General features: G+C 39.5%; 1 protein-coding gene and 1 long non-coding RNA gene across 6 annotated transcripts; one reads left to right on the forward strand and one right to left on the reverse strand.

Moving 5' to 3' along the window:
• The first annotated feature begins 11,457 nt into the window (after positions 1-11,457).
• LOC141633256 (uncharacterized) lies at positions 11,458-15,702 on the forward strand. Of its 3 annotated transcripts, XR_012538051.1 has the most exons (4): positions 11,458-11,900; positions 12,001-12,282; positions 15,068-15,160; positions 15,378-15,702. XR_012538051.1 is itself a non-coding variant. In XM_074445700.1 (3 exons), the coding sequence occupies exons 1-3, from the start codon at positions 11,819-11,821 to the stop codon at positions 12,976-12,978; spliced, it is 426 nt and encodes a 141-aa protein (XP_074301801.1). In that variant the 5' UTR covers positions 11,458-11,818; the 3' UTR covers positions 12,979-14,394. The 3 variants fall into 3 exon arrangements, 1 of the variants encoding a protein (XP_074301801.1); XR_012538052.1 differs by lacking the exon at positions 15,378-15,702 and having other exon boundaries at positions 12,047-12,282; positions 15,068-15,368; XM_074445700.1 differs by lacking the exons at positions 15,068-15,160; positions 15,378-15,702 and adding an exon at positions 12,917-14,394.
• A 20,426-nt stretch (positions 15,703-36,128) lies between these two features.
• LOC141633257 (uncharacterized) lies at positions 36,129-46,879 on the reverse strand. Of its 3 annotated transcripts, none has more exons than XR_012538054.1 (6): positions 46,514-46,879; positions 46,272-46,403; positions 40,217-40,305; positions 38,827-38,891; positions 36,608-36,670; positions 36,129-36,297 (listed from the first exon to the last, which is right to left on the reverse strand). It is a non-coding gene; the product is annotated as an uncharacterized LOC141633257 (long non-coding RNA). The 3 variants fall into 3 exon arrangements; XR_012538053.1 differs by having other exon boundaries at positions 46,518-46,877; XR_012538055.1 differs by lacking the exon at positions 38,827-38,891 and having other exon boundaries at positions 46,518-46,876.
• Between the last annotated feature and the right edge of the window lie 25,210 nt (positions 46,880-72,089).

Here is a 72,089-nt window from a genome sequence, read left to right on the forward strand (position 1 = left end):
CTAAAGAACTCTATGTACCATATCAAAGTATAGACTTTGTAAAAGACGGGCCTTCAATGTGAAGATGACATGGAAAGATATATGGATATCTATATAGCATGGCTGGCAACAACTATAGATTGATATCATATTATTGACTATGATAAAATCTAATTATAGCAGTATGCTTAAGTTAAATAGGATTAACCTAGAAAAATACTGCCACTCATATGATGAGTTTTGGTAGATGATTGTGAAAAACACTTTTTCTTATTGGAATTGTGTAAGATGGACTGTTTGACACATCATGTGAATTTCACGTCATCAGAGTGCGCTAGAAAGATGTGAAAGATTCAAATTGGTTGAAATGAGTATCTTGGAGTTGAAATCTTTGTTCTCAATAAAGTAACTCAAACGGTTTGATATCCTTTGAAACAAAGATTCAAATGTAATATGTACAAGAAGACTAGTGGGAGTGCATTACACTTTATGGTTTAGTTTGTAGATGATATATTTTCTCTTATGCAACAATACATTTTGTTTTAGTCTATGAGACTTAATAATAAAATTGTTTATTGTGTGCTCGTATGACGAGCAAATACTGATCTAGTTCTAGTGATTGTCACTTGAGAGCCATTTAGGAAATGATTATGTGTGCTTGAGAAGCATTGAGAATCATTTATGAGATGGAAGTTGTGATAAAGTGAACGCTTTTATTTAGACAAAGTTGGTTCTTGATCTTTATTTGGATACATTTTGTTTACATGAATGAAATTGTATGTTGGAATGGTTTCAAGCACAACGTCAGGACCAATATTATAGCTAAAGTAAGTGTCTAATTGCTTGTGAAGCAAGAACAAAGTATTTGGTTTAAGAATCAAACACACACTTGACTTTGAGGATTAAGAAGCATTTTTTAGTGCTTATGAATTATTTAACAGTTTATATGATTGAGGAGGTAAATTGTGTATTTGCAAGATTATAACCGATACAATAGTTTCATATCCCGTACAAAATCTCTATTGCATCTAGAACTTGAAGAGTCATTGTGGACATGGGCCACAGGCCGGTCTGTAGATTTGGGCCACCTACCGATCTGCGGTCACGGACCACCTGCACGCCAAGCCAATCTGTGGACATGCACGGTTTAGAAAGCCACACTCGGTGACGTAAAAATGCTTTCGACCGGATCGCTTTAGATCGGCCGGTTTCGTCTCGGCAAAGGTCTTGAAACGATGTTGAGATGTACGGAGTCGCCACCAAGCATTTGTGGGATGCTTGGAACCCGTTCGAATCCACTTTATACCTAGGTCAATCAAGGCAAAAAGCGGTGCTTGTAGGTACTAAAGATAAGGACTCGTCCCCCTTTTAACATTCTATGACTAAAATGACTCTCGTGCGCCCTGGATAAGGTCATCCACTATCCAAAGGTTCTGAGTAAGGGGTGAGGGTAATATTGGGAAGCCCATTAAGCGGACACCCAATCCCGCCAGCGTTAGCGGCCTTTACTGATCGATCATGGTTGTTTAAGTGCAAAAGTTGATAAAACGGTGTAAATGCATGAATGCACATCCAAAAGTTTTAACCTAACATGTGAGAATTTCCTAAGTCGGTTGTTTATGCATGTACAAAGGAATTGGTGTCAAAGTTGGATTTAGATTGATTTGCATGTGAGCCGGAAATTAAACATCCATTTACCAAATTCGGATTACGATGCTTTACACGATTCATTGTTTTGAAAAAGGGTGTCAAATGAAAAAGTGTAAAAACACGTAAACTTGTCAATCTGATCCGTCATGTATTCGGATTAACCGTAATCGGGATCTTCCTCGACAAATACTAAAAACAAGGCAGAACAGTGTCAGGCAGCCCCATTTGGGCGCGAGCCTATTAGCGAGGGGAAGGGCTCTACCAGGTTTTTAGATAAGAAAGCAGACGGCCTCTTGGGGCGCGAGCAATGAACCGACCCAAGGGGGCGTCTCCTGGTTCTTGAAAAGGTTATTTAAAACCGTATTTATGATGAAAGATTTGCAAATGTTGTTTGCATAACTCGGAATAATTACTATTGTGTTAGTAACATTCGTTGTCGGATTTGCATGTTTGAAAAGTATAGTTTACAAATAAAAGTGTAAAATGTTTGATTTGAACTAATCATGTTAAGTTTATTTCTTTGTAATTAGTCAAGTTAATCATCGTACCCGGATTAAACCGACATGGTATAAATAACCAAGGATGATTATGAATTATGACTAATATATTTACAAATGTAAACAAATGAGAAAAAAAGGTAAATAAAATAAAAGGGTGTTAAAATACCCATTAAAATGTAATTAACCATAAAATCATCGAGTCACGGAATAAACCGTCATGGTATAAGGAACCAAGGATGATTTTTGTAATGGTCAATATATGTTTATCATAAAAATGAATTAAAATGGTAAATAAAAGAAAAGGATTTCCTTTAAAATGTAATTAACCAATTAATATCACCGACTCACGGATTAAACCATCATGGTATATGGGACCAAGGGTGATTATGATTTATGGCTAAAAAGTTTGTCATAAAAATGATTTGAAATGGTAAAAACCGTAAAAGGAAAGAAGTAAAAATAAAAGAAAGTGTTGAAGGAAAGACGAACTCAAACACGTTTGAGTCTGACCTGGACAACCCATTGAGGCGCGAGCCTCTTTGCATAGCAAGGGGCTTCTATCTTAGGCTAAAACTCGGTTTTGGCTCGTCTAACCTATGTTTGAATAGTGTTATGCATTGTTCATGTTTATAAAGTTATGAAAACAGTAAAGACATGAAATAAATGAGTTGTTTACACCCTCAAACTTACGTGTATTAATGTTTGCGACGTAGACGACTTTAGAGACGGTTTTCTCGTTGTGACTAATCGCGATCAAAGAAGTTTTAAAGAGTGCATTAAAAAAGGATTTTGTTTTGAAAATATGTTATTGAAAAACATGTTGATTGATGAATTGAGTTAGGCAAATGGGTCGGTCGAATGCACGGCGACGGTACCAAACAAAATGTGTAAGGCTTATGTTTACGATCGGTAGGTCGTAAACACGTGTCGATTTTGTGACTTAGGAAGTTAAGTCTAGAAGTTTAAGAGAGAGGTGAGGGGGCGGACGCTCGCGTGAGTTCATAAATGGGGGCATTTGAGGGGTATTTATAGGAAAATGAGTGGTTGTGTGAGTTTTGAGCGATGTGGACACCTGGGTTACTTAAAGAGGTGCGAGCCACGTCGCGGGTCTTCGAGGTGTCTTGTCGCTTTCACACAAATGCAATCATGATTTGTTCTATCCTAGGATTTGTATGCACATGTTTGGTACTTGACCATACATGAATCCGGGAAATCTTAACATGGAAGCATTTGAATGGTTTGTTTTTTGGGTTTGACTTGTTGTTTGAGTTGGAATTTGAATTTTTGAGTCGGTTTTTGGTCCGATGTCGGTTTTGACTCTAGTTAGTGTCATCGCGACCCCGTCGTCATGCATTAAACACTCCAGGTACTTTTGAAAAGTTTTGAAATGTTTTATTTTCGAAATCGTTTTAAGTTTTCCGACGTAATGTTGTACACGAACTGTCGATCAAACGCCGCGATTCCAAAGCATGTTATAGTCCGATAAACATCGGGTGTTTGTTGAAGTCTCGGCAGATACTGGGTATCTACAGAGCCCACACTTTGACTGAGGCTTGGTCATGGTGAAAGTCAAAGTAGAGTCCCCAGGTCAATCAAAGATTACAACCTGGAGACCCAAGCGATGTCAAGGCGGCTCGAAAGGATTCGGGCCAAGGACCTGCCGTCGGGAAGGGCGACGCCAAGGCGACTCGAGGGTACGAGCCAAGCACCTATCGTCGGGAACAGTTTAGAGTCTGTCGACTGTCCGTACGGGTCATTTAAAGTCCGTTATACTATGTACAAAGGCTCGCCAGCCATAAGAAGGAGTCATACCTGAGGCATTTTTGGATATATCCTTGCGTGTTTGCGGACAAAGGCTCGCCAACTATGATGCGTACATGAGGAGGGCTCGCCAGCCACGACGCGTTGTAAGGCTCGCCAGCCATGGGGCGTATATGAGGAGGGCTCGCCAGCCGCGATGCGTTGTAAGGCTCGCCAGCCATTGGGCGTATATGAGGAGGGATCGCCAGCCGCGGCGCGTTTTAAGGCTCACCAGCCATAAGGCGTATATGAGGAGGGCTCGCCAGCCGTGGTACGTAATAAGGTTCACCAGCCATGGGGCGTATATGAGGAGGGCTCGCCAGCCGCGGTGCATTATAAGGCTCGCCAGCCATGGGGCGTATATGAGGAGGTCTCGCAAGCCGCGATGCGTTGTAAGGCTCGCCAGCCATGGGGCGCATATGAGGAGGGCTCGCCAGCCACGGCGCGTTGTAAGGCTCGCCAGCCATGGGGCGTATATGAGGAGGGCTCTCCAGCCGCAATGCGTTGTAAGGCTCGCCAGCCATGGGACGTATATGAGGAGGGCTCGCCAGCCGCAGCGCGTTGTAAGACTCACCAGCCATGGGGCGTATATGAGGAGGGCTCGCCAGCCACGACGCGTTTTAAGGCTCGCCAGCCATGGGGCGTATATGAGGAGGGCTCGCCAGCCGTGATACGTTTTAAGGCTCGCCAGCCATGAGGCGTATATGAGGAGGGCTCGCGAGCCGCGGCGCGTTGTAAGGCTCGCCAGCCATGGGGCGTATATGAGGAGGGCTTGCCAGCCGTGGTGCATTATAAGGCTCGCCAGCCATGTAGCGTATATGAGGAGGGCTCGCCAGCCGCGATGCGTTGTAAGGCTCGCCAGCATGGGACGTATATGAGGAGGGCCCGCCAGCCGCGACGCGTTGTAAGGCTCACCAGCCATGGGGCGTATATGAGGTGGGCTCGCCAGCCGCGATGCGTTGTAAGGCTCGCTAGCCCTGATGCGTATATGAGGAGGGCTCGCCAGCCGCGGCGCTTTGTAATGCTCGCCAGCCATGGGGCGTATATCACGAGGGCTCGCCAGCCGCGGCGCGTTGTAAGGCTCGCCAGCCCTGGGGCGTATATGAGGAGGGCTCGCCAGCCGCTGCGCGTTGTAAGGCTTGCCAGCCATGAGGCGTATATGAGGAGGGCTCGCCAGCCGCGATGCGTTGTAAGGCTCGCCAGCCATGGGGGGCGGTTGGTTGATCAACCGTGACAATAGCCTCTTTGGATGGGCTTGTTTTGGAAATAGCGGACTCTTGATGCCGCCGTGGAAATAGTGAATTCTGAATTTCACTATTATTGTTTTTGACATAAGCGGGTTCCGCGAGGAAGTCCCCTCTTGACATTTGAAGGAATAGCGAATTTTAAATCTTCACTAGTAGTTTTTTAATTTGAAGTGGCGGTTTTAATCGCCGTTTGTTTGAGTTTTGAAGGAAATAGCGAATTTTGACTTTTCGCTATTACGTTTGAAGTGATGGTTTATGTTGCCGCCGTTGACATGTGAAGGAAATAGTGAATTTTGAATCTTCACTATTACTTTTGAAGTGACGGTTTATGTTGCCGCCGTTGACATGTGAACGAAATAGTGAATTTTGAATCTTCACTATTACTTTTGAAGTGACGGTTTATGTTGCCGTCGTTGACATGTGTGGTGAAAATAGTGGAATTTAATTTCCAACTATTATTTTGAAAATGACGGTTTTAATTGCCGTCGTTTGAAATTTCAAGAAATAGTAATTTTGAATTTTACTATTATTTTTGAAAATGACGGTTTTAATTGTCGTCGTTCGAAATTTGAAGAAATAGTGAATTTTGAATTTTCCATATTATTTTTGTATTTGAAAAATGACGGTTCCTAATGTCGTCATTGAAAATTTGAATTTTGTTATGGGAAATTGGGCCAAAGCCCAAAATTTCGCTGAATAGAGCAGGGAGCACCCCATTGAGGCGCGAGCAACCTGGCGAGATAAGGGTGCTTCCCTATTTTCCTGTAAAAGACGTTAGAATGGTTTGCATAACATTCTCATTCCATCATCTTCAACCTTTCGACAAACTAAAACCACCATTGTTGGTCTCTAGCTTGCTTCCATTCGTGCCATTATCAATATGTCATCTCAAAGTATGTATTTCCTCTTAAATCCATTTGAATTTGTTGGTCTTTTTTATAGATTGAATTAGGGCGAAATGTTTACCCTAGAAAATCGATTTCACTACTACAAATCCAGGCAACTACAACGCCCCTTTAACAACGATTATTCACGAAAATCACAATAGACGTTGTAGAATGTATGACGCGAATTTTACAAAAATTAATTACAACGGGTATGGTTATAAAAACCGTTGTTATTAGTTTTAACAACGGGTCACACATGAACAACCGTTGTTAATAATTTGGCGCAAAATTGGCGCAAAGTTAGTGAAAAGTAATCACAACGGTTACTTTTGTAACCCGTTGTTAAAACATATTTGACAACGGGTGTTTTTTACAACCGTTGTTAAAACATATTTCACAACGGTTGTTGTTTAATAACCGTTGTCAATACCTTCCATACTATAAACCACACAAACACAAGTCTGCTGCAGCCACAAAACACAACCCTTAATACACAAACACAAACACAAACACAAACACAGCAGACAAACAAACACAAAACACACACTTTCTCTTTCTCTCTTTCTCATCGTCGCTTTTTCTTCTCGCCGTCACTGTTGATTTCATCGTCTCTTACGTTCTGTATTTATCAGGTAAATCTCGCCGTCACTGTTAGTTTCATCGTCATTATTTTCTTTTTCTATTTATTTCTTTTGCATGTATGTGTTTTTATCGACCATTATGTTATTTGTTTAAGTATTGTTCGCATAATTAGTTAGTAAAACAATGAAGAAGCAAGATGAAGAAGCAAGATAAACATAATTAATATATATATATATATATATATTTATAAATACATAAATTAAAAAAATTTACATATATAAAAATGTAATTCTTATATTTTCATAGAGGATCTTATTCTGCTCTATCGTATCCGTCCTCTCCTCCTTGGCTATTTGGAGGTTCCGTTCAGCAGATTGCTATATCGTCATATAGCCGCAATCGCTGCTTTCGCTCCGTCAAGCCATCTTCTTTGGCGTGCTTCGGTGCGGATCGAGCATCCGCAAGGTAGCTCCCGAAACTTTCCTCAATATGGAGGAACCTAGGCGGATGAAGTTTGTTGTTGTTCTCGATCATAGTAAGAGTCTTAAGGATGAAATCATTCATTTTGTTGGAGTTTGGAGTTTGTTTTGAAAGATTAAGTAGAGTTATTTATTTGGAGTTTGTTTTAGCAGTTAGGGTTTGGAGATGTATATATTGAGATAATGGAAATGTTAGTTGAGATAATGCAATGTATTTATACTAAGCAATGTGTGGGTTGAGTTGTTTTTTAATTAATATATATGTTAGTAAGTTGTGCCATAATCATCATATCTCTCAATGCTGCTTCAAATCTTATTACTAACCCTTCTCATTCCATATTGTCCGTTCATATGCACAGTGATGTCAGTAATAATGCATGCATCGGAATTCTAACGGGCCGTAATTATGCATGCATCTAGTAATATTTAATTTAATTTTTTTTTATATTTTAAGAACAAACAACAACGGTTATTTACAAGCAACCCGTTGTCTTTAGTTATAACAACGGTTTTGTATATTAAAACCCGTTGTTATAACTTTCCCCCCAAAATTGAGTCACACTTTCCACAACGGGTTTTTATACTTAAAACCGTTGTTAATATTTTTAACAACGGTTTCCTTAAGAAAACCAACCGTTGTTAAAACCTTCTACAACGGACTCTTTAACAACGTCCGCTTTTTTATATACCAACGGTTTTTGACCGTTGTTATAGCCTGTATTTGTAGTAGTGTTTGGGCGTTTTCGATTGAGCCCATTTCGAGTGAAATTGATGATTGCATTATGTTAGAAACCCGTTTAGGAGTATTGGGGTGCTTTTAGTTTGCATTTTGGTCCCCGTTCCCGCTCCCTATGCTCGAAAAATGTGAGTGAGGCGAAGAAACCGTCTCATTTCACAATGTCAAGTTTATTTGCTTGGATAGTGGATCCCACTAGGTTGCATTGTAGTGGGGAAAGACTGTATTTGCCATTGTGGACCTTTGTTGGGTATTGTGGGCAAAATTGGAATTTTTGCCTTTTGTGACGGTCTTATGTCTGCAGAATAAGCGCCTGTTTGGGCTTGAATTGAGTCAGTTTGCCTTGAAATGGACCTTATTGGCAGTTTAGGTCGCTTTGAGGCGTGATAAAATCACGTTGCCTTTTTGCGGTCGTAATTTGACCGGTTTGTGCTCAAATTGGCGTAGGAATTGACTTTTCGAGCCGCAGAAAAATACCCCATTGCATCGGGAATGTATTTTAGTTTGTTGGCGGACCTTGTACGGGCCTTGGGGTGCCATTTTTTTTGTGGTTATTTTGACTCGTCTTTTGTTTGAAAAGAAGGGCGAGTCGTTTTTTGTGCGTTTTTTGTTTTTTTTGTGAATTGTTTTTGTTTGGGCGGGGTTGCCCTTGTTCTGCTTTGCAGGTTTTTTTTGGATTTGTCCATTTTACGCCGTCGTAATGCCGAAATTTCGGCTGACGTTCTTTGATTGCATTTGGTTGCAGGGGATCATTTGGGACCTATGGGGTATGTTGTGGAGGCCTTGGAGGAGGAGGATGATCCCGGAGGAGGAGAGAAGGCTGTTTTTTGTTACAGGCTTGGTTGTGTTTCTCTGGCGGCCTTTGCTCGGCTAATGATCGGGTATCGATCGTTGGTCGTTGTCTGCAGAGGTTTGGATGTGCGATGAGTGGGGTTCAATACGGGCGTGTTATCCCATGTTGCCGCTTTTGGTCGTTGTCGAGTTCTGGTGATTGGGGGTTGTGAGATCCCGGAAGAAATCTCCTTTTTGAAATAGGTAAATAATATGGAGTCGCCAGTAAGTTTTATAAAAAAACTTACAAAAATAAGTTTAACGGAAAAAAGGCCCCTTTTGATCCCTGGAATGGGGACTGAACCGTCTCTCCGGTCTGAACCAAAGATTGCGGATTCGGGGGTAAAGGTACGGTCAAGGAAGGTGTTAGGCACCCGGACCGCCCATCAAACTGACGGCCTCTACTATTTATTTATAATATTATATATTTGACGTAACTAACAATAAAAAAAGTTAATTATACAATTTTATACAAGACGATATAAATTATTTACAGAGACAAGGTAAATAGGTTAGTTTATATTCAAATATACAAAAAAGACAATAAAATAGAGAAAGTAAATAAAAGATGAAATAAACGAGTAATGAAAACATATTTGAATCTGGTACCCTCAGGCCTATGTGGATGTTGACTATTAATGAATTTCGACTTTGTCGTAAATTATTGGCTCTTATGCGCTTATATAGAACTAGGATGATTTATTTGAAAGGTTTGATTTGAAACTAGAATAGTATATTTGAGATGGGTATGAGAGTATTGAATTTGAATCTGATTTTTGATATGTATCGATCTCGGTATATTTGTGAATCACGTATGCTCCTCCCCCTTTGTTTCTGTCTCATGGTGTATATGTAGGAGGTGTTTGGTTGGGGGAGTTGGAATGGAATGGAATGGATTTAATCCATTCTAGTGTTTGTTTGAGCTATTTTGGAATGGAGTTAGAATCCGGATGGATTCTAAATCCATTCCAACCCCCTCTAATCTCATACCCAACCTTTAACCCAAGATTCTAACTCCATTCCATAATGTTTAACATTTCATTCCATTTCAAGGTTCAACCAAACAATATAAACCAAGTATGAGATTTAGAATCCATACCACAATGATATGAGATTCCAATCCATTCCATTTCTTCCCTTCGAACCAAACACCCCCTTATAGTATTTGGAGTTGGAATTTGTGGAGGTCTGAGATTTGAGATGATAAAATTGCTATCATGAACTTCTATCTCATTAATCACATACGACACCTATCCAAATTATATTGCCCTCAATCTCGAAATAACAAACATCACAAAGTCCACCCATGATAGACAACTTTCAACAATATACTCACGTGACCAAGTAGGCTAAGAAAATTGTCTTTTCAATTGGTTTCCCTTGTGACGGGTTATCATTTGTGGCGGATATTTTGTGAGATAAAATGATAACAAAATGGGTTAGTGGAGAAAGGGGACCACATGAATAGTGTTGCAGAGAGAGAAAAAGTGGGTACATTGTGAGGTAAAATGGTATCCGTCACAAGCTTGTGACGGATATGTCATGTCTTCAGAATTTGTGTTGTCTTTTATTCCTATTCCATATCTTACACGGACTACTTGAGTATTTCCGCTGTCCCTTTATTATTTGTTTGGCAAGTGGGCTTACCAATCATGCTTGGGCTTATATAAAACTACTTCTATCCAGCAATGCCATATATCACAAACGTTTTGGGCATTAATTATAAAGTGGACTTAGTTCAATGCTTGTACGATATATCTCCTTCGTATATATTGGTTTCGGGCCAATAATACATCACTCGGATAACCTCCATAAATAACAATCCCGGGTTTTATCGAATGATTATTAATATGAAGTGGGCTGAATAGGATCCAAGAGGGAGTTTTATGCTATTTTATGTGATTTATCGGGAAACAAGTGTAAAAACCTGTAAATTATAACATTGTCGATTTTAATATTAGTCATTAAATTTGAGCCTTATCATCGGGTATCCTTAAGGCTAGTAGACAACTTTGAGGTGTCTACATAAGCCCCCACTTTGACTGAGTCTGAGTAAGACGAAGGTCAAAGTAGTCCGGTCGGGACAGATAAAGGATAAGAAACGTACCTGGGCCTCTTACATTATCTGTCTGGAGTAGCTGGAATCTGGAACTGGCTTAGCAAAACTTTGTTTTACTAATCTGGGATTAAGCTGGTAAAACTTTATTTCACCAATGTGGATACTGGCATGGCCAAACTTTGTTTCGCAGGTCTGGAATCTAGTAAAGCAAAAATTTGTTTTGCTGGTCTGGAATCTGGAGTAGCCAAACTTTGTTTAGCTGGTCTGGAATCTGGTATAGTGAAACTTTGTTTCACTTAAGAGTGAACCGGCAAAATCTGATTTCACAAGCTCGAATGCGTGTCAGGGCCCGCCGACCGAGGAATTCAAAATTTTATTTTAAAAAGGGATAGAATGTAAAATTTGATTTTACAAACTAGGATTTGCAAAATTTTGTTTCGCAAAAAGGGTAAGTTCAGAAAATTTTATTTTAAGAACTCAAATGCATGTCAGGGCCTGCCGACCAATTGATTCAAAATTTTATTTTGAAAAAAGATGGATTTGAAAATCGTAAAGTTTTATTAACGAAATAGGCTAGAAAATTGTAAAATTTTATTTCGCAGAAAGAGAAAGATAGACAAATTTATTGTCAAGGAAAATATACGGACCATCTATTTTACTTCGTACTGAGGTGGATCATTTTTGTTGAACCACACATGTAATTGACGTATTCATTCATTGAATACTCCCCAAAGTTCAAAGAAAATGTATTTCATTTTGCTTCTTTTACCTTCAACCGACCAAACTTTCACTTTCCCCTTTTTGTTCAATTGAACTTGCAATTTCTTAATTTCATCAGAAATCCAGCAAATCGTCCTCTTCTTTGATTTGATTTTTTTTTCCTTAATTCATCTATTGTTACTCAAAGCATTAAAGCCCAATCGTCCTCGAAGATCAGTGCCTACGCCGCCCTTATCCCCGCTCTGTCAGAGCATCGTCGAGAGTGCTCGTTCATGATATGGGATGCGATTAGCGGTTTTGTGCCGCCATAGCCGTCATTTGAGCTACCGATTGGGGACAAGATGACCGATGATCTTCGAACGGAGTTTGCATGCTGGAATGACAGATACTAATCTCAGCGATCAAGTTTTCCTTCGTAATATGACTTCAGGTCAGTTTTCTCATTCCGTTCTCTAATTAATTCTCGAAGCTCCAATCAATTGTCACTTTGTGAACCTGATAATTAAATTTTTTATTCATTTATTCACTAGAGAATGAGATAAGCCAGTATGACTCTCTGTTATGGAATGAATTCAGCGTCGGTTGCGCGTCGTGGTTGTCATTCGAGTGCTTGATTGGCAACAAGATGGTTGGTGTTGGAGAACCGTTTAATTGGCTCTTGATATGGAATGTAATCTACGACAGTTATTGTACCATCGATAAGCAATCGTTCGAGCTTCAGATTGGTGACCGGATGGCTGATGATGGAGCATTGTCGCACCCCTTGGCTGTGACATCTGAGCAAATTTCTTGGCACCAGCTCCGATCAAGCTGTGAGTATTTCCGTCTCTTTATTGACTGATTCATATTTATGCCTCTTTTCTTTGTTTTATTTCTTCACTGGTCAAGTCGTATGCTTGACTATACGATTGAACTGATAGTTTTACTAGCCTTGCGAATCAAGTTGTGTGCTTGATACATAGCTTCTGGCCAAATTATGGGTGCTTCCCTTTTCTTAGTCGATTGATGTTGAATCTATGCTCTCTTTTTTGTTTTTTATATTTTTGGTTTTATGGTTTTACCGATTTCTCGAATCAAGTGGTGTGCTTGATAATAAGACTGAACTGATTCCATAATTATGACATTAATGCAAATAATTTATGATGTAAGACGCAAGTAGTATATGCTGATAATGCAAATAGAATGCTTATGATGCTAATGATGCAAGATGTTAATGTACTTAAGACAATGGAGACAAATACTAGCTAATTGACAATGCATTCTTTTCCTAAAATAGACCACATACACATGACACATCTCATTTCTAGTCCCGTTATTTTTTTTTTAAAAAACGTGCTATTGAGCATGATCTGGGCAAGGGACATAGTACTCTGGTCCTAGCTTTTTAGGTGTTATGACTATTGAACCGTCATTTCTTTGTAAGTCCTTATCACTTTTTTTTGTCAGGGTTGTCGTCTAAATGTAGTCAAACATATGCGCGAAGTGTTTACTTATGCCCCTGGTCTTAGCTGTAACTCTTCACTCTATGTTCTGTGGTAGCCCCCTGTTACTTTGGTAGCCCCTTGTTACTTCAGGTATTTTCCTGTTCAGTCACGCAGCAGTCACTTAGCTAGCACACCTGTTTTCTTCTCTTTTTTTTTTCTCTCTTCCGACCTAGAATGGGTCATGATTGTGCCCAAAATTTTTTCTTATTTTTTTTTGCCTTGGATTTTGAGATTCATATTGTAAAATGAGTTTTGCCCTCTTTACAGTAACAAGCTCGGCTAATTACCCAAAACTAATACTATAGAAATAAAATACTTTTGTGACCGTATAAGTGTAGTGTACATCCACCGAATTCTTAGGTGCTAAACGAGGGTGATAAATGGAATAGAGTAGAAGGGTCTATGGTGTTAGAAGACACTGGAGACCTGTATGCCTCTCTCACTCACCAAAATGAATGAAAGGATCGTCCCAAAAGGTATGGAGACAATGTAACTGTTGATTGACTCGTCTCGTCTGAGAGATGAAAAAGTGACTACTATGCAATTTTTATTTGCATCTTGAACTCGAGCTTTTTTTTTCTTTTGTCTTTTTACTGGAATTTTTTTTTGTCTTTTTGACTGGAACTTTTTTTTTCCTTTTGAATTTTTGAGATTTTTGATACAGGAAAAAAATTGAAACTTTGGCTGGATTTCTTTTTGTCTTGTGAATTTTTTAGACTTTTGACATTGGAATTGATTGCGTATTTGACTGGAATTTTTGTTTACTTGTGAATTTTTGTTGAGTCTTTTGAGTCTTTTGAGACTCTAGTTGTAACTATTTGAGATCATAATTTTTCTATTTGAATATTTGAGTCTTGAAACTGGATTTGAACTCGTATCGGTATTTAGACTCATGTCGTAAGTTCATTCTATGGGACTTGTGGTCACCTATCTTGTTTTATTGGCATGGAGTGTGCGCTGCCTTATTTCATTTGGTAAGTTTGGGCACAGGTTTATGAGTTTGTGCTCATCTGAGATATGAGAATATGACAATTTTGGTAAATAGAGAGTTGTGCTCATTTAAACTAATAGTCGCATGAAGTATGGAAAATTAACGAATCAAGTAGGTAGACAGAATCTCCAAACCTATTGGTCACCTAGTTAGTGACACGACGATCAAGGAATTATCACACCACAGAGATGGAAAAGATGGTCTAGTGCACGCCCTCGTTTAGGCTGACTCTAAGAGAGGTCGACTGATCTACACTAAAAAAATACAATCTAAAGTATTTCAAGTCTATTCTACTAGTTAAGGGTAAAAAGTAGAACAAGTGACTAATAAAAATGACATATGCTCTTTTTTATTTTATTTATGCAACTCAAAAAGGACTAGGATGGTCCTATTATGATTAGACACTTATGTAAACTAGTGTTTTATTTTTTTTCAGGCAATGTTAGAAACACTCGTATGAGATGATATGACTATAAGAGTGAATTTTCTTGTTCTATTGACATGTTTGTTCTTACTCTTAGTTTTTTTTTTTTTTTTTTTTTTATTTTTTTATTTTTTATTTTTTTATGTGAAACTGAGAAAGGACTTGGATGGTCCTGATTTAATCAAATTTTGATGGAAACTACATGTGAGTTAGTATTGTCTAGTCTTCCTGTACCCTTCTTTTGTTCCCCAGCTAGACTGGCTATTAAAATTAGGGTCTCGTTTACTCCTCCCTATCCCAGATCATGACTTAGCTTTTAGAAAATGATTTTATTTCTTTTATAGGAGACAGGACTAGTATGGAGTACTATATTGAATGCTCATGAAAATCTTATTTGCCTAATGCTGAACGAGGTCTGACTGTAAGTAACGAGCAAAGCTTTTATTTTTACCGTGTCATTGCTGTACCGAACTATTATATGCAAATGCTAAATGCTGAATGCATGTCCACTGGCCTAGATCTGAGACATAAGGTAATGCATGCTTTACATGAGACTTCGCCTAATAATGAAACTTACTATGTTGAATGCATATGTCTAACTACCTAGGATGCAAATTCTATCTAATGGACTATACATGCTAGTATTATTTTTTACGCGTAACTGACTGACAGACTGAACTATGATTTTTTTTCTTCAGAGTGTAGGACCGACGAGACGGATTGACAAACTGACGAACCGTGAAACTGACGGACTGACGCGCTGACGTACTGAACATGCTAAATGCAAACAGGTCTTAATGGATTTTAGTGCTATATGAGCCTAAATGCAAGGACCTATTTTTTTTAACTGGCTTAGTTGTTGTGCTATGCTATTATTATACTGTTCAGAATTATGTATGTGAGTCTCACTGCCCAGGTTGCATGTTTATTTATCTAATGATTAAATGGACTGAATGCTTGATCCACATAGGACTCATGTAACTATTGATTAGTTTTTTTTATGTGCAGGACTGACTCAGGACTGACGACTGACACAAGATGTGATTTGTGTAGATGTAAGTACTGCATGCCGTACTGATGAATCGAATGGTAATATGCAAACAGACGCAGAACAAGTATGACGATGGCCTATGGATGACATAGCGTTAAAGACCTGATGCAGGTGTTAGCTATTAAAGACGGAATGCACACGCTGGACTTTTTATTAAATGTGAAGCTTATGGACACATCAACTAGTGTGTATTTTTTTTTTATTAGTTATGGCTATGTGGGATGCAAACTATACTCAGATGCCAGAAGAAATCTAATTCCATATGCAGGTAAATGACTTTCATACATACCCTACTGTTCTACACGAGCAAATAGAGGTGCATAATCATCAAATTTAACCAAGCTCCATTCACAACATAAACAATCAACGTAGGGTGCTGGTAATGCATGCTTCTAATGTCATTTTTTTTATGTCGTTTTTTTTCATCTACTGTTAATTAGTGGCCATGACACAATGCTTACAAACGAGACATACATAAAACATGACCTAGACAAAGGATCTACGAGATCTATGGTTAGGTTTGTGGATAAGAAATTGGATACTCACGACATTAAAATACCCGAGGGTACCTCTCGCTTTTGTGCTCCCCCAGTCATATGGACCAGACGAGTTGCCAAAACGCGACGTCATGAGGTGGAAAAATATGTGTAAGGCCTAGTCGGTTGAATGGACCTTCTAAGTATACAAGATACTTTACCGAGGGTGAATAGGGTAGCTTAAATGGCATAATATTGGCTTACGGAGAGCCTATGCCTTTTTTGTCTGAAGCAATATACAAAATATAACCAATGAAAATGAATAAAAAGAATATAGGTATAGCATAAGCACAAAACGTATGTAATACTTTGTGAAACAAATCAGTAAGCCACCACAAATAACATTATACCTCCAGTGGTATAATAGCATCATACAACCAAGTTATATCTTATCGAGCTTATGTGTAATTTTTTTGAGCTTTCTTAAAGTTAAGTTTTTTATGTTTAAGTGAGTGAGTTCAGAAATTTTATGGTATAACTCGACTTCTTTAAAACAAAACTCGAAAACTTTATTATATAGCTCAGGTTCTAGAGCATACAACTGGGTACAACTGGTTGTAGGATCTATTAACTGGTAAGCCACCGGTTACAAATATTTTGCATATTAAGTTAAGAGTAGGAAACGGTAGAGCACCAAATACTTGATAATTCAACTACTTGAACCAGGAAAATTGTTAGCTTACCACGCTTCACGGACATGCACGTATGTTTGCATATATAATTCTCGAACAACTAACCTTTCTTAATGGAGTTAAAATTAATTAGTCCGTCAAAAAGAAAACCAAGGTCGGATATATAATATTAAAAACAAATTTCAAGTCATACCCGCTTATTAAGTCCCCAGCGAATTCGCCAGTAAGTTTTATAAAAAAACTTCCAAAAATAAGTTTAATGGAAAAAGACCCCTTTTGACCCGGGAATGGGGACTGCTGTCTCTCCGGTCTGAACCAAAGATTGCGGATTCGGGGATAAAGGTACGGTCAGGGAAGGTGTAACTGTAGACCTGGTAAAATCAACCCGACCCGATTGACCCGACCCGAAAAGGATGACCCGAGACCCGAAATCGACCCGAATTGCTAAACCCGAAAGACACCCGAAGCCCGAAGTGACCCGACCCGACCCGAAAATGACCCGAGCTTTCATGGACCCGTAATGACATCGACCAAAATGACCAATCCGAAACCACTCAACCCGATAATGACCCGACAAAATATAACTTTAATTGACCCTAATAGACTTGAAATGTCTCTCTTCTCTTAATCTTTGACCCGAAAATGGTCTGACCCGAATTAACCCGACCCGCTTGACCCAAAACACACCCGACCAACAAACCCGAAATAGACCCGTAACCCGAAATGAACTGACCCGATCCGAACTAACCCGAAAATTTGAGAAACCCGAAATGACCCGACCCAAACTGGCCCGACCCGAACCCGACCCGGTTGACCCGTTTGCCAGGTCTAGGTGTTAGGCACCCGGACCGCCCATCAAACTGACGGCCTCTACTATTTATTTATAATATTATATATTTGACGAAACTAACAATAAAAAAGGTTAATTATACAATTTTATACAAGACGATATAAATTATTTACAGAGACAAGGTAAATAGGTTAGTTTATATTCAAATATACAAAAAAGACAATAAAATAGAGAAAGTAAATAAAAGATGAAATAAACGAGTAATGAAAACTTATTTGAATAAGGTCCCCTCAAGCCTATGTGGATGTTGACTATTAATGAATTTCGACTTTGTCATAAATTATTGGCTCATATGCACTTATATAGAACTGGGATGATTTATTTGTAAGGTTTGATTTGAAACTAGGATAGTATATTTGAGATGGGTATGAGAGTATTGAATTTGAATCTGATTTTTGATATGTATCGATCTCGGTATATTTGTGAATCACGTATGCTCCTCCCTCTTTGTTTCTGTCTCATGCATGGTGTATATTTATAGTATTTGGAGTTGGAATTTGTGGAGGTCTGGGATTTGAGATGATAAAATTGCTATCATGAACTTCTATCTCATTAATCACATACGACACCTATCTAAATTATATTGCCCTCAATCTCGAAATAACAAACATCACAAAGTCCACCCATGATAGACAACTTTCAACAATATACTCACGTGACCAAGTAGGCTAAGAAAATTGTCTTTTATTCCTATTCCATATCTTACACGGACTACTTGAGTATTTCCGCTGTCCCTTTATTATTTGTTTGGCAAGTGGGCTTACCAATCATGCTTGGGCTTATATAAAACTACTTCTATCCAGCAATGCCATATATCACAAACGTTTTGGGCATTAATTATAAAGTGGACTTAGTTCAATGCTTGTACGATATATCTCCTTCGTATATATTGGTTTCGGGCCAATAATACATCACTCGGATAACCTCCATAATTAACAATCCCGGGTTTTATCGAATGATTAATAATATGAAGTGGGCTGAATAGGATCTAAGAGGGGGTTTTATGCTATTTTATGTGATTTATCAGGAAACAAGCTTAAAAAGCCGTAAATTATAACATTATCGATTTTAATATTAGTCATTAAATTTGAGCCTTATCATCGGGTATCCTTAAGGCTAGTAGACAACTTTGAGGTGTGTACGGGGGTTAACATCGGGGTAGCGTCCGTTGTCATGGTCCCCTTTCACCCTTGAATTTTGACGATTGGAGGTCAACGTCGGGGTAACGTGCTGAGTTACGATCCTCGGTTGCCGTGTCGTCCGAAGTCTGCCAGGCATCATTTTTCCTTTTGTTATAGAGTAGGAATGCGGTGTTACCGTCTTGGTAACCACCTCTGCTTCCGCTGTTAATCCTTTGTTTCCTTTGTTGCTCCTTTTTTTTTTCCGATTGGAAGGATAGGGAGTGCTTAGTTCGGTAGGTGGCAGGTAGCCCCCAGTTTTTTGTCTTAGGTCAGTGTCTGTATGATAAATGTTTGTACTGGATCCCGTTTGTACGGTTAGTCGTTTGTATCAAACGTGTGTCGATGTATTTTGCGTGAGGCGGTTTGTATATATGTGTTTTGGATTGTGGTTCATTTTGTGATTTTTGGCTTTTTTGTGTTGTGTTTCGGAGGAGCGCTGTCGGCTGTCAATTCCTCTTTTTGCTTTGCACTAGTTCATGCATCGTTAGTGTAGAAAACAGGCGACAGGTAGCACATATGCATAAACGTAAACACGTAACAAGCAATTGATTGAAAACAAAACTTAACCATGACGACTCGAAGTTTAAAAACTGAAATTTGAAATTTGAAAGGGTATTTTGAAAATTTGCAACAAATCGTCACGTTTGGACTCCAAAAGGAATTGATTTGAAAATTGAGCAATTAACTCGTGTCTTGAATTAAATTGCATCGGAATTGTTGAAATTGATTTGTGACTCGATAAAAAAAAATCAAACTCAAACCGTCAGGGATGAATTTTAGAAAAGATTTTTGCGAGTGTATTTGATTTGATTTTTTATGAGACCAAGACTCGAATTTGTGAGTGCTTGAATTTTGAGGAAAATTGATGTCGTGTTATCAATTTTCGATTTTATTTTTGGCAAAATCGCGAAAAAAGCGAAAAAATTTCGGAATTTCGACTGACATGGAAACGATTTGTCTGACATGGAAATGATCCGCCGCGGATCGGGGCGACTAGTCTTTCCCCCCTTAAAAAAAGAAAGAAAAATCCGTATGTTTAAAGCTGCGTCGTGGGAACCGTGTCGGATTTCGTAAAACGCGAAAACAAGGAAATGTGAGTGTGAGGAAACACAAAATGTCCTGGACCATCCCGAAGAGGCGCGAGCATTCCGGCGGGAGGTTTGAGGTGTCAGGAGAAAACACAACTTGAAAGGGACAATTCAAGGCGAGAATCCTGGGAATAGGCTTAAAGAGGCGCGAGCTATTGGGCGATAGGAAGCAGCTCTCCCTTTTTTCTGAAAAACGCGCTGATTTTTTTGTATAAATAGGGATGTTCGTACTTCATTGTTTCATCATCCGAAACACAAAATCATCTCTACAAAGCTTCTTCTTCCTCTTCCACAAAAATATTTCATGGATGCCTTTGTGAATTCGTTGCGACAATGGTGCCGGGATTTGTCGCCTCCCGAAAAGTATCAACTCAGTTGCATGGGAGTTGGTCAATTGTTGGTGCTCCGTCAAGTCAAGGTGCAATCCTCATTTGTCGAAGCATGCTCTCGATTTTGGGATTCGAAACACCATGTTTTGTTTTCTTGAAAGGTGAAATTTGTCCTCTTGCCGAAGAAGTAGGAGCCATTGGTGGATGGCCAGGTTGTGTTCCGGTGCTTCCTCTGACTCGGTTGTGTTATAAGGAGAAATGCCGTTCGATGTTGGGATTGTCAACAAGTCAAGTCAACTTTCTCCTTGCTCTACATGGTGTGGATATGTTGGCTCTTATCAACATCTTTTCAAACCGATTAGATGCCAATGTTTCGGAGGTGGCTAGGAGAAGGGCTCTTGCCTTTTGCCTTGTCTATGTATACCTCTTTGTTGATTCTTTGAAGAAGGAGAGGCCAAAATGCTATGGTAGCATGACCCTCGTGCATGTGGTTGAGCAAATGGAGCATGGTAGAGATCCATCATGGTTGGTCCCTGGCGAGATCATCCAAGCTTTGGACAAGGAAGGTTCTTGTGGAGAAGCTCCTTCATTTGTATCTCCAAGGATTCTCCAAGTGTGGCTATTGAAGAGGCTAAGGTATGTAGAGCCTCCGGTTGATTCTTCTTCTTATTCCTTCTGTCACCTTACTATGAGGAAGAAGTTGTACTCGGATAGTTTTGCTTCCACCGAGGCTTATTGGGCCGCGAGATTGGCGGAGGAGGGCGGTCCTCATATCCGTTGGGTGGTGCCATGGTGGCACTTGAGGTCCTTCACGGGGTTGCCCGCTTCGGGTGCTAGTCCTCGTTCTTTGATAGTGATGGGTTTGAAGGTTGTTTCCTTAATTTATCCCGAAAGGCTCATGAGGCAAATGAGGCGTCAACAAAAGCTGCCCACTCAAGATACCCTTATCCAAGAGAATGTTTTCAGAAACTCCGAGCTTGTGGAGGTCTTCGAAAGATGGTGGGCCACTCGGCCGCTTTGGGAGGTACCAAACTCCGTTGCCACGACATGGGTGACTCCCGCTTATGTCAAGTGGTCAAGAGCTTCGTCCTTGGAGGAGAGGTCCAAATACCGCAAGGACGAGGTTGTCGATTTGAAGTATCGAGAGGTTGGCAAGGCCAACCATGCCTTCTTTGAGGACTATGTCGATGGAGCTAGCCCGGATGTGATAAGGCCACCAAAGAGGAGAAGCTCGGGTCCCAAAAATGTAGTGGGCCGTACATGGACTCGTTTCGGGCCGAACATGGGGTCTCGCACTAGACCAGAGGCCGTTGCCGTTGTAGATCCGTTGAGGATCCGTTCCGAAGAGGGAGCTCAAGCTAGGCGGGCCAACAAGAAGAACAAGGGGAAAATGTATCCCGAGGGAAAAGGCAAGGGCATAATGGAAGAGTGAAGATTTCCATTACCCACTTTATTATTATGTTGTATTAGTGTTGTGAGTTTTTATTATGTTGTACTAGCTGCTATGTTTTGTGTGTTTTGTGCTAGTTTCATTATGTGAGGTGTTTTAGTCAACACCTTAATTTTGACAAGTTGTAGACTCGTCAAACTTTATTTGTTGTTGAATTTGTAATTCCTCCCATTATTAATTAAATAAGAGGATTATTCGTGTCGAAATTGTGAACGCTTGTTTCTTCCATCCATTTTGAAAAGACAATTCGATTTGAATCGTCCTAAACATTTGCACTTGGGAAAGTGGGATTTTTGTGGGAAGGGGGAAAGTCTCATTTTTTGTATTTTTGGGGAAAAGGGAATGTGTTTCCCTTTCTCTTTTTGATGGGGATGTTTTTTGTATGTGGGTTTTTTTGATTATGGGGATGGTCGTATCCTTCTTGTGTAAGAAATGACTAATTACGTATCCACCTGAAGAGGAGAAATCAAACCACGCTCGTAGTTCAGGGTGTTTTGTGAATTTTGATTGGGTTTTGTGGTTGTATCCCTCATGCATAAGAGGGACTGCCTACGTATCCACCTGAAGGGGTGAAATCAAACCATGCTCGTAGTTCATGGTGTATGCAATGGGTTGCAAATTGAAGGTGTGAAAATTGAATGTGTGTGGTTGTGTGGTTATGCCCTCGTAATAGGACTGCCTACGTATTCGCGTGTTTACGAAATCAAACCAGATCGTAGTTCTGTATGTGTGTTGATAGTTGATTTTGAGGTGTATGGTTGTGTCCTTGAAGAAATGCCTACGTATTCACGTGATGTGAAATCAAACCAGATCGTAGTTTTGAATGTGTGTGCCTAAGCGAGTTGTTAGGACCTTAAAGTGTGAGGGTCACGACGGTAAATTCCGTTTGGTGACTCGTCTGAATGTGTGCCTAAGCGAGTTGTTAGACCCTTAAAGTATGAGGGTCACGACGGTAAACTCCGTTTGGTGACTCGAGAAGTTGATTTGAGATAATTCCTCCTTGATCATGAATCGAAGAGTGTAATTTGTGAAAATGTTCCTTATCGTGTGAGCACACTAAAAAGTGGACCCTAAGGGTAGATTGGGTATGTCCCGTTCTTGGTAGCAAAGCACTCGAGGACTCCGTATCTGGGTCAGGGTGAAAATGGCTTCGACATTATGGAATGTGGAGCTCGGTGATGATATGTTAGTTTGACAGATAAAAATCTGGAGTTGAGGGTGACGACGGTAAATTCCGTTTGGTGACTCGAAGGTTGATTGGAGAGAAATCCCTCTTGATCATGAATCGAAGAGGCATAGCTTGTGAAAATGTTTCTTGTTGTGTGAGCACACTAAAAAGTGGACCCTAAGAAAGCAATGTTTTTTTTTGAAGACTCTGAATCTGAGTCAAGATGAAAATGGATTCGGCATTTTGGAATGTGAAGCTTGGTAAAAAAGGTTTGTTTAACAGATAAAAATCTGGAGTTGGTATTTTGTGGTGTATAGGCCGGTGGGTTACGGCTTGTAATGTGGTGCGGACTGGGATCTCCAGCTTGATGTGGCCTGAGCACGAAATGGTTGGTAAACAAATGTGGGATCAGAATCCCATGTCTGGACCTTAAAGGTTAAGGTGTGATATTTTGAGGTTGGGGGGAATCCTCAGAAGCCTAGATATATCTCCCTGTAGCAGTCTCTAGAAGGACTTAGGGGTGAAGCAGTGTTGGTTATGACCTTGGGGGGAATCCCCAGGATTCTAGATAGGTCTCCCTGTAACAGTCTCTAGAAAGACTTAGGGGTGAAGCGGTTTGGTTGAGGTTTTAGTGTTTGGTGTGTTGGACTTGTTGGTCCTGGATTTGGTATTTTGGACTCACTTGTCCAGGATTTTCTGTGGTTGACTTATGGGTCTTAGGCTTTGGACTTGTTGGCCCTGGACTTTGTATTTTGGTGTTGGACTCGTTGGTCCGAAGTTTGAAAATTGACGGTTTTTAAATCCGCCATTTGAGTCTTGGTGAAGATAACGAATTTGAATTCCGTTATTTCATTTTCTTGAAAAGTGACGGTTTTGAATTTCGTCATTTGAAATTGTGGGAAATAACGAATTTGAATTACGTTATTTCATTTTTTGTTTTGTCTTTAGCCTAACATTTTGTTAGACGTTTGTTTGTGTTTTTGGGGATTTTGGCCTTTCGAGAAAGGGTTCAATCTGGTTTTGTTTTGATTTTGGCTTAGGTCTTGGCCTTGACCTTGGGTGAGTAGCCTTTGGCTTCGGCTTTTGCTTTGAGTGAATTGACTTTGGTTTTTGCTTTGACTTTGACTTTGGCTTTGGCCTTAAGTGAATTGCTTTTGGCTTTGGTTTTCGCTTTGGCTTTGGTTTTTGCTTTGGCTCTGGGTGAATGGCTTTTGGCCTTGGTTTTTTGATTTTGGCCTTTCGCTTTGGTTTTGCTTTGGATATATTGGTTTTTTTGTTGTCCTTCGTTCGAGGATGGTGAAGGTGTCAGCGGGGATGTACCCAGTGGTGAGAGGTCGATTCTCTGTGATGGGACGTTTTTGTTGGGAATGGGCTTGCGTTCCGTCATTGATCATGAACGAGGAGATGTTATGGTTTGTTATCTAGGTTCATCGTAGGATCCCTTTGATAGAAGCTCGTTCTAAACTGGGTGCTAATAAAAGGTTTCTACTGTCAGACATGGAATAGGTAAAGAGAATGGACACAGAGTTTCGAGTCCTTTTCTTACTCGGTACGGAACGTCACTCGAGTGTACTCACATTGAATTGGAACATGTTGTTTGTTTTAAATCAATTCTCAAATCAATTCTCGTTGTCAACGGGAAATGGTAAATGGGAGAATATATGATTGTTGAAAATTGTGCTTTTATTTAGATAAATAAGAGGTTAGCACAGACTCGATGAATACATATGACTCATGGGATAGCCCCCAGTTTGTCACTTAGGAATAAAAGGACAGACGCTAGGATAGATATGAGAAAGCCTAAGACCCGGACTCGGACTTAATCGTAGATACGAACTCCTAATCATCACTTTCCTCCTCGAAGGTATCTTTCGCAGCATCCGGCGGCTTGAATGTTTGGTTTTCAGCATTGACCCACTTGAGCACTTCACTCTCATTGTTGGGAATGATATGAGGATAATAGTCCATGAGGCTTTCATCCCCTTGCAGAAAGAGATGTTCATTAGGGTTGTCTTCATCACTTGGTTGGCATAGGGATGAAGTCATCAGTTCATGGTTGTCGATCATATTTTGAATAACATATTTCAATTTGAAGCATGTTTCAGTGTCATGACCTTTTCCTTGATGATATTGGCAATAGACACTGCCGTCCCAGAAACGGGTTTTCCTGCATTCAGACGGGTCCGGAGTGGGCCCGATTGGTCGTAGCTTCCCTTCAGTCACAAGCTTTTGAAGGGTTGCGGCATAGGTTGTGTTGATTTTGGTGAATGTCCTTTGAGAACATTCAACCTTGCTGTTTGGCTTGAGACATTCAGGAGGATTGTCTTGATTGAGAGGTGCGACTATGATTTTTCCAGCTTTAATCATATCTTTAATTGCATGCTTGAGTTTTAAGCAGGTTTCGGTGTCATGGCCCTTGCCTTGATGATATTGGCAATAGGCATTACCATCCCAGAATCGGGCTCTTTTTTGTTCGGGTTTGTCCGGAGTCGGACCAATGGGTCGGAGCATTCCTTCTGAAGAAAGTATTTCCAGAGCGGTGCCATATGTTATTCCCAGATCTGTGAATACCCTTTGATGTTTTCCCATGGTTCCAACATTGGTGTTTTTGGGGATGTTTTTGTTTTTGTCAATCTTGGGAGGAAACAGGATTTGGTTGTTGTCAATGGGAAGTTTTTGGGATGTTGCTTGATATTTTGAAGGGTATTTTGGTGAGGCAATTTCATGTTCTTTGTTGGTATGTTCGTGGATGTTGGAAGCATCGGACAATTCCTCATTCTCATCACTCATTGGCTGGTGAACGGAGGGTTGGTTTTCTCATTGGTGGTTAGGTTCATTTTTGGTATTACCCAACCTTTTCTCCAAATTAGCTACCCGGGTGTTCAAGTCATCGATAGCCACTTGCAGCTTTGAGAATATGTTGTTGATGGAGACGGAGAGCATCATTATAGCGCTTTGTATGCCATCCTCATCAATTGCATGAATTTTCTCATCGTCAGGAGAGATGAGGTGAGAGCAGTCTAGGGAAGATTCCTGACTGTGTCCAATAGGGTTTTCAGGAGGGTTGTTTTTGTTGTTGGCAAGTAGTCGGCTTTCAAGGAGCTTAACCCTTTGCTCAATATCAGAAAAGGGAAAATTCCCGGTTATCATTTTGTCCTCAAATTGGGAGAGCCGAGTGCTCAAGTTTTCCACGGTTGCTAGGAGTTGAAGAACCATGTTGCTGATTTCGGCGGAACTCATGGCGGATGAAGGTTGATCAGCTTCTTGAGTTCCTGGTTGACGATCGATGGCACCCAAAGGATTTCTATTGACATAACGATAGGCGTTATAACTTGTCTTGGCAAGGCATCACACAAACAAAGGCAAGTACGACACATATGTATAAAAGGCAGTTATGTCGTGAAGACGCGACGGTGTGACTAAGTTATGAGTTCATTAAAGATCGTTAATGACCTCTTGTGTTTGAACTCTTGGTGCATGACTTGAATTTAGACTCGAGTGTCGACTTTGGCATAGTGATGCCTAGACAGACGACTTCTGACTCAATTTGGATGTGTGTTGATGGCGTGACGCCGTTGGACAAGACATGTAAACAACTTGACCTTTGACCCGTAATGTAGGGGAAATGCGGGTTTAATATCCGAGAGGTTTTGACTCTGCTAACGCCATTGGAGATGCCTCGACAATTAGGCGACACGACCTAGACCAGAAGGTAGGTACTAACTTCGGCAGAGATTCGACGTTATCTAGATGACCTGACTTGAAATCGACTGGACTCTAATTGACTCGAGGCTGAATCAGAAAGGTGGACTGAAATTTTCGAAAATAGAAATTTTCAAAAAGATTCATTTGTCGCTTTATGGACAGTGTCCGAAGAGTAGGGATCTCCGAAAGTCGATCAGTTGAAAGAGTTGTCTTAGGTTTGTTTTCAAAAGACGGTTTGAGTTGAAATTGTGGCGGCTCTGAAAACAATGTGTTGTTTCCGAAGACGGTTTTTGAAATTCCGAATCACGGATTTGAAAATCGAGAATTGAAGAATTTGGAATCGTCATCACAATGGCCATGAAAACTGTTAAATTTGTTTTCAAAGGATTTAAAATTGGGTTGAAAATTTGAAAACGGTTAAATTGGTTTTCAAATGGTTTGAAATTGAATTGAAATTTGAAAACGGTTGAATTTGTTTTCAAAGATTTGATTTTGAATTTGAAATTTGAAAACGGTTAGATTTGTTTTCAAAGATTTGATTTTGAATTGAAATTTGAAAACGGTTAAATTTGTTTTCAGATAATTTGAAAACAATTAAATTTGTTTTCAAAGATTTGATTTCGAATTTGAAATTTGAAAACGGTTAGATTTGTTTTCAAATAATTGATTTTGAATTTGAAATTTGAAAACGGTTAAATTTGTTTTCAAAGATTTGATTTTGAATTTGAAATTTAAAAACAGTTAAATTTGTTTTCAAAGATTTGATTTTCAATTTGAAATTTGAAAACGGTTAAATTTTTTTTCAAATGGTTTGATTTTGAATTGAAATTTAAAAACGGTTAAATTTGTTTTCAAAGGGTTTGAAGTCGGATTTGAAATTTTAAAATGGTTAGATTTGTTTTCAAAGATTTGAAATTTGATTTGAAATCTGAAAACGGTTAAACTTGTTTTCAAAGATTTGATTTTTAAATTGAAATTTGAAAACGGTTAAATTCGTTTTCAAACGATTTGAAATTGGGTTTGAAATTTGAAAACGGTTAAATTTATTTTCAATGATTTGATTTTGGAAATTATGAGGATTGAATTCGTCATTACGACGGGTTAGAAAACCGAAAAGTGTGAGAATTGAAATCGTCATTACGACGGCTTAGAAAAGCCAAATCTGATTTCGAAAACGAGATTTGAAATTTGGAAATTTGCATGGGTTGAAATTGTAATTATGACGGTTTGAAAAACGCTTTTGTATGAAAACTATTTTCGAATATTGAAAATTCGAGAATAGAATTCGTCATTACGACGGCGTAAAAGGGCGCTTTGAGAATGCAACGGTCGGCGAGGGACCGAGGTTTGAAATGGCCATTGTAACGGCATAAAAAGGTGTACTTAAAATGGTTATAAAAACCGGGTTTTGAAATCATCATTACAACGACGTGATAAATGTGCATTTGAAATGGTTATAACAACCGAGTTTTGAAATGGCCATCATAACGGCATAAAAAGGTGTATTTGAAATTGGTTATAAAAACCGGGTATGAAAATCGTCATTATGACGGCCTAGAAACGCTTGTTGAAATGGTTGTAGAAAACTGGGTTTGAAAATCGTCATTATGACGGCCTAAGAAGGTGTGCAACGGTCGGCGAAAGACCGAGGTTTAAAATGGTCATTATAACGGCGCAAAAAGGTGTCTTGAATGGTTATAAAAAGCGGGTTTGAAAATCATCATTATGACGGCCTAAGAAGGCGTGCAATGGTCGACGAAAGACCGAGGTTTGAAACGGCCATTATAACGGCACAAAAAGGGTGTTTTTGAAAGTTGAAAATGACACGGGAGGACTTATGATCACATAGCACATAAGCACTCACAGTTTCATTATATTATGCATTATGATGACACGGGTTTTGGCTTAAGAGGGTGGGTTACACACCAAGCAATCAAACCCCGATTTGCGAGAGGGATACCAATCCAAACAAAATGTGTAAGGAGGGTGCCCTAGCCTCGTGCTCGAAGGTGATGAAAGCTCTTTGACGAAACAGAAATGTGTAACGTCAACGGTATGCTTGACTCAATCGGTATTCGAAACGCGGGGATGAGAAAACTCACGCCGATGAGACGAGCCAATTGGTCGAAAAGGGTTAGGTTGTGGGCCCGGACAAGGAACTCGACTTATGACCGTAATATCAATTAATGCACTTTAACCACGACCTCGTTCGCGTTTCACCTATAAGGATCACAAAGACACAAGTGTCCTAGTTTTCCTCAGCAGAGTCACCAATCTGTGGACATGGGCCACAGGCCGGTCTGTGGATTTGGGCCACCTACCGATCTGCAGTCACGGGCCACCTGCACGCCAAGCCAATATATGGACATGCAACGGTCTAGAAAGCCACGCTCGGTGACGTAAAAATGCTTTCGACCGGATCGCTTTAGATCGGTCGGTTTCGTCTCGGCAAAGGTCTCGAAACGATGTTGAGATGTTCGGAGTCACCACCAAGCATTTGTGGGATGCTTGGAACCCGTTCGAATCCACTTTATACCTAGGTCAATCAAGGCAAAAAGCGATGCTTGACATAGGTACTAAAGATAAGGACTCGTCCCCCTTTAAGCATTCTATGCCTAAAATGACTCTCGTGCGCCCTGGATAAGGCCATCCACTATCCAAAAGTTCTGAGTAAGGGGTGAGGGTACGTATTGGAAGCCCTTTAATCGGACACCCAATCCCGCCCGCGTTAGCGGCCTCTACTGATCGATCGTGGTTGTTTAAGTGCAAAAGTTGATAAAACGGTGTAAATGCATGAATGCACATCCAAAAGTTATAACCTAACATGTGAGAATTTCCTAAGGCGGTTTTTTATGCATGTACCAAGGAATTGGTGTCAAAGTTGGATTTAGATTGATTTGCATGTGAGACGGAAATTAAACATCCATTTACCAAATTCAGATTACGATGCTTAACACGATTCCATTGTTTTGAAAAAGGGTGTCAAATGACAAAGTGTAAAATCACGTAAACTTGTCAATCTGATCCGTCGTGTATTCGGATTAACCGTAATCAGGATCGTCCTAGATAAATGCTAAAAACGAGGCAGAACAGTGCCAGGCAGCCCCATTGGGGCGCGAGCCTATTGGCCAGGGGAAGGGCTCTGCCAGGTTTTTAGATAAGAAAGCAGACGACCTCTTGGGGCGCGAGCAATGAGCCGACCCAAGGGGGCGTCTCCCGGTTCTTGAAAAGGTTATTTAAAACCGTATTTATGATGAAAGATTTGCAAGTGTTGTTTGCATGACTCGGAATAATTACTATTGTGTTAGTAACATTCGTTGTCGGATTTGCATGTTTGAAAAGTATAGTTTACAAATAAAAGTGTAAAATGTTTGATTTGAACTAATCATGTTAAGTTCATTTCTTTGTAATTAGTCAAGTTAATCATCGTACCCGGATTAAACCGACATGGTATAAAAAACCAAGGATGATTAGGAATTATGACTAATATATTTACAAATGTAAACAAATGAGAAAAAAGGTAAATAAATTAAAAGGGTGTTAAAATACCCATTAAAATGTAATTAACCATAAAATCATCGAGTCACAGATTAAACCGTCATGGTATAAGGAACCAAGAATGATTTTTGTAATGGTTAATATATGTTTATCATAAAAATGAATTAAAATGGTAAATAAAAGAAAAGGATTTCCTTTAAAATGTAATTAACCAATTAATATTACCGACTCACGGATTAAACCGTCATGGTATATGGGACCAAGGGTGATTATGATTTATGGCTAAAAAGTTTGTCATAAAAATGATTTGAAATGGTAAAAATCGTAAAAGGAAAGAAGTAAAAATAAAAGAAAGTGTTGAAGGAAAGACGAACTCAAACACGTTTGAGTCTGACCTGGACACCTCATTGAGGCGCGAGCCTCTTTGCATAGCAAGGGGCTTCTGTCTCAGGCCAAAACTCGGTTTTGGCTCGTCTAACCTATGTTTGAATCGCGTTATGCATTGTTCATGTTTATAAAGTTATGAAAACAGTAAAGACATGAAATAAATGAGTTGTTTACACCCGCAAACTTACGTGTATTGATGTTTGCGACGTAGATGACTTTAGAGACGGTTTTCTCGTTATGACTACTCGCGATCAAAGAAGTTTAAAAGAGTGCCTTAAAAAAGGATTTTGTTTTGAAAATATGTTGAAAATATGTTGTTGAAAAACACGTTGATTGATGAATTGAGTTGGTCAAATGGGTCGGTCGAATGCACGGCGACGGTACCAAACAAAATGTGTAAGGCTTGTGTTTACGATCGGTAGGTCGTAAACACGTGTCGATTTTGTGACTTAGGAAGTCGAGTCTAGAAGTTTAAGAGAGAGGTGAGGGGGCGGACGCTCGCGTGAGTTCTCAAATTGGGGCATTCGAGGGGTTTTTATAGGAAAATGAGTGGTTGTGTGAGTTTTGAGCGACGTGGCCACCTGGGCTGCTCAAAGAGGCGCGAGCCACGTCGCGGGTCTTCGAGGTGTCTTGTCGCTTTCACACAAATGCAATCATGATTTGTTCTATCCTAGGATTTGTATGCACGTGTTTGGTACTTGACCATACATGAATCCGGGAAATCTTATCATGGAAGCATTTGAATGGTTTGTTTTTTGGGTTTGACTTGGTTTGACTCGTTGTTTGAGTCGGGATTTGAATTTTTGAGTCGGTTTTTGGTCCGGTGTCGGTTTTGATTCTAGTTAGTGTCATCGCGACCCCATCGTCATGCATTAAATACTCCAGGTAATTTTGAAAATTTTTGAAATGTTTTATTTTCGAAATCGTTTTATGTTTTCCGACGTAAAGTTGTACACGAACTGTCGATCAAATGCCGCGATTCCAAATCATGTTATAGTCCGATAATCATCGGATGTTTGTTGGAGTCTCAGCAGATACTGGGTATCTACAGTCATGTTTTTGCAATTTGTATAAGACGCATTGGCGAGTGGTCTTAGTACTACCAAGAGATGCTTGCCTTAGTGGGAGTTATTTTCGATGATTGATATATATGTATGACACACATTGATGACCCTAAATAACATACATTGATGAAATGGATCACCAAGCGCGTGACTTGGTTGTGGAACTCCATTTGGATGATGTTGTTATTTTGTCTCTAGTCAGAGTATTATGTTGGGACATTTGAATACTCATAAATGACTAGTATGTACGCCGGTTGATGGATATGTTCCATAAGTCATAGGTATGGGGATACTAAGCCAGGTGCATGGATGTATGTTGGAGAATACACATTAGACAGACCCGCCTAAAAGGACTTTACTAAGGATTCGCTTAGTGTCAGTAAAGCTCTTTGCAAGCTGTTGACTTGTTTTGGTCTTTAGACTTGACTCTTTAACTATTCTGTACATGTGAAGTGTATACTTTGATATCATTCCTAGTCTGCTGTAAAAGGGGATCATGGCTGATCATTGGGTATGCATCGAGTGTGTGATAGGATGTGGTTAGACAAGAGGGGATTTGTTCCTCCCTTGTGAAGGGAGTTTTTTAATTCTTGGCCTCTCGAAGAGTGTGACTTGTGTAAATGCATGGCCGCGCTCAGATGGGATGATTGTCATCCATCTGCTCTTTTACAAGTCAACTCAGAGATTCAAGAAAAACGATTGGGATATATGAGGTTGACACTTTTCCTACTTCATTATCAGTTGGAGACAGTAGTAGAAAAAAGACATATAATGGTTCTTATAAGGACATGTACAAGTGGGAGACTGAAGGAATTATGTCCACTGTTCTATACGAATTAACTCACTTAAGTCTATGTAATATATATGCCTTGCTAGAGGCCAATGTCGGTTTGAAACGTAAGGTGGCTTACGTATCTGGTAGTCATAAGTGGGCCTATTGGGTCACACACAAAAGGTACAGGATTAGTATAATAATTATAAGTCGGACTTATAATTAATACTAATAGTACTCTAATATGGATTAGGCCTAGCTGCGCCACGCTAGGGTTAGTGAGATAGCAATAGTGTATCTCACCTATATAAGAAAGGGTTTGTGTGACAAAAACTGTGAGATAAAACACAAGAGAGAAAAGGGGTTTTCTCTAAGGCTTACTTCATCCCTTCAGTACTAGCATACGAGGCGCAGATTAATACCTGTGTGGATACCAGTAGAGGCATCACAAGTGGGGTGATTATTATTCGTCTGGGGTTCGGATTTCTACATCAAATATACTTATTATTATCGTTATTATTCCGCTGCGCTAAGACGTATGTGATTCATCTTATTTCCAATGTTAATTTGTATAATATTTGCGATTAGATCCGGGCTCAGAGGGTGTCCAAAACCCTACATGTTGAATAAAGAATGTACCATCATACTTCTATATATTGACAAGACCGGAATTTGTTTTGTGACAATAGAATTTTACAAACTTATTTATGTCATTATGTAAACCAGTGCAATTTTACACGTGTCGTAAACTAGTTACTTTATAATAAAGTAAGTCATGTATTATATAATAGTCATTTAGACTTTCGAGATTTTTTGTAAAAAAATTACATTTCCCTCCAACTCTATCACTCACACATATCTCAATAATGAAAATAAAATCCTACCACAAGACAACAAAAATGACCAAAAGTATAAAAATACTCCTTAAAAAGTGTGAGTATAAATATACTTGATAAGTCCATTTTACATATACTTTAACCCCCTATTTTAGCTTGGTTTATTTGACTATTGCACTTATATTAGTGTATTTGTGAGCTAATTTCGTGTTCTAGTTGTGTTTGCTTGTTTCTCATTGTGTTTTGTAGGAAATTAAGATTTTAGTAGCTTTTTCCCGTCAAAGTAACAAGTACAAGAGTTCACGAGGCTAATAAGAGCAAGTCTTGATCATACAAAGGTGTTTCGGGAAGCATAGGGGCATTTTGGGAAGAAATTTAGAAACCCGAGCAAGAAGAAACCAATCTTAGTTGGTGGATATGTAAAGAAATGAAATAAAAGTAAAAGCCCAAGCCATATGCAAGCACTGGATGCCAAATGATGCTTATGATGCCTTAGACGGGCGCATTAAGAAACAAGCATCGGATTCCGCATCAACAATAAGTGCAAAGTTAAGACGAATTTAAGAGAAAAATGAGAAAAGTGACGGCCCCGATCGGGGTTACCCCCCTGTAGCTTATTTCCGTTACTCCCTTCACTCCTATAAATAGAAGCTTTGGTCGACACTTCATACACACCATTCCATATACATTTTTCACATAATATTCTCTCTAAGTCTTAGGTTAGTTTAGTTCTTTAGTTTTGTTTAGTTTAGATTTGAATTACTTTTAGTTTTATGTTACAAACATTTTACCTTAAGCATTTCAATATAATTACCATTCAAGTTCAGTTACAATTTACATTTCAAGTATTGTTCTTCCAAGTTCAATTTCCATTTCCACTGCAAGGTAATCCTATTCATATTTTTATTATGTTCATCATTTCATTTTTCATTAGTCTAGTTTGCATTTTCATCATGTTAGAGTAGTTTCATTTGTCTATGGAGTAAGGGGAGTCATGCATGTTTAAGTAATATGTAAATGTCAAAATGAGGATAAGTTACTATTGTTTTTTTTTTTTTGATGATGAGGGGTTGAATCCTCCCGGGTCCTTGCATTCCCGCACCACCACATGGACCATGTAAGCCACCCCTTCGGGGGCTGCAGTGGCCAAGTGATCATCGCCCCAGCTGGTAGTCGAACCCGGGACCTCTCAACTCCTGCACTTCTGCAAGCTTCAAGGTTTAACCCGGCTACCACTGGACTAACACCACTTGGTTTATTGTCTAATTGTTTCTATCACATTGTAGACACCTCAAAATGTCTACAGGCCTGCGAACACCCGATGATGAGGCCCTTATTTAATTCAGAATGAAACTTACTTGAATTTGATATAAGGTTATTTATGCTCAAAATTGACCCAAAAACCAACCATTTTATTACCAATACATTTTGATAATTTACTATATTTTTAACCCACTTAATTCATTATGGGAGTACTATTTTTTATTAACGGCATAAAACCGTAAAATAGTAAGTAAATGGACACACATTTTCAGTGGTCATATTTAGGTCGACATTTAATTGGGCCTAACAAGTAAAGACTTAAAGGCAATCCACCTTTCATACAATGGGCTATGCTAGATATGTCGAGAATTAGCAATCAAGTGAAGCCATATGATCATACCTAACTTGTCAAAATTATGAAGCCCAAATTGATAAGGGAGCCCATGCGTAGGAATACCGAATACGAAGACGAGTTCCGTGTGGCGAAGTCATGATGGAATTTGGCATGAATTACAAGGAGGTTGATTTTTAAATATAGTAGCAAGACTCAAAAAGAAGTGTAGGACTCTAGAGATACGACAATTGATAATAAAAGCCATCTAAGACAAGGAATCAGGGGACGAGTGCATTAGTTACGGATAGATTTGCATAGGAATTTTATCTTATGACAATTCTAAATCTTGTCAGATACTCCCGTCTTAACTAGTATAAATACTTCCCTTTACACCCTTATTCAAAGTCACAGAAAATTCATAAAAATATACTACCTTTTCAGAAATACTATTCCATACAAAAATACTACCTTCCCATCATACTTTCACAATACATACATCCATCCTATTTTGAGCATAAAGACGCCTAAAGTCGGTTCGAGTAAAAAATTGTTGTCGAAAACGCCGTATCCAGGAGTAGGCTGAGGGTGTCATATTTATTCTTTACTTCTTATATTATCATAATTTAGCTTTCGTTGCTTGTAAATAATTGTATAAACTTTGCTACTAACTTTCTTTTCTCTGTCTAATTTCACAAATATATAATATTACAAATAAATAGTAGAGGTTGTCAGTTTGATGGGCGGTCCGGGTGCCTAACACCTTCCCTGACCGTACCTTTACCCCCGAATCCGCAATCTTTGGTTCAGGCCGGAGTGACGGATCAGTCCCCATTCCAGGGATCAAAAGGGGCCTTTTCCGTTAAACTAATTTTTGTATGTTTTTTATAAAACCTACTGGCGACTCCATATTATATACTTATTTTCAAAAAGGAGATTTTTTCAGGGATCTCACAGTGGCGACTCCGCTGGGGAGTTAGAGGGTAAAACTTGAGATTTGTTTGTAAAATTATATATTTGACTCTAGACGACGAGCTTGGCATAAAGCTAGTTTGTTTTCTGTTGCACAACCACGTTTATTTGCAATTTGGACAGTATATTTGACAAATTCAACGTACTAACATATTTTACATGCTTGTTTGACAAAATCCGAATTGTGCTGCCGCTGTTCACCTTGAGAATTGAATAAATTCACCTTTTTATTGCATGTTTATCTACTGTTGTTACTCTAATGCTTGAGACAAAAAAAAAAGGCGTAGGCTCCCCGTCAGTCAATATTACGCCATTTAAGCTACCCTATTCACCCTCGGTAAAGTATGTTGTATACTTAGAAGGTCCATTCGACCGACTAGGCCTTACACATATTTTCCACCTCATGACGTCGCGTTTTGGCAACTCGTCTGATCCATATGACTGGGGGAGCACAAAAGCGAGAGATACCCTCGGGTATTTTAATGTTGTGAGCACCCAATTTCCTACCCACAAACCTAACCATAGATCCCGTAGAACCTTTGTTAGGCTATATTATGTGTCCTGTTTGCTGATAATTATTGACATGATCTTACTCGTAATAAATTAACCCAAAATATATATATATATATATATATATATATATATGATAAATAGAATTTGTTCAAGACGTGTTAGACGTGTGTTAACAGGGATAGCTAGTATGCATTGTCCACTCACATACAGCCATAAATTAGCCTAAGCATGCATTTGCAATTACGTCCGTCAGTTTCGTTCTCAGTCCGTCAGTGCGTAGTTCCTCAGTCTGTCCATCGGTCCTGCACAAAAAAAAAAAAAAAAAAAGGCAGTACAGAGTTCGCTCTGTCCGTCAGTCACACATTAAAAAAAATAGTACTCATCACTTCAGTCTTATGTGAACATTCATCCATAAACCATTGCATTTAGCATTATCATGTCTGAGTCAGTCCGTCTGTCTATTCGCCAGTAGCGAGTCCAGCGAGAAAAAAAACCAACTTCAATTATATCTTCGTTACATCTTGTATGCATCACTTAGTTTATTCAAGGATTACTGAACATGATTTATAGACTTATAAGTGGTTCGTTATTTGCCACATATAGAGTATATACCTTAAGACTCGTATCTAGGCAGTGGCAAGATTTCCTGTCAGCATTTGCACATAGCACCATTCTCTGCATAACAAAAAGGGATTATTAGACATTTGTATTCGGATCTCGTACAGTAATTAAGTCTTCATTATAAGCAGTTGTACATGTGCATTCGCAAACTCCATTCTAGTCATGTTATAAGAGAAATAAAATCCTTTTCTAAAGCTAAGATGTCATGATCCAGGATAGGGAGGCGTAAAAAAGACCCAAACTTAGTAGTCACTCCAGCTTAGGGACGAGAGAAAGGTACAGGGAGACTAATTAGTATACCGCAAGCCGTACTTGTAACCCAACCACCAGTCACCATGTCGCTCGACGAATCAGTCAAAGACCTTAAGAATGCTCTATCCATTTTGACCGACCGATTGTCATCCATAGAAGACAAAATCAAGGATGACGGTAGTGGTGAGGATGACGTAACCAAAAAGCTCAAGGACATGGAAAAGCTTATCAAAAGAAACACTAAGTATGCTGACCTACTCGATGTTGAATGTAACATGCCGAACATGCGAGGCAAACTACCTCCGAAATTTACGACCGCTGACCTACCAAAATTCAAAGGTACCGAGCATCCAGCTCACCACATAAGAAGCTTTGTACAAGCAATGGCCTTAAAAGAAGTGGATGCATCAGTTTTTCCGGCTATTTTTCCTTCCACTCTAGAAGATGTAGCCCGAAGTTGGTTTTTCTCCCTAGATCCTACACGTGTATCTAACTGGGAAGACATAAAAAAGAATTTCGACACAATACTCGATGTCTGAGACTTGCGATCACAAGGCGGGATTTAGAAGTTACGAAGCAAACTGAGAAAGAAGGTTTTACAGATTTCTTAGCTCGGTGGAGGAATAAAGCTGCAAAAATGATTGAAAGACCGCCCGAAGCCGAACAGGTGGATATTTTTGTGAAAAATTTACGGGAACCTTATAAATCACACCTGCGATATGCAGGCATTGAATCCTTTGCTCGACTAAACAAGATTGGTATACAAATAGAAGATGATGTTGTCGAATCCACTGCCAAAAATCAGTCCAAAGGTTGCTTTAACAAAGACAAGAAAATTTTTGCTTCAACTTCTAAAGGGGGAGACACGGTGAATGCCTTGGAACAAAAACCAAGGAGGGAATTCACGATCTAGGTATGAGCACATCACGAGCACGGATCGATTAATTAAGGAAGGATATATAAAGTCCATTGGACCCACTCCGATCCGAAAGAAACAAAAGTCCGAAATGGAGAGAAAATGAATATTGCAAATATCACAGAGGTAAAGGGCACGATACGGATTATTGCTTCACCTTAAGGCATGCTATCCAAAATTTGATTGATAATCGCACTATCCCTTTACCCAAAGCAGCCCGAAAGCCAAACAATAATAAAAATCAACTCAGAGACGTTCTGGCCATTCCAGCTAATGACTCTATTTATACTGACCCGACTCAGTTTATATCTGATGTTATGGGTTTATGGGTGAGTGATGAGGAAGATGAATGGGAAGATGATGATACGACTCATGATATTTGGGGTGATGAAGAACATGAGTCCCGTGACATTTGGGCGGACAAATGAAAGTGAAGACAACACGATAATGAACCGATAATGTACAACATCGACTCGCTCGGTAGGCACTATAAGCCTCCCGACGCAAGCCCATCCTGTGCCATGCAAAATAAAGAAGGGGAAAATAAAAATGCACAGGAAGATGATGCTCTCATTAAGTTATTCAAGAAATTAAAAGTCGACATTCTTGTTTGGGACTTATTATGCAACTCACTGGAACATAGACAAGCTATTCTAAATGCATTGACAAGTATGAGTGTCCCATCCGAAACTACTCCTAAATTTGAATTGGCGATTATTTGACAACGGACAGAGAGGCGCCCGTGGTCACTTTCTCTGATAAAGATTTACCCCCAGAGGGTATAAAGCATAATAAGGCACTCCACCTAACTACACTATGTAACAAAAAATATGTGCCCCTCTCACTAGTTGATAATGGATCGGCGATAAACCTATGCCCACTCGGAATGCACCCCAAGCTTTAGGCTTTGAAGAAAAAGACTTTAAGAAGACTAACGGGATTGTTCGTGCATATGACAACACACGTAGAGACGTATTGGGTTAACAACTAATATAACTCTGGACCCATAGAAAAGAAAGTCACGTTTACGTGATCGACATACCTGCCTCATATACTCTTCTTCTGGGAAGGCCGTGGCTTCATAAGCTTAATGCCATATCTTCATCCCTGCATCAAAAAGTCAAAATGATAGTTCAAAGATCAGTAATTACTCTAGATGCATCACCTGCCAGAGTTGAAATCACACCCAATCCAGTATTGCAAGTTAACCATGGTGAAGATGACGTAGACCTATGGGGTTTTTATGAAAGAGGTCGCTTTCATAGAAGACAAGTCACAACCCATTGATAAAAAAATTAGCCCCTATTATGCAAATACTACGTGAATTTAATAATGAAAAACAATGGCTACATGCATGGGACAACACTTGGTAAGACTCCCCGAAAGGGCATCCGACCCTTCACTTAACCGAATCAAACACGACCTCTTTGGTTTAGGGTTTCAGCCATCTAAGAAAGAAATAAGAGAAGCATTGACAAAAAGAATGAAGGAAAAAGCCGCTAAGAGAGACAATAGACCTACAAATCAAACAATAGGTGCATATCCACACACATTAAATGGACAATTTATCAAAGAAGGTGATTATTTTCCATATTTTAACTTTCGAACCATTCTTTGTCGAAAAGACAAAACATGAAAGTTCCGGTTGAAATATTTGAGGATCATTACTTTTATGAGGAGGCACTTCCTTCCATTAAAAATGCCAACCGAAGATTGGATTCAAAAAACAAACAATAATGCCTTTGGTTTACTCTTTGGACAGGCACCCATAAAACACTCAGACCATTTTGTCATGGCACTTCAAGACAACAACTTTGACCCTTCTAAGCTAATCACAACCCATTGCAACAATAACATGGAGCATGGATGGCGTAAAACCTGGAAATGGACTACAACTAATGGAAAGAGTATCAAAATCAGTGTAGGAGAAGGGCCTATGTTTGAGGAAGCCGAGTCCGAACCCGAACACAAACCGAGTCGAGACAGTGTCGACCAGGCAAGCAGGGGTTTTCACCCTTCCATACCCCTATCGAGTCTAGTATTATCAAATCTAGTGTCCTAAATGAGTCGGGGTTTAACCCTATTTCTTTTCATGCTGAGTCAGGAAGTTCCCCTATTAATTCTAATTCAAGTTCAAATTCCGAGTCTAGTGATCTACTCCTTAATGTACTTCTTTCCAAGGATAATAAAATAGCTTTCAATTACTTGTCTGGTTCTCCTACCTCTCCCATATCTTATTCTGATTGTTTAGTTTCCGATGAAGATGAGTTGCCAAAAGATATAATAAAAGCATTAACACATCAGGAAAATAAAACATCAATAATCGAGGAAACGGAATTAATAAACATAGGCACAGATCAAGAAAAGAAAGAAATAAAGATTGGGTTGTCACTAAACTCAGAAGAACGAGCGAGTTTGATTAGAGTACTCACAGAATATCGCGACGTGTTTGCCTGGTCTTATAAAGATATGCCCGACATAGACAGAGAAATTGCTGAACATACTATCCCATTGTATCCTGCTGCAAAACCCATAAAACAGAGACTTAGAAAGATGAAATCAGAATGGGCATTAAAAATAAAAGAGGAAATACAAAAGCAATTAGATGCAGGTTTTATAAGAGTAGCTAACTACCCGGAGTGGGTGGCAAATGTTGTTCCGGTACCCAAAAAAGACGGAAAGGTCAGAATGTGTGTCGACTATAGGGACCTTAATAAAGCAAGTCCAAAAGACAATTTTCCACTGCCCCATATTGACATTTTAGTGGATAACACGGCTGGTCACGCTCTACTTTCCTTTATGGATGGTTACGCGGGGTATAATCAAATTAAAATGGCCGAAGAAGATATGGAGAAAACTACATTCCTCACTGAATGGGGAACATATTGTTACACGGTTATGCCATTTGGACTTAAAAATGCGGGCGCCACTTACCAAAGGACCGCTACAACGCTATTACATGACATGATGCACAAGGAGGTCGAGGTCTATGTAGATGATATGATAGTAAAGTCATTGGATAGGGAAGGTCATACGACCGCATTACAAAAATTCTTTGATAGGCTCCGAAAATATAATGTTCGACTCAACCCGCAAAAATGTGCTTTCGGGGTTACCTCTGGGAAGCTTTTAGGATATGTTGTTTAGTAATAGAGGCATTGAGGTCCGATCCATCCAAGATCAAGGCAATTAGAAATATGCCACCACCAAAAACAGAGAAGCAAGTTCGGGCATTTTTGGGGCAGTTACAATACATTAGTCGTTTTATATCCAAGCTTACCATGGTGTGTGAACCACTTTTTAAGAAACTAAAGAAAGGGGCATCCCTTGAATGGGATGAACAATGTCAGCAAGCATTTGAAAAATTAAAAAAATACTTGGAAAACCCACCAATTCTGGTCCCCCCAAGACCTGGACTACCACTTCTTTTATACTTGACAGTAACCGAGATATCAATGGGTGCAATGTTAGCACAAGTTCAGGATGGTCAAGAAAAAGCAATTTACTACCTGAGCAAAAAATTCCTGGAATACGAAGCCAATTATTCTCCAATCGAGAAATCCTGTCTAGCATTAGTGTGGGCCACTAAGAAACTAAGACACTACATGTTGACCCACACAATTCATGTCATATCACGAATGAACCCTCTCAAATATGTCTTTGAAAAGCCAGTTCTTAGCGGCAGAATAGCAAGATGGACCATGATGCTTGCTGAGTTCGATCTTACATTTATGGCCCTTAAATCGATTAAGGGAAAGGCAATTTCGATTACCTAGCTGATTTTCCGTTTGAAGACAAACAGAGGCATCGACTTCCCCGACGAGGAAATATTTGTTCTCGATGACGAATATTGGCGATTATTTTTCGATGGCGCATCCAATCAGAAGGGATATGGCATAGGTGTACTTTTGATTTCATCGGATGGGGCACACACCCCTCTTTCAGTCAAATTGGATTTTAGCGTCACAAATAATGAAGCAGAATATGAAGCGTGTATATTAGGACTTCGAGCGGCAGCAGCCTTGGGAATTAAAAACTTAAGAGTATATGGAGATTTGTCACTCGTTATAAATCAGATTTTGGGAAAATGGAAAATCAAAAGTGAGGGCCTGGCACTTTAGCAAACATACCTAGAAACCATTCTCAAGCATTTTGACGATCCGAAGTTCATTTATTTATCCCGAGATGAAAACCAATTTGCAGATGCTCTAGCCAAATTGGCGTCGATGATCAATATTCCAAATGAATTAGAAAATATCCCATTATGCATTGAAAGAAGAGAGGAACCAGATATCTTTGTATGGCCCTTGATGATACAAAGATGGCCGGTGATGACGCGCCATGGTTCATAGACGTATTGAACTACCATTTAGGAAGAGGCTTTCCGCGATTACGATGTGAGGACGCGCGTTGCGCTATCAAAAGGTTTGCGGACAATTTATTCTTAGCGAGGAAAGTTATACAAGAAATCTCGGAAGGGGTACTCTTTTTATGCGTGGATGAAAAGGAAGCTCAAATAATTATGGAAGAAGTGCATAATGGTACTTGCGGACTGCACATGAACGGTCGAATGTTAGCAAAAAGATAATGCGGATAGGATATTTTTGGTCGACACGGAACATGATTGTACTCGATCGTTAAGAAGTGTCATAAATGCCGGTTTATGCCAATGCACAAAGATGTACCACCTTCATTCTTTGTACAATTTGGCATCACCTTGGCCATTTTCGATATGGGGCATAGATATAATTGGCAAAATCACTCCCAAAGGAACCGGAGGACATGAATTTATATTAGTAGCAATCGACTACTTTACTAAGTGGGTTGAGGCAGCGTCTTATGCTACCTTGACTTCTAAACATGTTGCCAAGTTCATCACCGAAAATATAATTTGTAGGTATGGTGTCCCTCATGAGTTGATTAGTGATCATGGTTCCCATTTTAAGAAAGATGTGGTCGCCTTACTAACGCATTACAAGATCCAGCGAAAGTAAGTCGTTTACGTATAGACCACAAATGAATGGGCAAAGTGGAAGCGGCGAATACAAATGTGAAAACTATAATTGAAAAGATGACGAAAAAAGTATCATGATTGGCCTGCAAAGTTGCCTTTCGCCTTATGGGGATATCGTCGTCGGTTAGAACACCAACCTAGGTGCAACACCATATTCACTAGTCTACGGGATGGAGGCGGTTTCTATAGAACTTGAAATTCCCTCTCTTAGAATCGCATTGGAAAGCCAAATACCGGAAGTGGATTGGGTACAAGCTCGATATGAAGAATTGCTATTAATAGATGAGAAAAGACTAGCAGCTCTTAATCAAGTTCAGTTATACCAAAGAAGGATTTCTCGTTCTTTTAATAAAAAGGTCGAGGCGAGGAACTTAAAAGATGGAGATTTAGTTCTTAAAGAAATACGGGCACCTATCGGAGACCCGAGAGGCAAGTTCAAACCAAATCGGTAGCCCTTACATAATTAAAAAGATTTTAAAAGGAGGGCGAAGCAGTAACCGCGCGGACATAGAAGGGTTGAGTTCGATCAATTAACCAATCTTGATCAGTTGAAGAAATATCATGTGTAAGTTTACCAAAAAAAAAAATTATTAAAAATTTAATGTTAAGTAAAAGAGTAAAATAAAAAAACGCAGCAACAGTCAAAAAAAAAAAAAAAAAAATTCAGAATGGAGGCCCCTACCATGTCCAAAAAAAAAAAAAAAAAAAAAAATTTAAACAAAAGCGAAAAGACCCCTACCAGGTCCAAAAGTAATGAATGAAGTCCAATAGTGATCGGACATAAAGGACAAATGCCACAAAGAGAATGAATGAACACGGAAGCAGAAGACGAAGAAGGATGCAAACAGAGTGGGCAGCAATTCAGAATGGAGACCCCTCTCGGGTTTTTCAAAAAAAAAAAAAAGAGGAGATAAAACAGAAAAATTAGGTTCAAAAAAAAAAAATATATTAGAATCTGTAGCAAGTTTTGTTATCAATATATATCTCTCCCAATTAGGAGTTTTCAAAAAAAAAGTGGCAACTAATCGGAGAAAACTAACAATCGTTCCTCTTATTCTATATCTAGAGTTATCATGGCAGTAAAAAAAAAAAAAAGACAAATTCCTACACAAACTTTGAGGTTTGTAGAGTTCATAATCCATCCCTTTATTTCAATCCTAATAAGCTACAACTACATTTATAAGACTATAGATTCCACTTATTGTCACTCCTTAGATTCGTTAGCCATTGTACTCTTCTTTCTAGCTTCATTCTGATCATCCGGGTCATTCTGATCCTTCTTTCTTTTCCAAACCAGACTTCTACTCCCTCCACTTTCGTGTCCTCTACTAGAGTCTTGAGTCTTAGAGTTTGTCTGAGTCAGGTCAGGTCCTTCTCCCACCTCAATAGCATCAAGTTGCAACCTACGTTCCGCTTGACGAGCTGATTCACGTTCCTCTGTAGAGTGTGATGTCATCCAAACCTTATAATGATCGCTTATGTAGGTTGAGTCAGGAACCTTTTATATAGTCCAACCTCGTGCATTCCAAAGATTGGTACCGATTCGCAGATAAGAATGGGTCATCGGAGAAATTCCGGGAGAAATAGTATCTAACGAAGGTACTCGTTGTTTTTAGCCCGAATTGTCGTAACAAGCGAGAAGGAAATATGAAAGAGGAGTGAGTAAGGCCGGGTAGTCTATAGTATACTATAGAGGATCGCGGGCGTCATAGCGGATGTGCCACCATGATATAGTCCAACGAATTGGAAACCCACTGTTCATCCATTCCCTCCAGTAGCTAAGTGGCTGCTCCCCTTTCACAACTCTTTGTCTGCCAGCGAAGCTATGAGGTTGATAAGATTTGGGATCGAGGGGTCGTTCAACTAGCCGCATACGCTCTTGTAGCCATACCTAGGACAAAGATTTATCGACATAAAATGACCCATACCAGGTCAGAAAAAAAAAGAAATAAGATGACCCACACCAGGTCAGAAAAAAAAAAAAGAAATAAGATGACCCACACCAGGTCAAAAAAAAAAAAAGAAATAAGATGACCCACACCAGGTCAGAAAAAAAAAAGAAATAAGATGACCCACACCAGGTCGAAAAAAAAAGGAATCGAAAAAAAGAGAGGAATCGAAAAAAAAAAAGAAAAGGAATCAGAAATAGGAAAATATGTGAGTTGTGTGAATGACACAAGAAATTACCTGAAGTAACAGGGGGCTACCGCAGAATGCAACTTCTGGATTATGTCGTAAGGTATCTAAGCAATGAAGAGTTTCAGCTAAGACCAGAGGCATAGGTGAACAGTCGTTGCGCATGTGCTTTACTACTCTTAGAAGGCAAAAAGTGTCCGTACACATTGGAAGGGCTTACAAATAGATAACGGTTGAGCAGGCATAACACCAATGCCCGTTTTTTATAACGGAAGTCAATCACAGTCCTGGGATAGCTAGGGGAAGTGAAGTGCGCGATCAGACGACATAGATTTACCCTACATCTGTTCAAAAATTCATCAACACGAGTAGTAATGCCCAGATAATCTTTGAAGTCTTTTCTTAAATCATCATCGAGACTAGGAAGCGCGGGAGAAGATTGAACAGATGATCCTAGGATGGCACTAAATTCCTCCGTCATAGGACATATCTCACGATCCCCAAAGCGGAATACGTGAACTTCGGGATCCCAAAATAAAGCAGCAGCGCGTAAAAAATCCCAGGAGATCTTAACTTGTTTCAACGATAGTAGCAAGGGTCCCAGTTGAACACCAATAACGTAGTCCTTTTAATCCTTCGTGAGGTTGTCAAGCCACAATTTTAGAGCGTTTTCAAAATTTTGAGACATTGTGAGTGAAGAGAAAATTTTGAGACGAAGAAGTTTAAACAGGAAGTGCTATTTAAAGAGAAGAAAACTGGGGGCTAGTAGAAATATTTATCCGTATTAAATTCGGAGTTACCAGATACCCATCATTGTCAGGTGCAGAATAGGAATAGATAGCTGCTGAGATTTAAGAATTCTAGTAGAAGTCGATAAGCCGAACTTTCTAAGAAAAATCACGGCCAAAGGCTGGATTCCTATCTGAATTCGAATACTCTGTCACTGTCCCGGATCATGCTCAACAGCACCATCTTTCATTTTTTTATTTAACAGAACTAGTAATGGAGATGTAACATAAATCTATCTAGTCTTTTTTTTTTTTAAAAAACAAATGCGTCATTAATTGTTTAGTGTGGTCTTCATTGTCGAAGGTGCATCAACATATATCATTAGCATTGTCAGCATACTATTTATACATCATCAATATCATAAATCGTCTGCATTAATGTCGCAATCCCACAATCAGTTCAGTCCTATTATCAAGCACACAACTTGATTCGCGAGACCAGTAAAATTATCAGTTCAATCATCAAGCATACAACTTGACCAACGAAAATACGGAACGAAAAACAAAGCATGAATTTGAAGTCAGTCAATAAAGAGAAAGAATACTTACGATCTGAGATTTGGAGCTTGAAAGCAAGGACGGAAGTCCGGTCAAAAAAAAATCACAAGATCTGACGGGGCTCCTTCATCAGTCAACTCGTGTCATTCTATTGCTCAGACGATGGCTACAACGGCACAGTTGCTGTCAATTATGTCCCACATCAGGATATTATGCTTGGAAATTAATGGAAAATGTGAAGATAATCATTTAAAGAGCAGTAATTGAAAATCAATCGACAAAAAAAGACATACTTACGTCGATGGCACTCCATAATCAGTCACCCGGTCGCCAATTGGGGGCTCGAATGGCGGCACAAAACCGCTCATTTCATCCCATATCAGGAGCTAGAGGATCGACGGTGCCCCGTCGTCAATCATTCTGTCCCCAATCGACATGCATGCGCCGACCACGACACAAATAACAGCTGGTTTTGTTCCATATCAGAGCATCGAATTGATTTGATCTGCTTCCCCATGGTCAAATTGATGAATCAATTAAGAGACAAAAAATAAAAAAATATATTAAAAAATTAGTCGGCTGGTGAATGACAAGTTTTGGGTAAAGATAAGTTTTAAAACTCAGTTTCTTTTTGACTTTGAGAGGCACGGTGGGACTATGGTCCACTCCAATTTCTCACCCGTTTTTGACGAAGCAAATGTTTAGTCAAATTGCTTAACGTATGTCTTGTTCAACTCGGTTTTAACACCCGCTCTTGTAAAATAAAATTGTACACCTTTCTATTTTTGCGGAATAAACTTTTTGCAATCCAATCCCATTTTACGATTTTCAAATCTATTTCAAAATGAGAAATTCAAATCCTTTGGTCGGCAGGCCCTAACATGCATCTAAGTTCTTAAAATAGAATTTTCTGAACTTACCCCTTTTTGCGAAATAAAATTTTGCAATTTTCAAACATATCGGTCGGCGGGCCCTGACACGCATCTAAGTTGGTAAAATGAAATTTTACGATCTTATCCATCCTTTTTAAAATAAAATTTTGAATTCTTTGGTCGGCAGGCCCTGACATGCATTTGAGTTCTTAAAATAAAATTTTCTGAACTTACCTTTTTGCGAAATAAAATTTTGCAATTTTCAAATCCTTTGGTCGGCAGGCCCTGACATGCATCTGAGTTCATAAAATAAAATTTTCTGAACTTACCTTTTTGCGAAATAAAATTTTGCAATTTTTAAATCCTTTGGTCGGCAGGCCCTGACATGCATTTGAGTTCTTAAAATAAAATTTTCCGAACTTGTCCTTTTTGCGAAATATAATTTTGCAAATCCTAGTTTGTAAAATCAAATTTTACATTCTAATCCTTTTTCAAAATAAAATTTTGAATCCTCGGTCGGCGGGCCCTGACACGCATTCGAGCTTGTGAAATCAGATTTTTGCAGGTTCACTCTTAAGCGAAACAAAGTTTTGCTTAACCAGATTCCAGACCAGCTAAACAAAGTTTTGCTTTACCAGATCCAGACCGGCGAAACAAAGTTTTGTCATACCAGTTTCCGGTTCCAGACCAGTGAAACAAAGTTTCACTACGCCAATTTAAGACCAATGAAACAAAGTTTCATTGCATCAGTTCCAGCTTCATTTCAGATTAGTAAAACAAAGTTTTGTTAAACAAATCGACAAAATTCCAGCTGCTCAAGACAGGTAATATAAGAGGCACAGGTACGTTTCTTATCTTTTATCTGTCCCGACCGGACTACTTTGACCTTCGTCTTACTCTGACTCGGTCAAAGTGGGGGCTTCTGTAGACACCTCAAAATGTCTACAGGCCTGCGAACACCCGATGATGAGGCCCTTATTTAATTCGGAATGAAACTTACTTGAATTTGATATAAGGTTATTTATGCTCAAAATTGACCCAAAAACCAACCATTTTATTACCAATCCATTTTGATAATTTACTACATTTTTAACCACTTAATTGATTATGGGAGTACTATTTTTTATTAACGGCATAAAACCGTAAAAAAGTAAGTAAATGGACACACATTTTCAGTGGTCATATTTAGGTCGACATTTAATTGGGCCTAACAAGTAAAGACTTAAAGGCAATCCACCTTTCATACAATGGGCTATGCTAGATATGTCGAGAATTAGCAATCAAGTGAAGCCATATGATCATACCCAACTTGTCAAAATTATGAAGCCCAAATTGATAAGGGAGCCCATGCGTAGGAATACCGAATACGAAGACGAGTTCCGTGTGGCGAAGTCATGATGGAATTTGGCATGAATTACAAGGAGGTTGATTTTTAAATATAGTAGCAAGACTCAAAAAGAAGTGTAGGACTCTAGAGATACGACAATTGATAATAAAAGCCATCTAAGACAAGGAATCAGGGGACGAGTGCATTAGTTACGGATAGATTTGCATAGGAATTTTATCTTACGACAATTCTAAATCTTGTCAGATACTCCCGTCTTAAGTAGTATAAATACTTCCCTTTACACCCTTATTCAAAGACACAGAAAATTCATAAAAATATACTACCTTTTCAGAAATACTATTCCATACAAAAATACTACCTTCCCATCATACTTTCACAATACATACATCCATCCTATTTTGAGCATAAAGACGCCCTAAAGTCAGTTCGAGTAAGCTAATTGTCGAAACCCCGTATCCAGGTAGGCCTGAGGGTGTCATATTTATTCTTTACTTCTTATATTATCATAATTTAGCTTTCGTTGCTTGTAAATAATTAAATAAACTTTGCTACTAACTTTCTTTTCTCTGTCTAATTTCGTCAAATATATAATATTACAAATAAATAGTAGAGGCCGTCAGTTTGATGGGCGGTCCGGGTGCCTAACACCTTCCCTGACCGTACCTTTACCTCCGAATCCGCAATCTTTGGTTCAGGCCGGAGTGACGGATCAGTCCCCATTCCAGGGATCAAAAAGGGGCCTTTTCCGTTAAACTAATTTTTGTATGTTTTTTATAAAACCTACTGGCGACTCCATATTATATACTTATTTTCAAAAAGGAGATTTTTTCAGGGATCTCACACACATGTTTGTGCCACACCGTTTAATCTTTGGTTATTGGCCGTAATCGTAGATTAAGTTTGTTAATTCATTCTATAAGTCGAGAGGCACGGAATCAGATTAGACTAAGCATGTGTAGTAGGACGACCTAGTCATAAACGAGAGTTTCTCTATGACCTGGTCTGTGGTTGACACTAATATCGTAAGGTGGGTGTCTTTAAGTCTAAACATTTATCGTAAAATCAACTTCCTAACTTGACATGAGCATTTACATAATTAGCATGTGTGACCCGACCTCCCTAGACATTTTCTTTATTATTGTTTTATAATTACATCAAACCAAACCAATCAATCAACCGTAACCTACCGAGATAAAAGTTCAATCCATAACAACTAATTAACAACTCCCGTCTCTCTGTATGGTTCGACCCCTACATACTACATTCATTTGTTTTTCTAGGGTATAAATCTTGGAATATGTGTCCTCCGACAATAATGCGATCACGACTGTTGATCATGATGATCACATGTTTAAGTCTCATTTTAAAGAATACAATTGGGAAGTATTTTTACTATCAACTGGTCAACATATATCGGTAATGATTGGTGACTAGAGTTTGACATTATTCTTGTCGTGCGACGTGGTGATCAGTTGATCCCCTAGGTCATACCTATAGGGCAACACTCTTAATTGATCATTTAATTAATCGTATAACGTTACGAGTTAATTAAATTACTTGAAAATTGACGGACGATTTTCGAAGTAAATTTTACGTATCACATTGAAATTTGATTAAATGAGATACGGTCTGAGTAATCGAATTGTATCATTGCTCAGATGAAATTATTGTTTAAGGAAACAATTAAATTTGAATGAATTATTATAAATACAATTTGTTGTGATTTATAATTGGTAAAATATTTTGGTACAAGTAATTATGAATTACTAAAGTCAATTTTGTACATGACGTATTTTTATTAATACGTTGATTTTTAATATGTCAAAAATACATAACAATTCTATGTAACATGTGACATGTGACATATTGACAAATTGACAAAGATAAAATGGAATCCATTTTATCATCATATGGACCGAAATATTGGGTGTGATTAACAATTTATATAATGTTAATTAAGACTAGTGGAATACATGATTATTTCTCTAATATAGGCATGCATACCTAGTGTCTTTTGTGGAAGAGCACCAAGCCCATGCATTGGCCATCCCACACCCTCCTACCCGGTTTCCCCTAGAAAAGAACAAGTGTCTTTTGCTTAAAATATGATCATTCACTATATGCTTAAGTGTGTGATAATATTATTCATTCATCTTATTAAAAAATATTTTTAGAGAGATAAAAATATTTTCCTTCCTTCCTCTTCCTCCTACCCGGTTTTAGGAGACAAAAACCAAAATTATTTTGGGTCAACTTTTCTTACAAAATTAGTATTATACTAGTATTTATAATATTGATTTTAATTAAGAGTAAGCTTTGGGTATAAATCCTTGGGAGAGATCCTACACTTGGGTCTTTGTTCATCCAAAAGGAAAGCTCAAGAACAAGAGAGAAGGAGATCTCTCTTGTGCCCTAAAACCGAAAATCCAATGTAAGATGATGGTTTCTTCCTTATATTGTTTATTAGTTTGCATGCATAAGATCATTTGTTAATTTTATGACAAATTAAATTATATTATATATGAATATGTAAGTATATAGATCTACTTTTCCTTCAATCGGTATCAAGAGCCATGGTTGTTTGCATGCAAATCGGTTAAAAGTTTTTCCGAGTTATAAAGAATAACATTTAAAACTTGTAAATTTGTGTTATTATGATATATCACGAAATTAATCCATGCATGTTAAAATTTCTGATCCTAAAATGTTTTTAGGATATTTTGGTTAATTTACCGATTTTTATTGTTCATATTATACAATAATGGCAATAAAATATGACTTTATGAGTAAAAATGTCATTTTCGGACTCAAATTAGCTATACTTCGAATTTTCCAGTGATTTTTGGATATGTTATCACATACATTATTTTGAGATGACCTGTAAATTTTCATAATTTTTGGACTTGTTATGCTCGAAAAATACTCCCCTTTTACATCCTCATTGAGGACACAGTAAATTCACAGAAAAATTCTTATTATCATACAACCTCTCATAAAATACTTCCTTCTATACAAAATACCATTTCATACATTGATCCTATTTTGAGCATAAAGACGCCCTATAGTCAATTCAAGTAAGCTAATTGTCGAAACGCCATATCCATGTAGGCCTGAGGGTGTCATATTTTAATTTACTCCTTATTTTGCTATTGTGATAATCTAATCTGTTTGTTTGTATTATTTGTAAATAAACCAACTTAGCAAATCCACCCACCTAAATAATTCGTATAGTCTTGTAAAATCATTTTATAACCTTTTTTTTATTGTCAATTTCGTCAAATATACAATATTATACATAAATAGTAGAGGCCGTCAGTTTGATGGGTGGTCTGGGTGCCTAACACCTTCCCTGGCCGTACCTTTACCCCTGAATCCGCAATCTTTGGTTCAGACCGGAGTGACGGATCAGTCCCCATTCCAGGGATCAAAAGGGGCTTTTTCGTTAAAATAATTTTTGTATGTTTTTTTTATAAAATCTACTGGAGACTCCTATTATATTATTTATTTAAAAAAGAGATTTTTCACGGGATCTCATCATAGTACTTCAACCACTGTTAATTGTATTTATGCTAGATATAGCTATAAGAACACATGCGGCTTATTGAACATCCTATCGATTATATGTCATATCAACCTAAAAGCTTTGCTGGAAGACGAAAGATTATCAAAGAGGAGCAATCACTTGGCTATTGGAGGGACTTTATGGGTAGCGGGTTTGCATTTCTTGGTTATATCAGCTCAAAATGCCGCCAAAGAGATCAGCTGCATACATCCAAGCTACTGAGATGACTGTGGATGAGATTGCCCGATTGATTGAGCAGGAAGATACGCTCATGGAGGCACTCAAGAACGTGGGTAAGGGAGGTGAGAATCCGGTGAACGCATCCCAGCTAAGCACCACTATTTCTCGCTTCCACCCCTCTACTTATGAGGGTACCGGTGAGCCAAAGCTGTTTGATAATTGGCACCGCGAGATGGAGAGTCTACTAGAGGTTGTGAAGTGTCCGGCAGAGATGACGGTAGAACAGGCTGCGTTCTACCTAAGGGATGAGGCTGGAGTATGGTTGCAGAATATGAAGGAGGATGCTAGGGCATACTATAAGGATCAGGGATATGATGCTATCCCATGGGCAGGTTTCAAGAGCGCTATGAGGGAACATTTTATACCGGAGCACATCCATCACAAGCTGAGAGCTGAGTTCGATTCGTTCACCATGGCTGATGATATGACCTTCACGAAGTACTATCACCGATTTCTAGAGTTGTCACGATGCGCAGAGGATATGCAGATGGGTCAACGGGGATTAGCTCTTCGCTTTGAAAAGGGGTTGGCACCGAAGATCATGGATAGACTACCAGCTGGGGTACTCATAGATCTGAAAGAGGTATACGCATGAGCTCAGCACGCTGAGAGGTTTGTAGAATTAGCCAAGGAGGCCAAGGAAAGAAATGCTGAGAAAAGGAAGGCGGAGAGTGAGAGTGGCAACCAGTCAGGTCACACGAGGAGCAATCACAATCAGGCTAGGACCTTTTCTCGAGGATCTGGGTATGCAAGGAGATCTCAAGCTTGGGGAAGAGGAGGCGGTCGGATTACTGATGAGTCCGTTTTATATACATTCTAACCCCCTATTTTACCTCTATTTTTCATGTCATTTGCACTATGTTAGTGATTTAATGAGCTAATTCCGTGTTCTAGGTGTTTTTCCTCGTATTCATTGTATTTTGTAGGAAATAAAGCCTTCGATAGCTTTTTCCCGTCAAATTAGTATTTACCTAAGTTCACGAGGCTAATGAGAGCAAGTCTTTATCATGCAAAGAAGTTCCGGGAAGTATAAGGGCATTTTGTGAAGAAATTGGAAAACCCGAGCAAGAGGAAACCAATCTTGGTTGGTGGATATGTAAAGAAATGAAGTCCAAGTAAAAGCCCAAGACATATGCATGCATTGGATGCCAAAGGATGCCTAAGATGCCTTAGACGGACTCTTAAAGATAGTAGCATAGGATTCCGCATCACCATAAAGCAAGGAGTTAAGACGGAATTAAGGCAAAATCATAAAAACCCATGACCCCGATCGGGGTGTGGTGGCCCCGATAGGGGTTGCCTCTTTTTATGATGTTTATGTTAGTCCCTTAACCCCTATATAAAGGGTTTTGATCCGAGACCTAAAGGACACCTTCTACACCACTTTCATACTCTCATTTCAGTTCTTAGTTTAGATTAGATTAGATTTCCCTTTAGCATTTCCATTATGTTATAAATAATTTTATTCAAGTTATATACAATTTACATTTCAAGTTATTTCCATTTGTTCTATCTTGTTCTTCATTTCCAAGTTCATTCCCAATTGTTAAGGTAATCTTATTTCCAATATTGTTTTGTTATTCATTTGCCATTTACATCACTAGTTAGTATGTTTATCTTTATCATTTCACATGTCATTAGATTAGTTTTTATTATGCATAAGTAATTCAATTGTCTAGGGAATAAGGGAAACCATGCATAAGTAGTTCTTGCAATTGTTGAACTAGGATGTTATAATATCGCTTCATTGTTTCTTCTACATGTTTGCATTGTATAGTTAGTCTTTGATAATTGATCACTATCTTAGATTAAATTTGTTAATTCGTTCTATAAGTCGAGAGGCACGGAATCGGATTAGACTAAGCATGTATAGTAGGACGACCTAGTTATAAACGAGAGTTTCTCTAGGACCCGGTCTATGGTTGACACTAATATTGAGAGGTGGGTGTCTCTAAGCCTAAACAATTAACGATTTATCAACTTCTATGTTTAATTTGAGCATTTACATAATTTGCATGTGTGACCGGACCTCCCTAGACTATTCCTTTGTCATTATTGTTTTCTTCCATTATCCAACCAACCAATCATACGATAACCGACGTTGATAAAAATTCACTCCATAACAACTAATTAACAACTACCGTCTCTCTGTGAATTCGACCCCTACGTACTACATTCATTTGTGTCTAGGGTATTTATTTTTGCATAGGTGTGCGATAGACTATCAAATTTTGGGGCCGTTGTCGGGAAGCACGGTTTTGTTTGCTAATTAGTTGTTGAATTTTATCTTGTTTTATTTTGTCTCGGGGAACACTTGTTGTAACACCCCCATACTCCAAGTGCCTTACCAGGACCACTCAGGTATAAAGATGCTACCATATCGGTTGCCTGAGGCAATGATAATCATAAGACAATAAAGAAACAACATTTAAATAGTATAACTTTAGTGAATAGAATACAAACCAAAACCAAACACCAAAATACGGTTACATGTTCTCAAAACCAACTGTCTACTCAGCTAAATGAAATGTTTAAGAAACTATCATGCTACAGCGGAAGACTCCATCATCAGACGGTGGCACATCCCAGCTATCCCATATAACTCAACTCATACCTGCTCAACAACTGCTCACTATCCCCGAATGGATCACCACAGTTTTTAAAATAATAAACGGGGTCAGTACTAAACACACAATTTATATAATCCAACAACACAGTAAACAAACACTCAATCATCACGGATATCCTCCGAACTCCATTCCCAACTCCACAATCACGACTACACACACTAAAGTGTGTAGCCATGCCAGAGTGCCCATCGCAACAGGTCACTCCACGCCGCCAGTGGGGGACCGCAGCCGTACCCACCAAATCCCCGCTCATCTCCGTCGAGCGATAAACACAAATTCCTTAATGTGCACATCCCTTCTATGGCGGGTTCCACAGAAGGCGAATAATGGGTGTGAAGCCACTCCCGCAAGTGACTCCACTCAGCCAGGGACGCGCCCCGAAGAACACAGACAGATACAATCAATCACAACTACACGAACAACACATTATGGGACTAATACTGAGTAGGGAAACCCTACCTGGAAAGCAACACAGTCAGACGATCTCAACAGCTGATATCAAAAGGCTTCTTCTACGAACCCTCCTCCTAACATACAATCACATAATTACTACCAATCAAGAAACACAACAAAACCCCCAAATCCCCAAATTAGGGTTTAACTAACTTTAACGAAATACTATAAAAACAGTATGTAGATCTTACCCTCGATGCAAGGATTACAAAGGTATAAAGAAACACGAATTCCGACCTTCCAAGCTCCGGGATTTGCCAACAATGCGATTGATGCAAAGAACGTAGATTGTTTTCTCTTTGAAAGTAATTAGGTTTGTAAAAGTGTTTAAAGAAAGTGACGGGAGTAATTATATACTAAATCGCATTATTAACAAAACCCGACAAATCATCCCCCCGTAAACCGGCTACTCGATCGAGTAGCTGACATACTCGATCGAGTGCTTACTACTCTATTGAGTATCAAGGTTACTCGATCGAGTACCCAACAGGTCAGAAACTATTTTAAAATGCAACACACCCTTACTTGACAGAGTAAGGCCCACTCGATAGAGTACCCAGAGACTCATAAAACCGTAGTATTACAGTCTTCCCTCCTTAAAAAGAACTTCGTCGCCGAAGTTCAAACCACAACAAAATAAAGACACACACTACAACACTCCCGACTCAACAACCAAAACAAAACTCAACATAAAACATGTTACTAACCGAAACTCAACCCGACTCAACCACAACAAACATACCGACACAACATAAAAAGGTATAAAAAGCTCTTAAAAACTCTTCGCGATCATCTCCTACTCCCTTAAAAGAAACAAGGTTACGTCCCCGTAACCATACATACCTGATCAAAAAAGAAAGGGTAACGCTCTCTCATGGCTTCCTCTGCCTCCCATGTAGCTTCCTCAGACTCGTGGTTAGACCAAAGGATCTTAAGCAAAACTGTCTCACCACTCCAAGTCTTCCTAACCTTCTGGTCAAGAATCTGCTTAGGCACCTCAAGATATGACAAGGACTCGTCTAGCTCTAAGCTCTATGCCTCTAACACATGTGACGGGTCACTCACATACTTCTACAGCTGAGATACATAAAACACATTATGCACTCTCTGTAACGCAGCTGGTAAAGCCAGACGATATGCAACCTCTCCAACCCGCTCTAACATCTCATAAGGCCCTATGAACTTCTGACTCAGCTTGGCTTTCTTCCCAAATCTCATAACCCCACGCATAGGAGACACTTTCAGAAGAACCTTGTCCCCAACCTGAAACTCTATATCCCGGCGATGTAGATCTGCATAACTCTTTTTCCTATCCCGAGCCGCTCTCATCCTTTCCCTGATCATCTTAATCTGTTCAACCATCTCATGCACCATCTCTAGTCCTAAAACCACTGCCTCAGCACTGTCGTCCCAACAAATCGGACTCCTACATCTCCTCCTATATAAGGCCTTGAACGGCGCCATACCAATACTAGTGTGATAGCTGTTGTTGTAAGAAAACTCTATCAAATCCAACCTTTGTTCCCAGCTACCACCAAAGTCCATCACACAAGCTCGCAACATATCCTCAAGAGTCTTGATCGTTCTCTCAGTCGGACCGTCTGTCGCAGGATAAAATGCTGTACTCATCTTCAAAGTTGTTCCCAAAGATTCCTGTAACTCTTTCCAAAACCTTGAGATAAATCTCGCATCTCTGTCAGATACTATGTCCTTAGGGACTCCATGTAACTTTAGCACATTCTTCCGATAAGCCATAGCTAATTGTGCTTTAGTCCATGTATCTTTCATTGGCACAAAGTGAGCTGACTTGGTCAGTCGATCCACTATTACCCATATCATGTTGTTACCCTGTTGACTCTTTGGCAAACCCACGATAAAATCCATAGAAATGAATTCCCACTTCCACTCAGGTACTTCTAAAGACTGAATCTTACCTTTTGGTCATCGCTGTTCCCCTTTAACTCTCTGGCATGTCAAACAACCTGAGCTTCAAACTCGATGTTTCTTTCTTCATCCCAGGCCACCAGAACGTGTTCTTTAAATCCTTGTACAGCTTGTCACCACCTGGATGTACTGAATACGGTGTACAATGTGCCTCTATCATGATTGTCTTTTTCAGCTCCTCATCATTAGGGACACACCATCTACCGTCAAACCTCAAACTACCATCTGTATGAATAGAGAATCGAGACACTGTCCCTTTCTCTACTCCAGCTCTCCACTCAACCATCTTAGGATCCAACGCCTGTTTACCTCGATTATCATCATAAAGATCAGGCTGCACTGTCAAATCTCCCATGGCATCCCTTCTCTGCATCATATGTATCCCAAACCTCCCCACCTCATCTCTCAATCTCATCAAAGATAGAGTTGTACATAAAGAATGTATACTCTTCCTACTCAAAGCATCTGCAACAACATTGGCTTTCCCTTCATGGTAGATAATATCCATGTCATAATCGCCAATCAGCTCCATCCACCTCCTCTGTCTCATGTTCAACTCCTTTTGAGTGAAGATGTACTTGAGACTCTTGTGATCCGAAAATACCTTAAAGATCGCCCATAAAGGTAATGTCTCCATATCTTAAGAGCAAACACCACTGCACCCAACTCCAGATCATGTGTAGGGTAGTTCTCCTCATACGGCTTCAATTGCCTAGAAGCATAGGAAATTACCTTACCGTTCTGCATCAACACACATCCCAACCCGTTATTTGAGGCATCTGTATACACCTCAAAGTTCTCGATACCTTCAGGCAATGCTAAGATAGGAGCTGTGGTCAAACGCTCCTTTAATGTTTGGAACGCCGTCTCACAACTCTCATCCCAACGAAACCTGTTCTCTTTCCTCACCAACGCTGTCATAGGTCTAGCAATCTTGGAGAAATATTTCACGAGCCGTCTATAGTATTCAGCTAAACCCAAGAAACTCCTGATCTCAGCAACATTCTTTGGTGCTTCCCACTTTGTCACTGCCTCAATCTTTGCCGGATCCATAGCCACCCCATCCTTAGAGATCACATGCCCTAGAAAAAGCAAATTTCTCTAACCAGAACTCACACTTAGACAGCTTAGCATATAACTCAAGCTCCCTCAAAGTCTGTAACCCAATCCTCAGATGCTCCTCCTTAGTCTTGGAGTAGACTAAGATGTCATTGATAAACACCACTACAAACTTGTCCAAAAACTGTCTGAAGATTCTGTTCATCAAATCCATAAACACAGCCGGTGCATTAGATAACCCAAACGGCATCACCACATACTCATAATGGCCATACCTCGACGTGAAAGCTGTCTTTGGTATGTCCACCTCTCTAATCTTCACCTCATGGTACCCCGACCTCAAATCAATCTTGGAAAAGACTGATGCACCACTCAACTGATCAAACAGGTCATCTATCCTTGGCAAAGGATACTTGTTCTTCACCGTCACTCGGTTCAGCTCCCTGTAGTCTATGCACAACCTCAAGCTCCCATCTTTCTTCTTCACAAAAAGAACTGGTGCTCCCCACGGTGATACACTAGGTCTAATGTATCCCTTCTCTATCAGATCATCTAACTGCTTCCTGAGCTCCTCCATCTCCTTAGGACCCATCCGGTACGACACCTTAGAGATTGGCCCCGTCCCCGGTTTCAACTCAACCGTGAAATCTATCTCCCTCTTCGGTGGCAACCCCGGAATCTCCTCTGGAAAGACATCTGCAAACTCACCCACAACTGGTATCTGATCAACTGTCAGACTCTCTATCTGGTCATCTCCACATGGCACAAGATCAAAGGGCATCCCTTCCTCAGATAAGACTTTAAGGTAACAGCTGCAATCAACTTAACTTTGGGTTTGACCACAAACCCATGATAAGACACACTAACACCCTTAGGACTTCTCAAAGACACTTTCTTTTCATGACAGTCTATCTTAGCTTTATACTTTCCCAACCAATCCATCCCGACTATCATCTTAAAACCGTCAAAAGGAAACTCTAGCAAGTCGACAGGTAGATCAACTTGCCCAACTGTCATAGGTACATCCCTATACAACCTCCCATAAGATACAGACTCACCCGAAGGTATACAAACTTGTTCACTTACAGACTCCTATACCCTAAAACCCAACCGTTTAACATGACTCGAAGATACAAACGACTGAGACGCCCCCGAATCAAACAAAACAGAGGTATGAATACCGTTAACAAGAAAAGTACCAGTGATAACATGTGCATCATCTTCTCGTCGATCATGAACAGCTTTCCACTGGTCTTCTGTCCACCTCCCTGGACAGTACTGGCTGATGTGGTCGGTTTAGCACCTGACCCCTGATTGTTGTTGTTGTTGTTCGTAGCTGGTTTCTGATAGTAATTACCGCCATTGCGGTTACCTCCACCCTGATAGCTCTGACTTCCCCAGTTAGACCATGACCCAGACGGTCTATTGCTCGTATAACTCTGTGCCGGCCCATGAGAATAGCTCCCCTGAGCTGATCTCTGAAAAGCTCCAGGTACACTCGTACACTCATGTCTCTTGTGGCCTACACCGCCACAGCCATAGCAGGTCATCCCCCAACTACCACTACCACTCATACGGCCACACCCAAAGGAAGCCCTAGCACTGAACCCTGACCTAGAAGAAAACGCTCTAGCTTGATTGTGGTTGCGTTTCTTATGACTAGATTGGCCACCACCCTCACTCTCAGCCTTTCTTTTCTCAACTGCTCTCTCCTGAGCCATCTCCACCAACCTCTCAGCTCTCCCAGCCCTCTCATAAGCTTCCTTAACATCGGTAAGTACTCCCACGGGTAACTTATCCATGATCTTAGGGGTCAACCCCCTCTCAAATCTCAGCGCTAGGTTCTCCTCACTCAAACCCATGTCCTCAGCATACCTAGACTTCTCATTAAACTGCTTGTAGTACTCAGCTACTGACATATCAGATGTCATCCTAAACCCATCAAACTCCTCCCTCAGCTTACTCTTCACATGCTCAGGTACAAACTCTTTCCTCACAGCCCTCCGAAACTATTCCCAAGGTATAGCAGGTAAGCCCTGCTTCGTATACATCTCCCTAGCACTCACCTTCACCTTATCCCACCACTCACCAACTGCTTCCCTCAAGTAGAACGCAGCTTGTTCCACTCTCATCTCATCAGGACAGTGTAGCAGGTCTAGTATGTTCTCCATCTCACGATGCCAGTTGTCAAGAAGATTAGGCTCCCCGGTCCCCTTGTACTCTTTTGAGTTAAACCTCGCTATATAAAGGCTGATCTTGGAGTGATCAAACTCCTTATCCATTCCCACTCTCTTTAGGGCCTCAGTAAGAGCATCCTGATGCTCTAACATCTTAACAACATCATCGATGTTCATGCTCTCAGCTCTCGTATACAAGGCGTTTCTCTTGCGCGTCATTTTGAAACTATATAATAAAGGGTAGATATAAACATACGCACTAAAACCTCAAAACACGAAAGCAGACTGCCCAGAACACACTCGATCGAGTGCCTAAACCTACTCGATCGAGTAGAGGCTACTTGATCGAGTGCCCACCATACTCGATCGAGTGCCACGATGTCATACCCCAAACAGACATTCTGATCTCTAACATACTCGACCGAGTAGCACAGCCACTCGATCGAGTGACCCCAAACACGATCGAGTGCCCTATGTACTCGACCGAGTGCCCAAAAACACGATTCTGGTTATAAAAACGTCAAATACCCACTCGATCGAGTCAGACCCACTCGACCGAGTACCTCACCTACTCGATCGAGTGCCCTCTACTCGATCGAGTCATGCTGACTCTTATATACTACCCGCATGTTATCTCATATATCCCAACATACTATACATCTTTATAAACTCAACATTATAATATAGCTAAGCATGAAATTCTACACAACTCTTCATATGATCAATAAAACAACTATTTCATGTTATCAAATGCCACATAATAAACATCCAACATGCTTCTTATTCAAACAACATTTTTATATACTTGATGTGACCATAATTAGAGCATATTTAGTCCCCGAATTAGCCTTGTTCCCATACTTTTTAGTGCATATTTGGGTCATTTATTGTCTTTAGTTCTTTGTTTTGCATATTCTTTGAGGTTTTGTGTCCTTGGTAGGAAATGAGTGCAAACCTTGCATTTTCATGGCAAAATGAGGCTAAATTGATTGAATTAAATGACTAAGCATCAAGGAGAGACAAGATTAGAAGGCCTTTGTACATACTATAGTAGATGGGCAATGATGAGAAAAGATCCTTGCATCCCCGAGGAAATCCTCAAGGATTTTATGAAGAAAAAGGAAGAAAAGAAGAAGGAAAGAAACTGCCTAACAATCCGTGCGTCTTCCCCTGAAGACGCCCGTCCACCACCCATAACCCGTGCGTCTTCCTCAGCTGGACGCCCGGGCAAAAGCTCCTAAAGACGCCCGTCTTCACCTCCTGGACGCACGGGCAGAAGCTGCCAAATCCGCCCGTCCCGTGCTAAAGACGCCCGGATTCCCAGATAGTCCCATTTCGTCTTCTTCAAGCTTCAAGGAAGGATGCACATCTTTTTCTAGAGACCGGAGTCTCCCTAGAGACCGAAGTCTCCCTAAAGAGACCGGCGATTCCTCAACAAGGGACTTAATCGTCATTTAAGCCCTTAGTTAACCCTAATTCATGCACCTAATCCCCACTATAAATACCCCATTAGTCTGATTAGAAGAGCACGTTCTTCTTAGCAATCTTTAGTGTAGTTAATATCAATCAAATCCCTCTTTAATCTTGTAATCAACATTTAATCAAGTTTTAATACAAGTTTTATTTCCTTAATCTCTCTCTTGTTCATCCTTTATTTTGGGTAATTGAAGATTATTTGCGTTATTATTGGGAGATTGACAACCTCTCAATCAAGCATTCAAGTACTTCTTTTATTCTTTGCTTTATTATTGGAATCATTAGTAGGTATAATTCTCTTAATCCCTCTTTAATTATTGTTAATCACTTTCATTTATTCATCATGTTTCACTTTGTTGGTATGATTGACAACCTTGCTAGCATGTTCAACATGATAATGAGTGAGTAGTTTCCTTAGCTAGGGTTAATGGATAATTAGGGGAAACCAACATGGGGAATGATTCATGCTTAAATTAATATGCTTTCATAGTTTATTTGCTTGCTTGTTGTGATCTCAACTTATGCACATGTTATGTTTGATGGAATGTGAGCCTATGAATCCTTGCATTTTTTACCCATCACCTATCTTTTCAATAAGACTTGTAAGACATAAACCAACTCGAGTCTCATTAGACCATGCATATTGTTGAGTAGGGAAGATTAAGTCGACTTGTAGGTGTTGTACAATCTAATCGATTCGGCTCCGGGACCCAAACTTTCATAGGATTGTAAGATATAAACCAACTCGATCCATCACAACAATAATTTTTTGCTTATAACTTAGGAATATGTTTGTATGATCAATTCCCATGAATCCCCTATGACCCCATGACACCCTAGTGCCTTTTATCAATTGTTTACATCCCTTTTAATTCATCTTGCTTGTTTACTTTCATTGCTATTTAGTTTAGTGATCTTCTACATCAAACCCCAATTGTGACACCCTTAGACAACGTTAGTATTCCTGAGGAACCTAGGAGGTCGGGTAGAGTCTCTCATACGGTCAATGTTTTTCCTTTCTTAGAATTAATCAATCACGTGCCGGCCTATGCAAAATACATAAAAGACATCCTAACAAAGAAGAAGTCGATCCGGAAGCTTGAGACTATCGCCTTCACTAAGGTGAGTAGTGCAATCCTTCAAGGGAGTTCACCTCCAAAACTCAAAGATCCGGGAAGCGTCTCAATACCGTGTACCATTGGCGACACCACGATCAACAAAGCCTTATGTGATCTAGGGGCTAGTGTGAGTGTTATGCCGTACTCGGTGAGTAAAAGGTTAGGGATGGGAGAGCTTAAATGCACCAATATCACACTCCAAATGGCCGATAGATCGACGAAGACACCATTAGGGATATGGGAAGATGTTCCCATAATAATTGGGAAATTTTTCATCCCGGTGGACTTTGTCATTGTTGACATGGAAGAAGATTCCAACATTCCGATCATTCTAGGAAGACCTTTCTTACACACCGCGGGTGCGGTGATTGATGTGAAGCATGGAGAGCTCACTCTAGAAGTGGGAGATGAGAGCATAACTTTCAATCTTAACAAGACCTTGAGAGCTCCCCGTTTGCATGAACCATGTTTTATGGTTGATCATTATAGCCGGAAGGATGATAGGAAGAAGTCAGAATTCCAATGGAAGAAGAAAATTGAAGATGCTCCATTCAAAGAGCAAGTGAATTGTAACAAAGAGAGCTTGAAAAGCTCACCAAAGTCAAGCAATAAAGAGGATGGCCTCATTGGCCAAGATAAGAAAGTGGGAGAGTTGTCTCTATCAACTCAAGAGATCTTTAGTGATCAAGTAGATGAAGTTTGTGGTCTTTGGGACGATAAAATTGAAGGGATTTTCAATCCCTATAATGGTAATGCTATCGATCAAGACCGACAATAAGGGCAAAGGTCTATTGAAGATCTTTATCATGATAATGAACAAGCTTTTGATTACTTTTTCAAGGTGTTGAGCAACATCAACAACACCTTGGACATGCCCCCATGACATCTCACTAAGGATGAGAGTTTGGTGGAGTCCTCCCTAAACCACCATTTGTAAATATTTCTAACCCCTTAACTCGCATTTTAATTCTTACATTGCATTTTTTGTCATTTTTGGATTTTTATGCTTTGATCAAGATAATTATCATTTTTTGAGAGAAGTGAGGGAGGGACTAATGATTCAATTGATGTGTAGTGCTTTAGCTTAGTGTGGGGATAACAATTGCCTTGGCTATTCATGCCTTAGTAGTGCCCCTACAATGAAGAACACGGGATTTGAAGAATGAAAAATGACAAGGGATATGCAAGTGCATGGATGGAACTGAATCCGGGTAAAACAGGGAGAATCCGAGCGTCTTCATGGGAATCCGCCCGTCTTCAGGCAATCCGGGCATCTTTGTCAAAATTCGCCCGTCCATCCGAGCTGAAAATTTGAAATTTTGGGACTGTTGAAGAATCCGAGCGTCCTGGTAGAGAAGACGCTCGTCTTCAGAAATCCGCCCGTCTTGGAAGGAAAGATTTTGCCTGTGAAAAACAAGAAATCTCACTGTCTGAGAATCCGCCCGTCCTGCAGTCGATAAATCCGAGCATCTTTGCTGAAAGACGCCCGTCTTTAGGCTCCTGAACAAAAAAAGGCAGAATCCGAGCGTCCCGAAGGAAAGACGCCCGTGTTCCCCTGCAATTTTTGAAATTTTTGGGTATTTTAAATACCCCATCCCACATTCATTTCTTCATTCCTTCATTCAAAACACTACCCATAAACCCCAAACCCCAAAACTCAAAACCCTCATCCTCTCCATCACCAAAACAAGATTTCCTCAACCAAATTCAACAAAATCAAATCCAAACTTCCTTTTAACAACAATTAATCACTCATCTTCCAACAAAAATCAAACCAAGTACCAAAATCTTCAACCTTTGAGTCGATTTTTGAATTATAAAGGCAAAGCCTTTCATCTTAAAATCGATTTGGGTATTCATGGAAATTGAAGATTTTCACTCTTTTCTTGGTTAAATCATCAATGGCAAGGACAAAAGGATCAACAAAGGCACCTAAGGCAAAGGCACTCTCAACAAGACAAAAGAGTCTTCAAGCAAACAAAGCCTCATTGGCTATGGTGGTAGCTAGTTCAAACTTGGAAGTTCAACAACAACAACCTCCCTTGGAAGCAACAACATCAACAACTCCGGAAATTGCTCAATTATCAAACTATCCGGAGGTAATTTTCATTTCTAACTCCCATAGGGATACATTTGCCAAGTATGCTAGAAAATCCTTTCTATCCACCAAGTTCATATGTGAAGATGCCTTGAACAAATTGGGTGTCCTTGAACAAACGAAAGCCTCCTTTGAAGCCATGGGGTTGGGAAAATTGTTTGCTGCAAGAGAATTGACATACCCCTCCCTTACCTTAGAATTCTTGAGTTCTTTGAAAGTTACTAAGGCAGAGACTAGAGAAAACATCGAGTTCCGCCTTGCTAATGTGAGTAGGCGCATCACCTTTGATGAATTGGGTAAAGTATTGGGTCTTAGTGATTCACCTAGTTATTACAAGAATCTCGAAAAGTATGACCCCGCTCCTCTTTGGGAGGCGATTTTCGGGAGGAAATTTGAGAACTATCATGCTAGTCGCGCTCTATTAGTCCACCATCCGGGCATTAGAGTGTGGCACAAGGTCATCGGGAATACTATCATTGCAAGAAAAGACACTAACCACTTTACCAAGCTCGATTGTGTTCTTCTTGAGTCAGCCTTAAATATTGGAAGGGAATTCACCAAGCCTTACAATTCTCTAAGGCTTTTGGTTGAAAGATGGCTAAATGTTGATTGTGGAAAGCAAGGCACCACTGTTATTGTAAATGGAGGTCTAGTCACTCTTTTAGCTAAGTACTTTGATCCAAATTTCAACAAGGATAGCAAGTATATGGCGAAAAAGGGGAGTCATCTCATTGACATGGATGCCCTGATTAAAAAGTACAAGTGCGTTACCCACAATCTTCTTGACACCAAATATGGGTGGCTCACCAATGAGGCTAGATCTTTTACTTTGCCTTCCAAGATATGCCGTTTGAGTGTCCATCGGACCAACTACCTTCTTCCCCTCTCAAAAGAAGCCGAATACATCATCCGTCAACAAAGGGGTGAAATTGAAATGCTCTCCTCCTCCATTGTCACACCACCCTATCCTTTCAAGTATCAAGAGTTCAAACCCGAAGGTGTTAAAGCAAGCAATGACTACATGACTCTAATTATGCAAGAGATGCACAAACAAGCTTTTAAGGATCGGGAAGATGCATACTTAGCCAAATATCCACCCCTCCTTCATTTAGCTAGGCAAGGACTACTTGATCCTTCATGTCCTTTGCCTAGTTGGGCGGATAGGGAAGTCTTCTTTCCGAGTGCATCTAGGGGTGAGATTCCGGGTGGCGATGAGGTTGTCGGTGACGAGGTTATTGATGATAGCATTGATGAAGAGGCTAATGAAGAAGAAGAAGAGGATGATGAAGGAAGTGAGCAATAAAGTGAAGAGGGAAGTGGTGATAAGTCCACTTCTATTGAGGAAGATGATGACAATGATGATATGGTGGAAGACTAGCAAGCTTTGGAGGCTCCTACCCTCTTGAGGTTTGTCTACTTCTTTCTTTGTTTTATTTATTTTATCTTGATCATGGTTGGAGAGTACTAGCAACATAGAGGATTAACACCTCAGCCCCATTGAGGTGTTCTTATTTCATTGTTCCCACTTTTGAAAATCCAGAATGACAAATTTAGTTTCATGCATTGCATCTTGTGTGCATGAACTACCCCAACTTTAGGACATTAGAAATATTGTCTGTCTCGGTTTGGGGAAGTACATGCATACGCAACGGGAGGTAATCTAAATTACGCTCTCCGTCATAAACAAAAACCCATGCATCATGTAGTGTAGATTAGTATAGCTTGCATTTAGTGTAGAATTCATGCATCATGCTTGCATAATTTCCCATCATTTTGGCCATTGAGGACAATGCCCATATTAGTGTGGGGATGGGGAATTCTAACTTAGCTTTTATTCAAAAATCCAAAAAAAAAAATAAATTTTTTTTTTTCGAAAAACCATAAAAATTTGAAAAATTTGAAAAACCAAAAACAAGTTCATTTCCTTTGTAGTGTAGTCTTGTATATATTGTTGTATATACTGTGTTTGTTTTATCCTTGTTCACATTAATTGACTACGCCACATCCGAGACATGGGGATATTGAAGACCACATGGTATGATCTTTCCAATCTCCTTTTTCCTCTTCATGTTAATGACTATGTGGCTTTATTTTGATTGATGCGGTATAACAATGTGAACTTAGGACTTGCATTTAGTTTATATGTCATATTAGTTGGTAGAGTCATTTGCATTAGGATGTTTATATGCTAGTTGCATCAAGGCATGTAGTTGCATGTTAAAAAAATTTTGCGAAACCGTCTACTTGGGAAGTTTGACAAGTGTATATAGGTCCTAGTAGATGCTTTTTCTTCTTAAGACTTTTCTTATTAGAATACTTGTAAAACACCCTAGGATGTGTCATGCTAGTATCCTTTGACCCATGGATTAAGGCCTAGTCAAGAGTACCTTGTGGTGTGATAACTCCTTGGCTACCGTTTATTCCAAGGTGACCCTTGAAACCATGCATGCATCCATCATCCATGTTCTACCACATTTTTGTCATCAAAGGGAATGGGCACAAAAAGAAATCAATTTGAGTTCAATGAAATGAAAAGTGAAAGAAAGTTTGCAAAAACATTGCGTCAAATGAAAAAAAGGAGCAAAAATAGAACTCCTAAAGCTTCAAATATAAGGCACCCTCACTACATATTGGGTGACTTTGAAAATGCTCAAAAGAAATGCAAAGGAAAGTTGAAAGTTGTCAAGTGTTGAAATGCCAATCATCAAAAAGAAATGGCAAGAAAGTGTTCTCAAATGTCAAATGCCACAAGAAATTGGGGGGAAAAACAAAAACAAAAGCAAACTCCCAAAGTGAAACTCAAATATCTATCGATCCCTTTATCCACCGTATCCATTTTTGTGCATGGTAGAGAGGGGACGACCCTTATTCTTGTCTAGGCAAGAGGGGGAATTCCGCGATCCTCCAGTGTTTCTAACGCCATAGGGAGTCTACTTTTGATAAAAGCATTTAGCAATTGAGGACAAAGGTACCCTAGCTTGACACAACTTGGAGGTGATTTATTGGTATCCTTCTAGGCTTAGTAGTTTGAAGAAATTGTATCTATGAAGGAATGTGTACCCTTGAATTACTTCCCTTGTAGATAATTTCCGCCACTTAGATGAGGAAAGTGGCTATTCTTTTGTAGATGCATCCATTACTTGTTTTGTGTGCTTAATGTTTGGATGTGTCGCCATTTTGGCAAGACCCACCTTGCCTTGCAAGAAGGCATCCTACCTCATGGTTGTCTTGTTGTGAGTTGAAGGGGCGGAGTGAGACCCGTTAATTGTCTCATATCGGCTATGTAATTAGGTTAGTTTAAATAATGGTCCTAGTCTTTGTCACCTCTTTATTCGGGACGAGCAAAGGTTCGGTTTGGGGATATTTGATGTGACCATAATTAGAGCATATTTAGTCCCCGAATTAGCCTTGTTCCCATGCTTTTTAGTGCATATTTGGGTCATTTATTGTCTTTAGTTCTTTGTTTTGCATATTCTTTGAGGTTTTGTGTCCTTGGTAGGAAAGAAGTGCAAACCTTGCATTTTCATGGCAAAATGAGGCTAAATTGATTGAATTCAATGACCAAGCATCCAGGAGAGACAAGATTAGAAGGCCTTTGTACATACTATAGTAGATGGGCAATGATGAGAAAACATCCTTGCATCCCCGAGGAAATCCTCAAGGATTTTATGAAGAAAAAGGAAGAAAAGAAGAAGGAAAGAAACTGCCTAACAATCCGTGCGTCTTCCCCTGAAGACGCCCGTCCACCACCCACAACCCGTGTGTCTTCCTCAGCTGGACGCCCGGGCAAAAGCTCCCAAAGACGCCCGTCTTCACCTCCTGGACGCCCGGGCAGAAGCTCCCAAATCCGCCCGTCCCGTGCTAAAGACACCCGGATTCCCAGACAATCCCATTTCGCCTTCTTCAAGCTTCAAGGAAGGATGCACATCTTTTTCTAGAGACCGGAGTCTCCCTAGAGACCGGAGTCTCCCTAAAGAGACCGGCAATTCCTCAACAAGGGACTTAATCGTCATTTAAGCCCTTAGTTAACCCTAATTCATGCACCTAATCCCCACTATAAATACCCCATTAGTCTAATTACAAAAGCAGGTTATTCTTAGCAATCGTTAGTGTAGTTAATATCAATCAAATCCCTCTTTAATCTTGTAATCAACATTTAATCTAGTTTTAATACAAGTTTTATTTTCTTAATCTCTCTCTTGTTCATCCTTTATTTTGGGTAATTGAAGATTATTTGGGTTATTATTGGGAGATTGACAACCTCTCAATCAAGCATTCAAGTACTTCTTTTATTCTTTGCTTTATTATTGGAATCATTAGTAGGTATAATTCTCTTAATCCCTCTTTAATTATTGTTAATCACTTTCATTTATTCATCATGTTTCACTTTGTTGGTATGATTGACAACCTTGCTAGCATGTTCAACATGATAATGAGTGAGTAGTTTCCTTAGCTAGGGTTAATGGGTAATTAGGGGAAACCAACATGGGGAATGATTCATGCTTAAATTAATATGCTTTCATAGTTTATTTGCTTGCTTGTTGTGATCTCAACTTATGCACATGTTATGTTTGATGAAATGTGAGCCTATGAATCCTTGCATTTTTTACCCATCACCTATCTTTTCAATGAGACTTGTAAGACATAAACCAACTCGAGTCTCATTAGACCATGCATATTGTTGAGTAGGGAAGATTAAGTCGACTTGTAGGTGTTGTACAATCTAATCGATTCGGCCTCGGGACTCAAACTTTCCTTGGATTGTAAGATATAAACCAACTCGATCCATCACAACAATAATTTCTTGCTTATAACTTAAGAATATGTTTGTATGATCAATTCCCATGAATCCCCTATGACCCCATGACACCTTAGTGCGTTTTATCAATTATTTACATCCCTTTTAATTCATCTTGCTTGTTTACTTTCATTGCTATTTAGTTTAGTGATCTTCTACATCAAACCCCAATTGTGACACCCTTAGACACCGCTAGTTGCAATAGAAATCTCATCTCAATTCCCGTCCCTTGGGATCCAACCTTTACTTTCCTCTTTACTAATTGTAGAGTTGTTTGTGAACTTATAAATTGTGTTTTGGTCTTGGTGCTCCTAACGACAAGTACTGAAAAACTAAACCCCACGAGGGAATAAAACACCGACCAATACTTTGATGCGTGTATTTTATATAATGTTTTTACCTCATTTTTACACGCATTTCTGCATTATTTATGTAGCATCTGGCTACAAATACCTCCGAATATTCTACTTTGGTTCGTTTTATGTAAATTGCAGGAATAAACCAAAGAGGAGCTAAATCAAGCCTAAATTCGTCCCATTTGCATGCATTTATGGAGAACAAGGAGCCGGAGCTTGGAATCTATCACTTTGAAGACGCGTGAGCTGGTTTCGGAAGGTGTTATAATGTCTACGTGCCAAAATAGCTTGATCGACTACTTTTCTAGTCGATCGAATGCTTTACTTACTGAAGGTTACTCGATCGAGCAGTTCGATTATTCAAACTAGAAGACTTTGCAAGGAGATACTCGATCGAGTGGTTTATTTCCACTCGATCGAGGAGTTTGACGTTCAGTTGCTCGATCGAGTGGTTTATTTCCACTCGATCGAGTGATTTAGCCTGTAATAGAGTTTTTCCGCCTATTTTTGTATGGGCTTTTCTAATTAGGCTATGGATTAGGTTTGGAGAAGTAATTTCGTAAGCTACTAATAAAGTAGACTGCGTAACTCCTCTCATACACTTTTACTCTAGAATTTCCTACTGTTGCTTCCTTTTCTCTTTTCCTCTACACTTTGCTACTCGGATTTTGATTTGTGATTGGTATTATTATTCCTCCTTAAATTCCTTAATCATATTTACTGTTATTTTGCTATCTTTCTTTTATTATTTTCATCATTACTCTATTTCAATCCTCGCTAGTTTTGCTATCATGTTTAATTCCTATTATCTACATGTTGTTGTTGTTGTTAGTTCAATAATGATGCATAGCTAATTCCCTTTTGCTAAGACTAAAGGGGATCCATGATTATGAAGGGATAGTAATCGATTTATTAGGTTAATGCTGGCGTAGTCCTCGTTGTTAAATGCTGCATTATTCTGTATCTGTCTAATTGAGTCGACGCAATTAGGCATTTAAATCATAGTAGACCTTGACCTGGACCGAAAGGTTGGAAGGCGTGAGACTAGTAGCGAACAATAGGGTACTATAGTGAGGGCGAGAGCTAAGCTATTTGTCCTTTAGGGCGAATTGAGACCGAAAGGAGATATTCACTGCTCCTTAGACCATACTTGCATTAACCTGAGATCTAGATTACTTGACCGAATGATCATGGTGAACCGTCTGTCTTAACTGTTTTCTATATCTGCTTTATCGTTTTTCTCTGCTTTATTCTCTTTCTTACTCTCATTAGTTTAGAACAATCAATCAATTAAAACCCCCCAATTTGGTTACCGTGACGAACTTAGACAAAGCTGACATTTTTCCATCTCCCTGTGGAGATCGACCTAACTTCCCTAGCTATATTAGTTAGAGCCAGTTGGTTATTTTTGATAGGTATAGGACTTACTGTCAAATTTTGGTGTTTATTCTTGGGGGAGGTGGCGCAATTTTGTTGCTTTATTTAAGTTTGTTTCTCGTCTCAAGGAATTTATTCCTTGAGATCGATCTCATTTCTCGCAAAGTTTTTGATTAGTTTTGCGGGTTTTCGGTTTACTTTGTAAATTCGATTTGCCGAATGCCGAATATAGCCACCATTCGAGCCGAATGTGGATTCCCTTCCAAAAGGTTTCTTATTACCCATTACTTGATTCGGGAACCTTTGGAATCCACCCATCTTACATCTGGTGGTCGAGAGAAATCTCTTTAGGGGGTACACA

Source organism: Silene latifolia, chromosome Y (assembly GCF_048544455.1).
Source record: "Silene latifolia isolate original U9 population chromosome Y, ASM4854445v1, whole genome shotgun sequence".
Lineage (NCBI taxonomy): Eukaryota > Viridiplantae > Streptophyta > Magnoliopsida > Caryophyllales > Caryophyllaceae > Silene > Silene latifolia.

Bases quoted from the DNA above. Each gene is read 5' to 3' on its own strand.
- LOC141633256 (XM_074445700.1), top strand. From the start codon at position 11,819: ATGATCTTCGAACGGAGTTTGCATGCTGGAATGACAGATACTAATCTC. The intron at 11,901-12,000 runs GTCAGTTTTCTC...TTTATTCACTAG, and splicing joins CCTTCGTAATATGACTTCAG to AGAATGAGATAAGCCAGTAT. The intron at 12,283-12,916 runs GTGAGTATTTCC...TTTTTTTGTCAG, and splicing joins GCACCAGCTCCGATCAAGCT to GGTTGTCGTCTAAATGTAGT.